Source organism: Capsicum annuum, chromosome 3 (genome assembly GCF_002878395.1).
Source record: "Capsicum annuum cultivar UCD-10X-F1 chromosome 3, UCD10Xv1.1, whole genome shotgun sequence".
In the NCBI taxonomy this organism is placed as follows: Eukaryota; Viridiplantae; Streptophyta; class Magnoliopsida; order Solanales; family Solanaceae; genus Capsicum; species Capsicum annuum.
The window spans coordinates 172,238,152-172,310,240 of record NC_061113.1 but is presented as its reverse complement, the minus strand read 5'-3'; the positions used below and the strand labels follow the sequence as shown (position 1 = coordinate 172,310,240).

General features: G+C 33.5%; 1 pseudogene; it reads left to right on the top strand.

Annotated features, from left to right (window-relative positions):
- The first annotated feature begins 17,150 nt into the window (after window positions 1-17,150).
- Window positions 17,151-47,815, top strand: LOC107863690 (annotated as a pseudogene).
- The last annotated feature ends 24,274 nt before the right edge of the window (window positions 47,816-72,089 follow it).

Genomic DNA, 72,089 nt, shown 5'->3' with positions numbered 1-72,089 from the left:
TTTTGTCTTTTAAAATAAAGTCATCCAACTGGCAAAAGAGAAGAAGATCTTCTTCGACGATGAGACAACCAGTTCTCATCAAATCTCTATTACTTTTGGCTCACTCGACCCATTCTAAATATGTGTCGAAGAGCATAATAAGAAAATATTAGAGCCTGATAGGTCTTCAGTTAATGAAGGCAATGATGAAGGTTAGAGTCTGGTAACGAGGCACAGATGCAAGAGAATGAGTCTGTAAAAGGAGTCATCCAAGAAGCCAACTAGAAGGAGAATGGTAAAGAAACCAAGGAAACAGAAGTTAGTTGAATTCCCAAAGAAGACAAGGATGGCAGAGCTTCACCTCCAAAAACCTCAGCGTCCGGTGACTTTAGATGAATTCTTACCAAGTTGGTTTCGTGTAAAGACTGCCCAAGTCATCCTTGAGGCTTCTTGTTTTAATACCACCAAAGAGGGGTCAAAGGGTGAGAATCTACCCATGAAAGTTCTTTCACCTTTCGAAAAGCTTGCTGAAACTCTTGGCAAAGAGGCACATGTGTGTGATACAAAAATCACATTCACAAATAATGATCTTTTGCTTAGTGAGGCCCTATATAACCATCCCTTATACATGGTGGGTCAAATTCTAGGAAAGAAGATTAATAGAATCTTGATAGATGAGGGATCTGGAGTCAACATCCTGCCTATCCGCACGATGAAGAAACTTGGCATCGCTACTAGAGAACTGGACAAAAGCCATATAATGATCCAAGGCTTCAACCAAGGGGGCCAGAGAGCCATGATATGTATCGAGTTGGGGATTTGTATGGATGATTTTCAATCAAACCCATTGATGCATGTGATCGATGCCAAAACTTCATAAAATATATTGCTTGGTAAGCCTTGGGTGCATGGGACTAAAATTATCTCATTCTTTTACTATCAATTCTTGAAGTGCCTTAAAGGTGGAGTGGAAAGAAAGATAGTTACCAATGACAAACCATTCACTGAAGCTGAGTCACATTTTTTTGATGCAAAATTCTACTTAAAGAAACATATCGTGGATGAGAAAAGGGTTGAAGATATCACCAAGACCAAGTGTGATGATCTTGCATCTAAGAAGGTCACAGTGACTGTCAAAAAAGCCACCACCAAGAATCCTATCTACACTTCAAATAAAGAAAGTATCATTTCTATAAAAAATAAGGCAACTCCCGTTCTTCGCTACGTACCGAAGGTAAGAAAAGAGAAAGATCACCCATCGGATTCCTAAGATAATATGCTAAAGGGGCTAACTTTACCTATCGGGAAGATTGATGCAATAAATCCATCCTCAAGACTTCATGAAGAGTCTGTGGCTCAAAATCTTCCATAAGATATGACACTCCCTACGAAGCGTACGAAAGAAGGCTTTGATCCAAATGCATATAAGCTATTTGTAAAGGCTGGATAAAATCCTAATAAGCCATTAAGGTTGGGCAAACTTCCATCGGAGGGTACAACTAGGCAGACACGTGAACGCCTAGGATATACACAGTCACCTCTAATTTGCATCTCCATAAGAAGAGTAGTCAGTAATTACATCACCATGGAAGAAGAATCCACTGCTGCTAATAAAAGACCTTTCGTATTTGACCAACTTGGAGGGTCAATGCAAGAACTTCTGTGTTTGAAAGGTTGGGACCTCTAAATAAGAATAAAAGCAATAAGCGTAAGATGAGTCGTCAAAGCACGATGATGTACTTTTCACTTAAAATACAGAAGGATTTCCAAAGTTTGATTCCTTTTAGAATAAAGCGACAGACAGAACTGGTAATTTCATGCAACGAGGTACTAAAAGCAAAGGCTCATACTGTGGTTTATACCAAGCAACGCAAAGAAGATGAAGAGAGTATTGGCTCCCCATATCATGTTACGACCCAGAATGAGAAAGATGTCTCATCTCAAATGAAGGTTGATAAAGAGATAAAAGATTCCTTTTGGTGTCATCATATATCCTTCAATGACGATGATCCTCAAGAGGAGGAAGAGGCTGGAGATGCTCCATCATAACTTGAAGAAGGAGTAAAGGCCACAATATATCCCTTGAAAGAAGTTAATCTTAGAACCAATGAAGACCCAAGACCAACTTACCTGAGTATATTTTTAAAAGTGGAGGAGGAAATCGCTTACATGGACATACTCAAAAAATATATGGATTTCTTCTCCTGGAGCTGTAAGGAAATGCCTGGATTAGATCCAAAAGTAGCGGTCCATCAGTTGGCGGTCAGGAATGGCGCTCGTCCTGTTAATCAAGCCCAAAGGCGCTTTAGGCCAAAGTTGGTTCCATTGATTGAAAATAAAGTTAACAAACTCATTGAAGATGGCTTTATTTATGAAGTCAAATATCCCACATGGATTTCAAGTATTGTTCCAGTACGAAAGAAGAATGGCCAAATTCGAGTATGTGTCGACTTTTGGGATCTCAACAATGCCTGCCCTAAAGATGACTTTCCAATCCCCATACCAAAGTTGATGATTGAAGCCACCATTGGTTATGAGGCAATGTCCTTCATGGATGTTTCATTCGGCTACAACCAAATCGTGTGGTGCCAAAGGATGAAGAACTCACTGCATTCCATACGCCCAAAGGCATTTATTACTACAAGGTGATGCCTTTTAGTTTGAAGAACGCTGGTTCCACTTATCAAAGGTCTATGCAGAATATCTTTGATGGCCTGCTCCATAAAAATATTAAATGCTACGTGGATGATCTAGTGGTGAAGTCAAGAAAGAGAGGAGACCACTTAAAAGACCTAAGAATGGTATTCAAATTACTTCGAAGATATAAACTTAGGATGAATCCATTAAAATGTGCCTTTGGAGTTACTTCTGGAAAGTTTCTTGGCTTCATTATGTGACACCGAGGAATTGAAATTAATCAAGACAAGGTTGATACAAGTTTGAAAATGCCCAAACCTCAAAATATTCATGAGTTAAAAAGCCTTCAAGGAAGGCTAGCATATTTACGGAAGTTCATCTCAAACCTGGCCAAAAAATGTCAACCATTTAGTCATCTCATGAAGAAGAACACTCCCTTCGAATGGGACCAAGCTTGTAGTAATGCCTTTGAGAGTATCACATCATACTTAATGAAGCCACCAGTTCTTGCGGGACCCATACCTAGAAAACCGTTGATACTCTACATTGCATCACAAGAAAGGTTAGTCGAAACACTATTAGCTTAAGAAAATAGTGAAGGCAAAGAGAACTCTCTTTACTATCTGAGCAAAATGATGACACCAAACGAGCTAAAGTATTCTCCAATTGAAAAGTTATGTTTGGCATTGGCTTTCTTAATCCAAAAGATGAAACAATAAATTCAAGCTCATGCTATTCGCCTTATGTCTAGGGTGAATCCCATCAAGTTTGTAATGTCAAAACCAGTCCTTAGTGACCGACTTGCAAGATGGTACCTTCAATTTCAACAGTTTAAGATTGTGTACGTTCCCCAAAAGGCCGTAAAGGGACAAGCATTGGCTGACTTCTTGGCAGACCACCCAATACCTGATGATTGGAAATTGGGTGATGAACTTCCTGATGAAGATGCAATGGTTATTGAAGCTAGACCCCCATGGAAGATGTACTTTGATGATACCGCACATCGAGATGGAGCTGGTGCCGGTGTGGAGTTCGTCATTATATAAGAAGAGGTCATCCTATACTCTTTTACCCAAATAAATCATTGCTCTAATAATGTTGCTGAATATCAAGCTTTAATACTTGGACTTGAGATGGAAGTTGACATAAAACAACTGCAATTACAAGTCTTTGGTGACTATCAATTGGTGATCAAGTAGCTTTTGGGAAGCTATGATGTCAGAAAGCTTGAGCTACGACCATATCATGATTATGCACAGAATTTGATGGGGTGGCTTGTAGGATTAACCCTCCAATATGTACCAAGAAGAGAAAATAAGCAAGTTGATGCCCTAGTTACTTTGGCCTCAACCCTGACTCTTCTAAATCAGACCCAAGTTACTGTCCGCCAAGAATGGGTAGTACTGCCGTCAGATGAGGATTTAGAAAACAAGGTTGAATACCTCATTGCTGTGTCCGAAGCTGTAAAGAAGGATTGGCGATAACCTATCCTTGGCTACTTGTGTTATGGGATACTTCTAGAAGATCCAAGGAGAAGGACTGACATCCATCTTCATGTACCTCGCTTCCTTTACTACAAAGACACACTATACCGAATATCATTGGAAGAAGTACTCTTACAATGTTTAGGAGAGAAAGAAGCAATTCAATCTTTGCAAGAAGCGCATTCAGAAGTTTGTGGATCACATCAATATGGATCGAAGCTCCATTTTCACATTAAAAGAATGGAATATTATTGCCCAACGAAGGTGAAAGATTGCTTGGACTATGATAGAAGATGCAAAGCTTGCCAATTCTATGCAAACTTCATACATTAACCTCCAGAGGTACTACACCCTACTGTAGCGTCTTGGTCGTTCAATGCTTGGGGAATAGATGTTATTGGTCCACTACCAAAATCTTCTGGTGGACACTTATATATCTTGGCTGCGATAGATTACTTCTCAAAGTAGGCCGAAGCTATTGCTCTGAAGGAAGTAAAGAAAGAAAATATTACAAATTTTATTCGAGTGAATATCGTCTACCGCTTTGGAATTCCTCAGTACATAAGAACTGACAATGGAAAGCCATTTGATAACAAGCTGATGAACAAAATCTGTGATCTCTTTGGCTTCGGGCATCGCAAGTCTTCTATGTACCATGCTGCCGCCAATGGTCTAGCTGAAACCTTCAATAAAACTTTGTGCAACTTATTGAAGAAATTTATCTGCAAATCCAAATGAGACTGGCATGAGCGAATGGAAGAAGCTTTATGGGCATATAGGACAACTTATTGTACACCACCGCAAGCAACTCCATACTCGCTTGCTTTTGGAGTTGAAGCAGTCCTGCCACTTAAGCGTCAAATACCTTCTTTGAGACTGGCTATTGAAGAAGGGCTTACCGATGAAGAAAATGTTAAGTTGCATCTTGCGGAGTTAGAAGCTCTTTATGAGAAGAGACTAGAGGCTCAACAAAATCTTGAATGTTACCAAGCCCGTTTATCTCGTTCCTTCAATAAAAGAGTTCGCTTAAGGTGTTTCCAAGTTGGAGATCAAGTTCTTACAGTAAGAAGGCCCATTATCACTTCTTATAAGTCTCGGGGCAAATTCACCCCAAAGTGGGATGGACCAAATATTGTACAAGAGACATATTCAAGTAGTGTTTACAAGCTTGTCGATACAGATGGCGTGAGGGTTGGCCCCATCAACGCCAAGTTCTTGAAGAAGTACTATCCCTGAAGGAAGATGACACTCCTTAAGGCAAGAGTATAAACTGCATGTACACTCCTTAAGGCACAAGTATAACTGCATGTACACTCCATAAGGCATGAGTATAAACTGCGTGTACACTCCTTAAGGAACGAGTATAAACTGCATGTACACTCCTTAAAGCACAAGTATAAACTGCATGTAACTCCTTAAGGCACGAGTATAAACCGCATGTACACTCCTTAAGGCTCGAGTATAAACTATATGTCCACTCTTTAAGACACGAGTATAACCTGCATGTCTACTCTTAGCCCGCAAGAGTATAAACTGTGTACGACTCAAAAAAAAAGAAATAAAGAAGTTCGCTAGGTTGAAAACTTCGAAAGAGACGGCCAAGGCAAAATTTAGGAAGCAAAAAAAAAACTCACCCAGAACAATGTTATGACTTGATCCTCTTACTGAGGTACGTAGGCGCTTGAAATTTCATTCTGAGTTTAGTTGCATGAGTGTCAAAAAAAATATGTTCCTGCAAGTATCTACCATATGGATACCAAGTATGAAACTATTCTAATTAAATTTTGGACTTACTCTAAATATCGGTGACTCAATGGAGTCAACCCATCGAAAAGAAAGAGAGTTCCTTCAATGGGATTTGGAATGCCAAAGTTCTCCAAGCCTACATGTAGACACATAATTTCATCCCTTCCCGATATCGTTTTACCCATTTTTACCTTATCCTACCGTGCACCCTCACCCGTGTGATAATCCCTCCACAAAATGACAAAAATAACAATCCCCTAACTAATTTTATCTTATCCTAACAACCTACCCAATCAAAATAAAAAACATCACACCCTACCCCTACCCCTACCCCCACCTCAGTACCCCATCTACCCTACCCTACAACCACACAATTCCATAGGCATATATACGACAAAAAAGGAAATCATTAAGGGGGGATATATTTTTTTTTCATTCTAGAGAATTCCATCTTTTTTCTTTTCTTCTTCACGATAGAACACATACACATACACACAGAATACGCACACCACTCCATCGTCACACACACAGATCAGAAAAATTAGTATATACACACATACACACCCATATACACTACACATAGAGAAGGAGATAGAGTAAAGGTGAGAAATTAGGAGAAATTAATTGAGAAAATAGAGAGGATAGAGATAGACGAAGGGGGTTCGAAATAAGAGAGAAAGGGTGAGAGAGAGGCTTTTTCGATGAGTTCTTGTCGAAAAACACTATTGCTACGTAAGTCCCAACTGTTCTTCCACTTTTCGCTGTCGACTAGCTAGCCGAAGCTCAATCGAAGTAGAAATAACAAATCGTTCTGACCCAAATCACATTCGGTAGCCACTCCGTCCCTTTCTTCGGTGAATATCCAACTTAAATCCACCGAATTCGCACTTAGAAACATCTACAATCACTTTTGATATTGTTCTGATGAGATTCGCTAGCAAACGGCATCACTCTCCAATTTTTGTTTAAAAGATAAATTGATCCCGATTCGTTTAGCGTTGGTATCTTGCTTTGATTTGGGTTGGTCAGTTCATGATTGAGGTTCAAATCGAGAGTTTTTGGATCCGACTTTGTCTTTTGATCACATATTTTGGCACAATAAAAGCTTCAATCGAGGTCCAACTCTACACTTTCTCTCATCTATTTTATTATTTGCGATGTTTCGTATTTCGAATTGAATATTCATGTGTGGTTTGATCTTCATTGGGAATGAATAACTATTTGTATTGATTGGTTGTTGATTTCGTTGGTTACGATTGTGTGTGATGTGAATGATGAATATTGAGTTTATAGTGATTGTGGATTGTTGAAATAGTAATCGTGATTGTAGAAATTTTGTGTTAAAATAAAATTGGGGGTGGGAATTAAAAATTGCTAAAATGTATGTTGATTAATTTTGATACATTGATAATGTTAAACATGATAGAATTGTGATATGTTGAACTTGGATAGGCAAATGTAGGCCGGGTAGTCAAATTTAGAAATAATAATTTATTGGAATATTTGAATATGTGCGTGAATGGTTCGTTTTACTTTATCGTACAAAAAGCTTAAATTGTACTCATTTGTTTGGTAAATGCCCCGAAGGAATTGTATTTATTCACCGAAGATGCCTCAAAGTATCATGTACTTGAAGATAGCACACGATCAAGGTTCGGGACGTCGGGTGGAGAAAGCAATAGAGAGTAGTTTAGGATTAGTTTAAAATAGAATAGGTTTACATTTTTGCATTTTTCATTTTTCAGGACTGTTTAATTGGACTGGACATTATATTTTGGATTATTTTGTTTTGTTTGCTTGAGTGATTGTTTTGGCGTGCTTTGTGTGGTTTATGCATTTGTAATGTCAATCTAGCCGATACGCTCTGCCAAGCGACCGTGGTCAAACCACGGGATCGAGGGGTGCCTAACACCTTCCCCTCGGTCAACAGAATTCTTAGCCGAAATCTCTGTTCGCAAACCAATATTAAAAAGTCAAAACCATTTTGAAAAAGGATATCCATGGGTGACTCGGCACACCCGATTTTTGCCAAGTGGCAACTCTAAATTTTATTTGTTAAAAATAATCCTTTTTCGAAACAAATTTTCATCTTTTGTCACTTTAATAATTAAAACTCTTTCGACCCCTAAAACATAATCTTTGGAGTACGAAAAAAGGGTGTGACAGCTCTGGCGACTCTGCTGGGGAGGAATATAGAATTAGAGCTTATTTTTGGAGTCATGTCGGCTTTGTTTGGCATTATGGGTGTATAAACATTATTTGTGATTATTGTTTGTGTTATTGTTGTCACTGTTGTGCGTTTTTCGTGCTCTTTGTGTACATTATTTATCCTATGTGTTACTGCTTTTATTTCTGGCATCATGTGTCCACCCTCTGGCCTTCTTTCTACAACAAGTCCATAGTACACGTATTGTACACGACCTCTAGTTGAGTCACCCTTATTTTAAGGGGGGAGCCATCGGTGTTATGGAGTAGGTGGAAAGCAAAGCAGTCACTATCGACCATACGCTCCCCCGCACAACCTTGTTAGTGAACCACAATGTAGGTCAGCCTTTAGGTCATGCTTATGTGCATCATACTGAGATCTAGCGGGACCCACATGGCCCTTTGTAAGAGACTCACCTCTAAAACATCCCTACATGCTAACTATTGCATCTTTAAGGGTAACGTGGTCATTTGACAGACTGATTTGAAAAAAAAAGGGTTTTGTTTGCCTTTTCTACTTATTTGTCAAAAACAAAATACCAAAAAGAGTTTTTCATAATTGGTTATGTCAGTCTTAGTTGAAATGTCTAGTTGAAAATCCAAAAAGTTTTCATTCGTTTGTTTTTGGTTGTCTCTTAAGTTAGGGTCAATTTATTAGTTAATCGTTAAATGTCCAATCTGGATGAACTACGCATACCTGATTCCCTTTCCTCGGGTTGGGATACGTAGGCAACCCTCGGGGGGTCCGGTAATCTTTGTGTTGGCCTTTGTCTTATTATTAGCCTAGGTCTCTCGCCCCGTAATCTAGAGTTGTTAGCCAAGTAGATTGATCTCGCTCAGTACTTCTGTTCGGCAAATTGGAGTCATGAATGTGGTCTCTCCCATCGATATATGTTTGCATAAAAAATCCCAAGGGTTGAGAATCTTCTACTCCTGTCGAATTTTTAAGATAACGTCTTATGTGTTATTACAGGATGGATTTGTCCACCAAGTCTAGAGTTCTGATGGTTGTCAAGGTGCCCAAAAAGTTAATCAAGTGGTGGGAAATGTTTAACTATGTTGATCAACAGAAACTGATTAAAATATTAGGTGATCTTACGGAACTTCTGCATGTTACCCCTCGTCCAGATTTAATAGAGGCTTTATTGACCTTTTAGGATCCAAGTAGTTTGGTGTTCAGGTTTGGGGAATGTGAAATGACTCCTACTTTGGCAGAAATATCTGGTTTATTGCATTAGCCCTATATCGAGAAGGATATGATCCGAGCATGAAATTATACTGGCGTGAGATTTTTGCAGTCTTGTGGTTTAAAAAGTAAGGGTATGCGTTTGGGTTGTTTAAGTGATTCGTGGGTTTCCTTAGATTTTTTGTTCGCTAGATTCGGGCCCTCAGAAGGTTTTGATTGCTTTTGGGATGAATTTCATATGACTAAGGAGAGGTGGGAGAGAAAGCATCTTGAAGTCTTCACCCTCGCTTTGTTAGGCATTTTAGTGTTTCCACTAGAAGAAAGAAGTATTAATACCCATTTGCAATCTGTGGTGATGGCCCTATTTCATAAAGATCAAAACGACAAGCGCGTTAATCAAAAGGGCAGGTTCACTCTTATACCCATGATCTTAAAAGAAATATATAAGGCTTTAACCGAAGTGAAGGGGGGAATGAAATTTTTTGAGGGCAGTAACCTGATATTGCAGCTATGGATGATGGAGCATTTGCATGCGCCTTCTTTAGTTAGATAAGACGTGGTAGATCATTGTATTCCCAATCGAGTGAAAGCCATGGACTCCAGGTTGCGTTTGGATAAATTCTCGTTACCCGTGGGAGTCGACGCTTGGATTGAATTTCTTGAGTCAAGAACCAGGGATGATATTTTTTGGACTTATCTATGGCTTCGACCAAAGATAATATTGTTGGGTTGTCAGACACAACTCCCTTTATTTATATTAGGGCTCAATTGCACTAGACCATACAGTCCTTCTAGGGTAATGCGTCAGTTGGGTAGGCTGCTGTACGTGCCACCAGCAGTGGATTTTCTGAAGGATGTTAAGTACTTCAAGGATCAAGCCTTAGGTGAGAGCAAGTACGAGCAGTTTTGGAAGCATGCAACAAACCTAGGTGTGGACACACTCAAAGAAAGTTTGGATAATCCGGGCTACACTCAGGGATATGAGGTCTAGCTTCAATCTATCCCTCGGGGTATCAGTCAACCCTTACCAGCGTAGCTTAGAGGGAGAATACAGGAAGAATGCATAGTAGACGACCATCAGGATGAAAGTGCGGGGTCCAAAGCGGAAACACTGAGAGTTCAGTTAGCAGATTTATTCAAGACGGTAGAAAGGTGTCAGAATAATCTTTCCAAGTGCACTCCTCATGAGGCAGGAATACGGGCCCGAATCTTCTTCCCTAATAGAAGGGTGTCTTTACAGGATATGCTATAAAGTTTAAATGGGAGAAAAAGAACTTCAAAGGCAGGTCCATCTCAGCCAGGGTCATCACGCAGAGCACCACTCTGAAAGAGCATTTCTTATCTTTATTCAGTTTGAGTCTTTTATATGTCTGTCATTGTAGGGTGGTGTCTGCTTTAAGTCAAAGTCAAGTTGTTTTTGGTATAAGGGTCTTTATTAGTAATTTCACGTATGTCGTTTTAGGGGTCTAGAATTTTGTTCCGTATTTGTTGTTTAGTTTTAGAGTGGTCCTAAATTCTTTGTATGTTTTTGTTGTTTCTTTCGTCAAAATGCTATGATGTTACGTCTTTTCTTTGTTTGTTTATTTTCGTTTTCGCAAAAAATAAATAAATAATTAAAAAAAAATAAAAAAAATATACAAAATAAAAAATATAAAAAATAATAAAAATAAAAATATGTAATGTTTATGCATATACTGCCCGAACTATGCAAGATCTGATTCATGTACAACATGATACGTAGGCAACCTACTTTTGGGTTCGATCTAATCATTTTGTTTCGTTGTTTTTTATTATTTTTCCTCTTTTAAAGAAAAAAAACAAAAGCCATAAAGAATGATAAAATAAATGTAGATAACGAGAGAAGGGAAAAGAACAGAGATGGATAGGAAAAAAAATAATAATAATAATAAGTGTAGATAAAAATAAGTGTAGATAAAAATCGGAATGATGTTAAAATGACCTCGCTACCCTCAAAAGCTGGTAGAAATGAACATCAATTTATGACAATTTTACCAATGTAATTCCCATGCTTGTTGTATGCCTCAATCCTAACGGATGTCGTCTTTGATGAGCATGTTCTTTCAGATAACAGTGGTAGGTTTGCAGCACTCTGGCTAGTCACCCATACTTCACTAGATCCAAAGCAAAGCTTGCCATGGCTAGCAGGGAGATTGAAAATTCGCTCATTGACCCGGATCAGGATCACAGGGAAGAAAGTTTAGAACACAATGATGAGGTAGTAAGGCTCAGGCAATAATTGATAGATTTACATCGGGCATGGGTCAGCAGCATGCCTCCTCTTCCGCTCCCTGAAGGTCTTGGGAATATCTCTAATTGCCCACCGTTCTCTCAGGCGCAATTCTCTGCTCCTACTGATTCACCTGAGCACGCGCCAGGATTCACTCTGTGACATTATTATCTTGGCAGTTCTGGTGTGCCCTTGGCAGCTCCCCAATCAAGACCCACTGCTCAGCCAGTGCCACCGATCACACCGGTATTCGTGGCTCCGCCACTAAATGAAACTCCCATATATGATGTGCGTCCCACAATGGAACTTCCTAGGTCTGCCAGTGAGCCAGTATTGAAGGTTCCAGATAGTCAGTATTGTGCCCCGGAGCCTACTTTGAGAATGAATGAACTGTATGGGTACACTCAACCGCCTGCATTTTCATTCGATACAGAGAAACCTGTCGCAACAGAGGAACAGGATATCGTAGCCCGAAAGTTGAAAAGTTTAGAACAGGCTATGAGGAATTTGCAGGTAATCGAAGATTATAGGAGTGTTTCCTATAAAGATCTTTGCATGTTCCCACACATCAACCTTCCCCTCAGTTTTAAAATGCCTAAGTTTGAGAAGTATGCAGGGCACGGTGATCCCGTGGCATACTTGAGACGTTATTGCAACCAGTTGAGGGCTACAGGAGGAAAGGAAGAGCTGCTCATGGCCTTCTTTGGCGAGTCTTTCTGATCTGGCTTCAGAATGGTTTATCGATCGAGATATCGACAAATGGAATAGCTGGGATGACTTAGCTTCTGAGTTTGTTCAACACTTTCAGTATAACATCGACCTGATTCCAGATAAAAAATCCTTGGTCATTATGAAGAAAAAAAGCATTGAAGGTTTTAGGGAATACGCGATAAGGTGGCGTGAGCAGGCCGCCAGGGTAAAACCTCCAATGAAAGAAAGTAAGTTGGTAGAGGTTTTCATTCAGGCATAGGATGAGACCTATTTTCAACATTTACTTCCGACAATGGGCAAGCCGTTCATTGAGGTCCTTAAAATGGGGGAGTTGATAGAGGACGGATTCAAGACCGGCCGAATAGTGAGTTTTACCGCATTAAAAGCCACCACACAAGCGATTCAAGATGGATCTGGCGTATTCGGAGGTAAAAAAAAAAAAGAGGATGTGGCGACTATCGTAGTTGGAACCCATTCCTATACCAAATGACCACCTCGCCCCTATTCTCAATCCCAAGCCCAAGTCTACGCCCAAGCTTCATATATTCCTTCCCACTATTACTACCCTCCATAAAACCCTTTATATTTCATTCCACCATCCCCGTATCCAGTATATAACGTGCAGCCATATGCCCAAACCCCTTCTTACCCGCAGTGGCGTCCGCAAGTTCCACAAAATCGCCTATTTGCTCCACCAAATTACCAAAACCCCTCCAGACCCAGTTTTCAACCTAGGCCCGAGTATAAGAAAGAGAAGTCGGTCAAAAATCAATTCACACCTTTTGGGGAGTCATATACTAGCCTGTTTGATAGGTTGAGAAAGTTGAAGGTCTTAAGCCCAATTCAAGGAAGGCTTTCAAATCCACCGTCGAGGAATCTCGATTATTCTTTAAGGTGTGCATACTGTTTTGATATGCTAGGCCATGATATCAAGAAATGCTGGTATTTAAAGAGAGCTGTCCAAGATTTAATTGACATCAATCAGATGCTGGTCCAGGCCCCGGAGGGTCCAAACATTAACCAGAATCCGCTGCCAACCGATGCTGAAGCCAATATGTTAGAATTAATATATGATGGGAAAGAGTCTTCAAGGTGTTATAAGCCTATTGTCAAGATACAGACCATTGAGAAGAAATCGGTGAATGTAGCAGAATCTTTAAAAGCAATGTCATTGAACCGGGAAGGAATGAGAGAAGATAAAGCCCAAGAAAGCACAAAGAAACCCCTGATCACAGTACAAGGCGCCAGAAGGTATGTTGATTTAAGTCAGGATAAACCTAAGTTGACGGTGGTGGGAGCTTTGAGTCAGCCTATCTTAACGATGAAAGGAGCACCGACAATGCCTATTGTCCTCAAACTGGTGACCCAACCTCCGATAGTTGATACGAAAAGGGTTCCCTAGAATTATGAGCGGACTGTGATGACCTATCACGGGAAAGAACTAGTGGAAGATGTAGATGAGGTAAGGGGTTTGACTAGGTTAGGAAGATGCTTCGTGCCTGAAAGCTTAAGAAAGACCAAGCCAATGGTGAGTGGACCGTCATCTATCAAAAAGCCTATCACCAAAGAAGAAGCCGAAGAATTTTTAAAAAAGATGAAATTGCCAGAGTATTCAATAATAGACCAGTTGAAGAAAAGCCCTGCTCAAGTTTCCCTCTTATCTTTGTTGTTGCACTCCAAGGAGCACCGTGATATTTTACTGAAGGTATTAAATGAAGCATATGTTCCTAGGGAGGTTACAATAAACCAGCTTGAGAAAATGGTCGAAAAAATCTTTGAGCTCAATCGGATTAGCTTTTCTGACGATGAATTACCTATTGAAGGTACAGGGCATAACCGGGGCCTTTACATTACAGTGAAGTATGAAGATTTCTATGTCACTCATATTATGATTGATGGAGGTTCAAGTACAAATATTTGCTCTATTTCTACTTTACAAAAGTTGAATATTGGTGCTTACAGGATCAGGCCCAACAATGTATGTGTCAGGGCTTTCGATGGTGCAAAATCAAATTCCACTAGCAAAATAGAACTAATGTTGACCATAGGGCCTGTTGAGTTCGCCATAGAGTTTCAAGTATTGAATATAGACTCCTCTTACAATCTGTTGTTGGGAAGGCCGTAGATCCACAAGGCCAAGGCGGTTGCATCTACACTGTACCAAATGATTAAGTTTGAACATAACAAGCAAGAAGTGGTTATTCACAGTGAGGGAGATTTGCCCACCTGCGAAGATTCTCCCTTGTCTCTTATTGAAGCAAATAACGTAGAGGAGACATTCATCTATCAAATTTTTGATACAGTGCTAGTGAATTATATCCTTGAATGACAGGTTATACCGGGACCGCAATTATCTTCTGCTTCTATCATGATGGTGAGTGAACTTTGGAAATACGAATTTGAGCCAGGAAAGGGTTTGGGAGCATCTCTGCACGGTATAGTTTGTCCCATATGTCCGAGTGAGAACGTGGGCACGTTTGGTTTGGGATTTGAGCCTACGGCTGAAGATCTGAAGAAAGCCAAAGGAAGGAAAAAGGAAACATGGCCACTCCCTCGCCCAATGCCACTACTCAGTGAATCATTTGTTAAGAGCGGTGTCACGAAACATGTGGAATTTGAAGTTGAATTGGTTGATGACTGTCAGAACCTTTTTATTGATGTTGATATGGTTGAAGCAGGAGAAGGTATCAGTATAGCAGACGTGCAATTCATAGGCCCAGCTGTCCGGCTCAATAATTGAGAAGTCACTCCTCTTCCTGTCAGGAGGGAGTTTTGGTGGTTTATTTTGTTTTTCTTTCTGTTTATCCGAGTTATTTCAAGGTTGAAATTCGGATTTTAGTTTGTTTATGTTATGATGGCATCTATGTTTAAACCCTTCTATCTTTTTATTTAATAAAACGCAATGTCCCTTTTGATTCGTGTCTAATATAATTTGTTTTTCTTTTTTATATATACAGTTCTCTTTATGCTGATTCTAATGACATGACATGCATACGAAATTTTCAGCCTGACCTTAAAATCCAAACTAATCAAGATGTAATGAAGCGGGATGGGGAATATAATAAAGAAGAAGCACTAGAAGAAATAAGCAAAGAGTTGGAACAGTTTGAAGACAAACCGGATCCTAATTTGAATGAGACTGATCCAATAAATCTAGGGGATCAAGAAGATGTTAGGGAAACTAAAATCAGTGTACATGCTTTGCCACAGCTAAAAGATGGAATGATTCAAGCATTAATTGATTATAAGGATGTTTTTGCATGGTCTTATGATGATATGCCTGGTTTAAGCACTGAATTAGTGGCTCATAAATTGCCAACTGATCCCGCATTCCCTCCTGTTAAACAGAAGTTGAGGAAGTTTAAAACGGATGTAAGTATTAAAATTAAAGAGGAAATCATGAAACAACTTAAAGCCAAAGTAATTCGAGTAGCTCGCTATCCCATGTGGTTATCCAATGTTGTTCCCGTACCAAAGAAAGATGGCAAAATTCGAGTGTATGTTGATTACCCTGATTTGAACAGAGCAAGTCTGAAAGATGATTATCCACTGCCCAATATCTACATTTTGTTAGACAACTGTGCTAAACATGAGGTTGCCTCTTTTATGGATTGCTATGTCGGATATCACCAAATCATTATGGATGATGAAGACGCGGAGAAGACGTCTTTTATCACTCCATGGGGGACTTATTGTTATCGAGTGATACCGTTCGATTTGAAGAATGCTGGAGCAACATACATGAGAGCCATGACTACTATGTTTCATGATATGATGCATAAGAAGATTGAGGTCTACGTGGATGATGTGATTATTAAGTCAAATAATCGGGCCGACCATATTAAAAATTTAAGAAAGTTCTTTGAAAGACTTCGCAGGTATAATCTTAACCTCAACCCGACAAAATATATATTTGGAGTTCCATCTGGAAAGCTGTTGGCGTTTGTAGTCAGCCATCGGGGGATTGAATTGGATTTCTCAAAAATCAAAGCCATTCAGGATTTGCCCCCGCCCAAGAATAGGACGGAGGTGATGAGTTTGCTTGGTAGATTGAACTACATTAGCAGGTTTATTGCTCAACTCACAACCACTTGTGAGCCCATATTCAAGTTGCTGAAAAAGAGTGTTGCGGTAAAATGGATTAAAGAATGTTAGGAAGCATTCGATCGAATCAAAAGATATTTGTCAAATCCGCCCGTGCTAGTACCCCCGGAGCCTGGTAGGCCTTTGATCTTATATTTATCAGTCATGGACAATTTTAATACACTCAATCAAACGACCCATTAGGGTTCACAGCTATCTCTTAATAGCGCGCGCTGCTTGTGGATCTGCCTTGTAAGGCGTCGATTAATGGAGGAAAATAATGTACCACTTCTTACTTCAACCAAATGGCCTGAAATTACCAAGTCAACTCCTTCAAAAGCTTCTTTCGACGAAGAGGAAGATGATATCCAGTCGATTAATGGAATTAAAAGCTTCTTAAAAGAATTTCATTACGAATCGAAAAAGTTGTGGTACCTAGCTGGACCTGCCATTTTTACTTCCCTTTGCCAATATTCATTAGGTGCTACTACTCAAATCTTTGCTGGACATGTCGGAACCATTCAACTTGCTGCTGTTTCTATCCAAATCTCTGTTATTGCTGGATTTTCAGAGGGAGTCCTGGTTGGTACCTACTATAATAATCATTCACCCTGCGAATGTTAATTATAGATGTTAATTCTTGACAGTTTTGAGGAAAAGGGAACATGAATGGAGACATCAATCTTGTGAATATTGGAGCTTTTTCTTTTATTTTCTCAATTTTTATTCTGAGTGTTAATATAAAGCTATTTTTTAATATTAAATTGTTATGCCCGGAAATGTTTTTCTTGCGCTTATAGTAATTACTACGGTTTCGCAGATTTTTTTTATTCAGTTAATCCAATCATTGACCTTTTTTTATTTTTGGCAGTTGGGAATGGGAAGCGCATTGGAGACACTGTGTGGCCAAGCATTTGGAGCTAAGCATATAGATATGCTTGGGATTTACATGCAGGGATCATGGCTAATTCTGAATGCAACTGCACTAGTTTTGATGTTTTTGAACATATTTGCGACTCAAATTCTAACTTTAATCGGGCAGCAGGATAAAATAGCGCAATGGGCAGGGAAATTCTCGTTATGGATGATACCAATGGTCTTTGCTTATGCCTTTGAGTTCCCAATCATGAAGTTTCTTCAAGCTCAAAGCAAGATTATGACTATGGCTGTCATAGCTGGGGTTTCTTTTCCTATGCATACTTTGTTAACTTGGCTGTTTATGTTGAAGTTGGGCTTGGGTTTGGTCGATGGAGCTGTGATTCTAAACTGTTCATGGTGGTTAATGGTAGCTGCAAAAATGATGTATATTTTCCGAGGGAATTGTGGTGAAGCTTGGTTCGGATTTTCCTGGGAGGCGTTCAAAAATCTTTGGGCATTTGTTGGGTTATCTCTTGCATCTGGGGTCATGATTTGGTATGTTCTCTCTTTTCATCAATTTTGTGGCTTTTACTTGATTGGAGCAGCTTCAGAAAGTTTTCTTTTATTTGTCCAATTTGGACTTTCTTTAAAAATAATGATTTGATATGAGAATTTTATCGTTCATGTCTTTTATATATTAAAAGCGATAAATAAAAAGAAGAATTATTTTTTGAATTTGCTGGGGCTTTTGACAAACATTTGCCTTGTTTTGTGTGTGTGTGTGTGCAGCTTAGAACTTTGGTATTTCATGTCCTTGATTCTCGCCGCAGGATACGTTAAGGATGCAGAAATCATCGTTGATGCTACTTCCATATGGTCTGTTCACTTACCTACTCCCACTACCCCGAAGCTAATTTATTTTTCTCAAGGCCCAAGTATATTGCTCTCGCTATTTTTAAAAAAAATACTCCCTCCGTTTAAAAATAGAATAATCTATTTTAATTTGACATAAAATTTAAGAAAATAAAGAAATTTTTGAATCTTGTGGCCTTAAATTAAAGTTGTGTTAAATGTACCAACATGTCGTTTAATCTTGTGGTCCTAAATATGCCATGTGGAAACTAGAAATTAAAGTATTGCCAAAAAGGGAACGAAGTCATTCTTTTTTAAACGGACTAAAAAGAAAAGTAAGTCATTCTTTTTTAAACGGAGGGAGCAACTATTTTTATTTTTGATTCATTTAAAGAAAATGTCATTTTTTCTTTATTATTAATATTTTAATTTTAACTTTTTATGTGATATTGTTTAGGATCACGAAATTAAAAAATATTTTATACATTCGATATAACTTTAATTTAAAATCACAAAATTTAATTTATGTAACACACTTTATTTTTTATTTTCTTCCAAAAAGTATCATTTTATTATATTCAGAAATAATTAAACTAAAAAGAAAAACTTATTCTTGATGAGTCTATTTATAGTTATACAAGTCTTTCATACTTATTTTAGCTAATAACAAATTCTTTTTTTATTTTAAAATTTTGTGTCCAATCAAAAGGTTTCATATGATTAAGATGGGAGAGCAATAATTTTCTTCCGAAGGTGTTTAATCTTTATGCATTGATTGTGTCAAAAGAATATTTATTTTAGTAAATGAACTGGTACTTCGAAAATACTCGACCTCTAACAGTATGATTTATGCTTTAGAGGTAACTTATTAATAATGAAGTACAGTACTAAATTTACTGAGAAAGTACTATCTAAATTAAAAGTCAAAAAGGTATACTTGGCTGAGGGCCATGCTGGTTGTGGGCTTTATGGGTAGCTATGAGATGTGGAAAAGAACGATGGATGAGAAGTAGAATAATAAAAAGAAAAAAAATATTAAAATCACCTTTAATTATATTTGAAAAGTAAAGTGATCTATTATATTCTTATTCTTATTTTTAGTGAAATTAATACAATCCTAAAATATGTGAAAGGCCTAAGTATTACATGGCACATAAACGTTGTGTGAGGATCTTTTCAGATTTTGACAAGTAAGAATAATGGAACCCACTATCATAAAAAGAAGTCAAAGTCTTAGATGTCTTATTTTTCTGTCTATTTCTTTCCTTACTTACATTTTTTTTTTTTTGGATATAGTTACTTTACAATATATTCATATTTTAATTTAAATAAATTTTTGATTTATTTACTCTAACAAATTTATTACTTTTTTATTTTAATATTTTTTTTAATCTAAAATCCTCATTACCGAACACACCGTATGTGATAAAATAATATTTATGTGTATTAAACTTTTGAGTTAGATAACTTTATGTAATAAGAAAATGAAAATTATTTTTGATAAAGTCAAAGTTGAATAACAATTAATAAAATTTATCTTAAAAATTTTATTTTCACATCTAGCTTTCAATTTTAAATAAGCGTTTGACCATGAAAGATCAAAAATATATTCACTTTATTTGAAATTTTTATAGTTGAAAATAGAGGTGAATTGTATTTGACAAATAGTATTTGAAGTTGATATTAGAATTTAAAAGTATTTTTTTTATAAAAAATACAAAAAATGAAAATAAATTTAAAAATAGAATTTTATGAAACTGAAGTTATTTTATGAAAATAAAAAATTAATTTATTTTTTAAATAAAAAATAAGTGCAATAAAAAATAGTGAAAACATCTTTTTGAGATGTTTTTCAAATTTTCAAATACAACTTCAATTTGTATTTGATTTGTTTATGACCAAATAAGTATTTCGGAATAAGTAAAAACGTATTCTGGAATATAATGAATACTATTTATGGCCAAATGAGTTTTTATTTTATTTTTATTACAAAAAGTATAACCAACGTAACTCCAACTTCAATTTTAAAATTTATAAATAAAGTAATTTTTTTTATTTTATGACCAAATGTCCATTATTGTTTTTTGCCGTCCTTTGATCTTATAATTCTATTATTTTAATTTTTATAATGAAATCACATGAGTAAATTTAAATTTTTAAAATTATAATATCCTATGTTAATGAAGAGGTGAATTAAAAGAGGATATTGTAAAGCAGCCATATAAAAAAAAATGTAAGAAAGAAAAGAAATTAAAAAGAGAAATAGAGCCATTCGCTTCTTTTTTGTAACAGCAGGATTTAGGGGTGGCAAATGGGCGGATTGGATTGGATTTGGACGGGTTAAATATGGATCGAGCAAAAATGGTTTGGATTGCAATCCGCTCTTATAAATATGGATAAATATGGATTTGATCAAATATGGATTGAGTAAAAATGGTTCCAACCCACTTTATCTCCTAAAATAAAAAACTGAAAACTTCTATATCATATTAATTTGACTTTTTTCCAGTTTTTTTAGTTTTTTTTCTCTCTCTTTTATATATAGTTTTTAGTTTTTTTTTTCTTTTTTTTTCATTTTCTTTTTCTTTCTCTCTTCTATTTCTACCCTTTGCTTCTCTTCTTTTTTCCTTTTTAGTCTCCTTTTTTTCTAATTTTTTTTGACTTCTTTTTTTTTTTTTTTTTTGGTTTTATTTTATATTTTATATTTTTTTTATTTTTGAAAAACATGATTAAGTCGAGTACAAATTATGAATAATGACTGAGATATCATAACCATTTAGAATATTTGTACTCATCATCATTTTTTTCTTTTTCCTTTTCTCCTTTTTCATTATTTTTTTCTTTCTAATTTTTTTTGTATTTTTTTTTTAATTTTTTCTTTACGATTTTTCTCTCTTTTCTATCTCTAACTTCTACCTCTCTTTCTTCTTATTTTTTCTTTATTATTTTTTTTGGTTTTTTTTATGATAACGAAAATACCATAAGCGCATATTGATTTATATTCATCCAACATTTATAGTTTTGGTAAGTACACTCAAGTGGACTCCACCTAATGAACAGATACAGAGATAGTATCCAGAAAGATCTTTAAATTACATTCGTCAAACCAAATATCTTTAGCAGTCGCAAGAAGTACACAAATCATGGTTTCTACGTACTTTCTGCCTTGCCTTACCTTGAGCTCCTTACTTCGTACCTTACTTCTGCTCTAACGAGAACTCTAAGATGAGGGAGTTAGAAGTCGGATTTGAAGTTGGATTTTTCCATAAATCGAAGGCTATGTGGATCCTCAGTCATATATGAAATGGAATAAAGATGGACCGAGCTTACTTAATACAATTGTATATTTTTATTTGTTTTTTAGACTTCAAGCTTATATTTGTTTTTTATAGTTTGCACCGTCGTATATATTTTATATAATTCACACTTATATTTTATATATATTGATACAAATTATATTTTATTAATATAAATTGAACAATACAAATAATAAATTTATTTGAAATATATAGTATGATTCAAATAAATTTAAAGTTAAAAATATATATAAAATATAAAATGCAATGACAAAAAAAAGATGAGGAAAATAATATTAAAAAAAAATGACGAACCAAAAATGAAAAAGGTGGAAATGAAAATACAAAAAAAAAAAAGAATGCGAAGAAAAAATAAATAAAATTGAAAAAGAAAAAAAAATGATGAAAAAAAAGAAAAAAAAAAAGTGTAAGAAACGAGTAAAAAATAAGTGGAAAAAAATAAAAAAAAATGAAAAAGAAAAAGTAAACTAAAGGAAAAAAATAAAGAAAAAAAATAGTAAATTAAAGGAAAAATGAAAGAAAAAAAAAGAGAAATAAAAGATGTAAGAAAATAATAATAAAGGGGAGATGCTATATATAGATTATATTTAATTGATAAGAGATACTATGAATTGTATAGGCTAAATGGGATAATTAGAACTTTATATTTATTAACCCATGTAGGTCTCAAACGAATACGAATGATGAAATAAGAATAAGAAAGGAGAAAATGAAAAAAAAATACAAAGAAAAAGAAATTAAAAAAAAAGATAAAAAAAATAAGAGAAAGAAAAAAAGAAATTATAAGAAATGAGTAAAAAATGAAAAAACAAAATGCAAAAGAAAAAAAGTAAATTAAAGAAAAAAAGAAAGAAAAAAAAAGAAACTAGAAAAGAAGAAAAAAATGAAATTTAAAGCATAGGTGGGTGATCTCTGTGTTTAAATGGGTACCCATATTTTACCTATTTTGTTCATATTTGTATGAGCTTTTAAAATGAGTTGAAGTCTATATTTATCCATTTGAAATATGAGTCATCTAATTCAATAAATATGGATTCAATGGACTCTTTTCATAAATATGGGCTGAAATTGTCACCCGGATCCACTATCCCTATTTGGCAAAATTTAAGACTATTTGGCAAAATTTAAAAGATTCTTACACAATTTTTGTGTGCCATGTAATATTGGACCTCTCACATAGAGTATTAAATTTTTTCCTCAAGAGTTGTATCGCATTCGCTCTATGTCATCACCTCATCAAATATAAAATATTTAACTTTTATGTTTCTTTTTTTTATTTTCATTGAAGATCACACCACCTTATTCTTCATTCTTACATTTCTCAACTCCCTGTAACTAGAAGAGGAAAGAAATGTCTTCACACATAATATTCGTCCTTGTGGTTCTTAATCTTTCAGTCTCGATTTGTCTTTGCACTTGTTTTAATGTCTTTGTGCAAAAATAGACACTGCAATAAAATTTCAATCAAAACAATCTCGATAGACTTATTTAATTAATTCACACGAAATAATTCAAAATTTCAATAATAAATTGAAAGAAAATAAATTAAAATTATTAAAATCACTACTATCATTAAACTTTTGAGTTTGACCATGAAATTTTTTAAAGCATATTTATTTTATAAAAGATGAAAGATTAGTTCCAGATTGAAATTTTAAAAAAATAACATTAAAAAAAATGAGTAAATAAAAACAGAGAAAATCCTTTTAAGGTAATCTGTGTTATAAATGTATTTACATTATAGTGAATGTCTATTAAAATCTACTTTGATATCTATTAGGATTTGAAACATCTATCTTTTACTCAGACTAGGAGTAATTTTTCCTATAAATAGAGGAATTTTGTTCATTGTATGGACAATCTGATGATCTCTCATCCCTCAAGAGAAGAAATAAGAATTACTCCTCTATTTTCTCTGAAATAAGAATTACTCCTCTATTTTCTCTACTCCTCTTCTTTCTTTCTATTTCACAAGATGTTATCAGTACGAGACTCTGTCAAACAAGGTAAGATTATGCCAAACAAGGTGAGATTATAAATCTTAAGGATTTCAAGGTTTGTAATTTCTTACGTTATTTATATTTTGCTACTAATAATATAATTATTATTGGATTTGAGGAAAAATAATTGGTTTGAAACCATTTATGTTTTAAATTTATTCCTCAAGAACAATATTATCAAAAGGGATGATAATATGTTGGGTTCAAGTCCCATCAATTTATGTCTAAGACGCCTTTATATGGATAAGATATTGAGATTGGATCTCAATGCATGTATTGATAATATTATGATGGTTAAGGCAAACTAATGGGTATTTGATGAAAAGTCATGAAATATATCCCATTGATATGCTCTATTCCTTGAATTGAATGTTGTAGCAATAAATCATATGTATGCTTCAATTTGCTCTTGTAGTAGCTATCATAATTTGATATGCTTAAGGCATAATTATATTTCATTCCTGGGGAATGAGAAACTTATTAATGCAAACGTGCACTTGATTGTGATTGTATCACAACTCACCTCCGAAAGAGGTTGAATAATTTTGAAATCTACTTCTGAAGTAGTAAATCTGAAATTTATTCATATAATAGTAAATCTGAAATTTACTAAAGCAAAAACACATATCATGGTAAACTTGGAGTTTACTAGAATAAAAGTTCATAAGTTGACATGAACGATTGCGATATCCTGAAGATGTGTATACCGAGTATTGAACATATATTGAAGAATTAGAAAATTCTTCATGAACTTTAATGTTGCTTGTTCTCATGATAAGTTGGTTGGACCAACTAATTTTGGAATTGGATCCCTCAAAATCTGAAAAGAATAAAAGGTGAATAAGGGTCCGTTCACCTATCATGTGATATGTTGAAAAGATGCATCAATAAGATGATCACATGTATATTCATGGTCAACCTATGTTTGATATCATAAAGTTACTTGTTCAATAAATTGAGCATAATTTTCAGATTGTGCAATCAAGAAAGTTATCTTGATGATGATGGTTTGACATTGAATGCCTTCGATAAATAGCTAAACCATCGCTAATGAGAACAAAGCTTCATGTGTTGGTTTGAAATATGATATGTTGCATACAATAACACTTGTATGCATTAGACCAATAAATTATGATTATTTCTTCTCCCACAATTTGTTCAAGGTCATAAACCAACTATTCCATCTAATAGTTTTGATGTGCGGTATATGATTAATGAATATACCATGATGGACAAAGATGGATTCCTCAAAGAAGATGGAGGATGTATGTTAGTTTTCCTAACATAAGGGGGAGATTATAAGCAGCTAAGAAATATGTTAGGAATTATCATCAGATCCTCGTTCAAAACATAATTCAAGTCAAATGTCGAAAGCATTTCATATTTAGCTGCAAGTGCTCCTATTTTGTGTCCTTAAAAGATAAAATCTATGCATGCGTGAAGCATAATAGACCAATCGGTTCCAAACAAAATTATCCTAGAAAAGGATAAGGAGCAAATAATCATGATAAGAAGGCAATGTGCTCTTGAAGAGCCTACGACATAACATTTCATAAAACCTTATGAGAGGCTTAGGTACCTGAAAATAATAAAGTGATGAATCCCAAAATGTTATGTCGCATTGTGAACCGATATAAAAGAAATTGTCGATGATAGTTTTGATACAATATTGGCGTAATATTGTAAAAGATTATGAGGATCTGAATTCTACATTAATTTAAGCATGCTGACGTAGAAACATTTATCAAGTAAGCTGAAAGGATGCATTTTGGTAAGCGTAAAACTTATTTGATTTGCAGTCTAAATATTTAAAGATGTCACTCATGAAATGTTAAATATTGTCACTTGACAAAACTTATGTGAAAAACTTTTAAGGATTCAAAACACTTGAAGCATATAAAAGTTTCTGGAAAACTTATTTATAATCCTTATATTGTATAAGCTTATTGCTTGAACATCATTGGAACTCTTGAAGAGTTTTCAAAGCAATAGATTATTTACTGAAATGAGAAATATACCAATTTGGATTGGTTATGAAGTACCATATCTTAGTACAATTGGTGCACTCATGTATCTTGTAAAAAACTACAAGACTCAATATAGCCTTTCGCTCAATTTGTTAGCAAGGTATATTTCTGCTTCTACTATGAGACATCAAAATGGGATAAAACACATGAGCTTGTTTTATTCTAAAGATTGCAGTCCCGATCTTATTGGTCATGCTGATATTGGGTACTTATCTAACCCGCATAAAGCTCGGTCTCAAATAGGCTATGTGTTCATATGTGGTGGTACTGTCATATCTTGGAGATATACAAAGCAGTCTATCGTAACCACTTCATTGAATCATGCTGAGATAATAACTATTCATGAAGCAACCGAGAATGTGTATGGTTGAGGTCCATGATATATCTCATTCGAAAAAAATGTGGTGTGAAATATGACAATCTACCCACAATTTTATACAGAGATAATTCAGCATACGTAGCACATCTTAAGGGAGGATTCATAAATACATTTTGCCAAAGCTTTTCTACATACATGAGCTACAAAAAAATGATGATATTAATGTGCAACAGATTCGTTCAACTGACAATGTGACTGATTTATTCACCAAATCTTCTTCAATTGCAACTTTTAAGAAGATGCTGCATAAGATTGAGATGCAAAGGTCAAGGATGTTCTCATTATGGGGAGTTAATACGCGCTGTACTTTTTTTCCTTATGAGGTTTTGTCCCACTGGGTTTTCCTTGTAAGGTTTTTAATGAGGCAGCCGAAATGCGTATTATTAGAGATGTGTACTCTTTTTTCTTCACTAGATTTTTTTTCCTACTGGATTTTTTCTAGTAAGGTTTTAACGAGGCACATTATCTACCAATTAGACATTCAAGGGGGAGTGTTATAAATGTATTTATGTTATAGTGAATGTCTATCAAGATTTACTTTGATATCTATTAGGATTTGAAACATCTATCTTTTACTCAGACTAGGAGTAAATTTCCTCTATAAATAGAGAAGTTTTGTTCATTGTATGGACAATCTGATGATCTCTCATCCCTCAAGAGAAGAAATAAGAATTACTTTCTCTATTCTCTCTACTCTTCTTCGTTGATCTTTATTATTTTATAACAATCTGAAAATTTTTCATCGACGAGAGTGAAAAAAAAATCTCATTTCTTCGCCTTTTACCCTCTTAGCTTCTTATCTAGCTAGATAAACTTACTTGAGGAAAAAAAATTAAAATGAAAAGAAAGATTTAAAACCTAATCTATGGAAGAAAGGAGAGATGAGAAATGGAGCAAAAAGTGGGGATAAAAAAGTATAAGGGTAAAAAGTGGGGACTATTTGGTGTAGATAGTGAAATAATTAAATAAAAAAAAAATGACCCTCATTTCTATGTCAACGAGACACTCAGGGCTCTTGCTAGCACAAGTCCAATATATATTATATTCTTATCTTAATTTATGTGACATAAATAGAATTTAGATAATTAATTATATTTTTAACATATTTATAAATATTTTAAGTTGTTAACTATTAAAATTTGTAATAATTTTTATATAGCTTTGAACTAATATTATATTACTTTTCTTATCTAAACTTTTGTGGTATTGATAATCAACTATATTTTAAAAATAATTTAAGTTTTTAATTATTGAGATTTATAATACTTTTTCTTCTATTTCAATTTAAGTGATACTAATATAATTTTAATAATCAACCAAATATGTTATATATGTTATATCTTTTATTTTTTTTTTTAAGTCGTTAATTATTGAGATTTATAGTATTTTTTATAAATACATAACACATTATTCTCTTTTTTTAGATGTTTAAGTTGTTAGCTATTATAATTTATAATATTTTTTATGTAATTTTTAATTAATATATATTATTCTCCTTGTCTAAATTTTTGTGACATTAATAGTCAATTATATTTTAAAAATAATTTAGATTTTTAATTATTATGATTTATATACTTTTTCTTCTATTCCAATTTAAGTGGTACTGGTGTAGTTTTGAGAGTCCGACAAATATTTTATATCTTTTAAATTTTTTAAGTTGTTAATTATTATGATTTATATTATTTTTTACTTATATTTTTTTGTTTCAATTTATGTAACTCAAATAAAATTTAAATAATCAGTTATTTTTTAATATATTTTTAGATATTTTAAGTTGTTAGCTATTGTATTTTATAATACTTTTTTGCCACTGTAATTGACTGTTTTAAGCCATTAACTATTGTAATTTATAATATTCTCCTTGTCTAAACTTTTATGGCATTGAAAGTTAATTATTTTAAAAATAATTTAAGTTTTCAATTATTATAGTTTATAATAATTTTCTTCTATTTCAATTTAAGTGACACTGATATAATTTCAAGAATCAACCAAATATCACAATTGAAGTGACGAGGTAGACATGTCTTAAATGACTCGTAATAACTAATTAGAAAGTAATATAACAAAATTGCTATAAAAAATTCTTGTGAAAAAAATTAAGTAGACGTCATATAAAATTGTAAGTTGCTTTAAAATATCAAAAGTTAATTTATTATTATATTTATTTTATATTTTTATTAAATATTATAATTTTTGTAATAGTTAAGCGACATATAATAATTAATTAGGAGTGACATAGTAATATCATGGTTGAAGCAGCTGAAGCAGATATATCATAAATGTATGACTCATAATAACTAATTAGAAAGTAATATAACAAAATTGCTATAAAAAATACTTGTGAAAAAAATTAAGTAGACGTCATATAAAATTGTAAGTTGCTTTAAAATATCAAGAGTTAATTTATTATTTTATATTTATTTTATATTTTTATAAAATATTATAAATTTTTTAATAGTTAAGAGACATATAATAATTAATTAGGAGTGACATAGTAAAATCATGGTTGAAGCAGCTGAAGCAGATATATCATAAATATCTATTTTACTTTTTAAATTAAATATATATTTTTTTAATATTTAAATAATATAATATAATTAATTAATGATTATATAGTAAAATTACAAAGTAAGCAGGTGAATTGGTCGGCAAGGAGGACGACAGGAAGCTCCTCAACTGCCTCTTATTATTATATAAAAGAAAATATTGTGTTTTGAATACTCAAACGCGCCTATTTCATTGGTATTTTTTTGTTTGGTCACATTAGCTTTTAGAATGTTATTAAGTTCACAAAAATAGTTTAAATATGTCATTAATTTTTTGAATATAATTTAAAGTGATTTTAGTGTCTTTTTCCTAATAAAAGGGATTGTTCGTAAATTTGGTGAAAGCACAACTGCTTGTAATATTTTATTTTGGATTTTGGGGAGTCGTTGTAATTACACATGATTCATCTACTCATATTTAACAAAGAAATTTAAAAATCATTTAAACAATTGGGCATTTCTATGTTTGGTTAAGCACAAAATTCTACTAAAGGATTAGATCGGACAAGAAATAGCAGGATTTTAAAGTTTAAGATATTTGTATTTAATTTCGCCAACAATAATAATATTAAAATTTAATTATATATAAATACAAAAAAGTACTACAGTTATTTTTTGAGAAAATTGTTTTAGGCCCCTTCATTCTGTACACTCCAATTTTACGGGAGTCCTATGACCCTCCAAAACTGTTTAAAATTGAAATTATTACATCCCTAAAGACTGATATGAGAAAGGGAGTGTTTGTAAGAAAAATATTAAAATTTATATATATATATACTAGTCTTATCTTACGCGCGAGCGCGTGTATCTCACTTCAAGGAATTCAATTAACAAGGTCATTTCAATACATAAAAGAAAATATGCTTGAATAAAGAAATAAGTAAATTAATTTATTTAATACGAAAAATACTTCAACATAAAACTAATATATTCATACAAATCATACAAAAGACATAAGAGAGTATTACGTTAATTAACAATAAATGTATATGAAAAATAAATTCATGTGTATATGTTAAGTACGAACTTTAAAAATCTGGTGTAAATTATTAACTTTATTTATGATAAATTTGTAACTTGAATTTGTTGGGTCTAGTATTAAACCAAATTAAATTGTATTGAAATATAGTCAATTTAGGCAAATTTTAATAGTTTTTTGTATCGAATCCCTCTTTAAATATATTTATTTTGTAGAATAGCAGTTTTTAGACAAAATTTGTAGTTATTTTGGTTTGTAAAAATTATTTTCTATATAAGGTAAAATTCTACTTTCTAACCTAAATCAACAAGAACTTTAATTAATTTCAATTTCTTTAATATTTCGTATAATTAGTAATAAAATTATTTAAGGAAAAAGATGAAAAATAATTTTATTTCAAAATCTTTTAATGAATGACAAAAACTTGAATCACTTTATTTAAGAGTAGTATACATACTCTGCACGTGTCTCTCTTATCAATCAAATAGCTCATAGTATCTATATAGCTTGTACCAATCAATTAAAAGAGCCTATTTTGTTAAAAACAAAGATCATAGGTCCGATCTCATAATTTCTTCATAATTTAAAAAGTTGCATATAGTAAAATTTTAAAAAAGAATTCATATAGAATAAGAATGATTAACCAAATTCTTATGATAGAATGTAATGATCCAAATTATTTGTTCAAATTTATAAATAAGTAAATTTTAATTTATTAATTATAAAGATGTCATTATTAATAAAAATCACACAAAAAAATTAATTAACAATTATCTATCAATAATATATGATAATTTATTATTTTAAACTTCAAGATCATACTAAAATCACACACATAAAGAAACTTCTCAATTATTAATTGTCTATCAAATATACATTGTAAACATAAAAAAATACTTATACAAAAATTTTAAAAAGCTTACCTCAAATCACAAGTAAATTTATCTTTTCAATCATAAATACTAATTATATATTTTTTTAAAAAAACTTCTCAGTAAACAATTGTCGATCAAGAGTACATGATAGTTTATTATTGTAAACTTCAAGAATATACTAAAATTTTAGAAGACTTAACTCATATCACAAACAAATTCATCTCTTTAATCATAGATACTATTAAGATTGTATTCATCAAGAGAATATAAAAAAATTACCTCAAATTACAAGTAAATTTATCTCTTCAATCATAAGATATATCAAAATTTCACTAAAACACTTCTCAATTAACAATTATCTAACAAAATACATGATAATTTATTTATTTTAAATTTCAGGAATATATTAAAATTTTAAAAAACTTACCTGAAATCTTAAGAAAATTTATCTCTTCAATCAAACCAAAAAATAATAATAAACTAAATCAAGAAAAAGTTATCACATACTATAAAATAATATGAATATAGCTTAAAAAACTCACTTGGTTAAGAACAATTAATTATATGGAGAATAAAAAAGAAGATATTAATAAAGTTTTAAACCTTTTTTAATATAAATACAAATATAATAAGTTTCCTACTTATTCTATTATTATTTTTTCCTTTTAAACCTAACTTAGTTAGGTCTAATATGAATGTAAATATATTAGTAAAGATCCTACTACTAGTTATTACTCTAGTGAAGAAAAAAAATAAATAGATTCTTACTTCTAAAATTAATGTTAATATTTATAGTGAGTATACTTATAATAAGATATACTCCTAATTTATATGTAAGGTAAAAAATATTTTTTATTATATATTTTAAGACTTTCAATTTAAGAAAAAGTCTTACCATATATTTTAAATTCTCGATCCCATATATTTTAGGAGATAATATTATAAATATGATTAAATAATAATTTAAGAAAAGTAGTGAAAAGACGATTATGTCTAAAGGAGAGAACTTTTAATGAAGGGCAAAAAATTCGAATTACTTTTATAAGGATCTTCACACTTTTAATATATTGTAGATATAAATTATTTTACTTACTATTAACTTTTTTATTATTAATTTCCTTCTTCTTCTATTCACCATACCCAAAATCTCTCTACCACCATTCCATCAATGGAGTCGTCGTCAACGCCATCTCCACCAAATTTATCATTTGACCACTTCTTCACCTTCCTCTATTTTTCTATCCATATAAATCTTCAATCTTTTCTCGTTTTTCATTGTCCAATTTTTTCAAAATCTTGTCAAATTTCAAGAATTAAGAATCTAATATAAAAAAAATTAAGATTTTTTAAGACAACATTATATTATCAATATCATGTTATTTTTCACCACACTTCAATCCAAGCCAATCCTTTGATTTGAATTGTGGATTTCAGCTCACCCATTATCACTACCCCGTTAGCCACCGTCGCCGCAGACCCATTTTTCTTTCTCTTCTTCATCACAAGTCAGACGATTTAGTAGAATGTAGTTATTCACTACACTTGATTTCATCTGATGATATAGATTAGATGATAATTCAAGATATTGATGTTTTGTTTGGTGAGAATGATAAAATTTTAATTTGGATTTGTAAAATTAAAAATAGTGGAAAATAAGGAGAAAAAATAATTAAAAATTAAAAAAATTAAAACCGACTGGTCAAAATGCGCGAATTTCACTCTTCAATAAAGATATAATTGTGACTTTTTAGAGGTATAATAATTTTAATATTAAACAATTTAAAGGGGTTATAGGACTTTCATAAAGTTAGAATGTGCAATTAAAATCTCAAATATAGACTGACAAGGTCTTTGACCATTTTCTCATTTATTTTATTGGATAAAATAAAAGAAAAGTAAGTTGGATTTAGTTATGACATATCAACTTTGCAGACAATATGTTAGTGCATAGTAGTAATGAGCGAATACTTGGTCATTGTTGATGCACAATTAGTAATACTAATTTAATTGTACGGTCTTTTATTGTATAATATTTGGTTATTTAAAATTAAATAATTTTATTTATTGAGAAAATATTTAATAAAGTACAAAAAATTTAAATTATTTTTCAAAAATTCTTCATATTTTAATATAATAACATAAATATATATTTTAGTATAAGCACATATATATTTTACCATTAAAAGTTTTAAGTGATTGATGGATTATCACTTTTACATTTTTTATACAATACCTTTTTCTCTTGCCGCTGGAAACAAAGAAAAATGCATCAATTCGAACCATATTTCTAGTACAATTATTTTTTTTTATATTTAAAATCTTTTCTTATTTTTAAAGTTAAACGTTTACATATTCATTGATTACATTCTTATTACGTAATTAAAACTTTTAAAAATTTGTTACTTCTTAAATTTTTTCTTATTCTAATGCTTTTATATTTATTTTTAGATTTTTCAAATCTTCTTATAATTAATTGTCATTAATTTTGATGACTTCTAATAAAAAATATTTTATTAAAAATATATTTAATTAAATTTTAATTCTTAAATATTTTAAAAATAGTAAAAAATATTTTTTTCTAAAGTAACTTTTTTTTTTTTTTAACAAAAATAAAAAGTTAAATAATATTTCTAGGACGTGCACACTTTTACTATATATGGTATAGATAGTTATAGATTTATGTGCACCTACTACTGATTAAAACAAGGGAGATCTCTTTGTCACTTACAAAGTAAATAGAAGAAGTTACTTTATGTTAAGCTTATTTTTTCTAATTTTCTTATCAAATTTAAATTTTGTTTTTTTTCAAAAAAAATTAAAATAATATTATAATTACTTTTTACTTTTTTCTGAAAGGAAAATATGATTTTTTTCATATGTGACAAATCTCGTTCTAAGAGGAAAGATTTTGAAACTTTATAAATAAAAGACCATCCTTTCTCATACAATAAAATAGTAGCATCCACAATGTAGTCATTTACGAGTCTTATTTAGGGGTAGATTTTCTCTCAATAGTTTTATGTTTTGTTTAATGCTCCCTCCATTTCAAATTATGTGTCATCATTTTTTTTTAATCCGTCCAAAATAAGTGCCGCCTTTTTTTATTTGACAACTTTTTAAAGGCACAATTATCATTTTACCCTTATTGGTCCCAATTAATAAAAAAAAAGATATTGACACATTTTTTGATAAAGGATAATTTGGTAAACTTTACCAAGTCTTCCTTTATTTCTTAAACTCCGTGTCCGGTCAAATGGCGACATATAAAATGGGATGGAGGGAGTGTTAATTTTTATGTGTAGGCCAGTTGACCAAATTATATCCATAATATTATGTTTTTAATTTATATCGTGTTATCTGCATTATCGCCGTCTTAATTTGTAAACTTTAAACTTCTGCATGACACCTCTCGATTTCGAACCTAATACTTTGGATATGTTATAAAGGTGGAAAAATAAAAATCTCCTCTAAAATATTATAATTTTTTTTAAAAATTGGAAGTAACCCAAAATAATCAATTCTCCCGAATAACTGACACAATATGAATTGCAGTGCAAACATAATAGGATGGACGTTCATGTTGTGTATTGGATTCAATGCTGCAATAAGGTATGCACTTTTGGTTACTAACAAATCCTTGATTATTAGTTATTTTCCACCTATATATAAAGTCTTTCTAATTTGTGCAGTGTAAGGGTATCAAACGAACTAGGAGCCGGGCATCCAAGAAGGGCAAAATTCTCAGTGTTGGTGGTTTCAATCACTTCACTTGCAATTGGTGCCTTGCTGACACTTCTACTCATCCTTACACGAAGCCAATACCCACTTTTGTTCACAAATAATGCCAAAGTACAAAAGATGGTGTATGACCTCACTCCTGTATTGGGTGTAACTCTCTTTGTCAACACCCTTCAACCTACACTCTCTGGTACGAACTCTCTCAAAACTCTTAGAGACCGTTTGACTATAGATATTTTTTACTTCTTTTAGTTTCATAATAAGTGAATTGTTGGAGTAGTTTTAGTGTTTCAAAATAAGTGAATGATTCACAATTCAAGGTAAATAATGAAATTTTTTTTCAAATTTACCTTCAATTAAATGTGCATTGGGAGTGATGTATCATGCGTTTTTGCTTTTTAAAGAGGGTAAAAATGAAAAAATATGATAAATTTATGTCTTTGTTTTTTTTTCTTAACATGTGTGCCAAAATTCAACAATTAATTTATTGTGAAACGGAGAAAGTACTTTTTTCGAATTTTTTTTTCACTTTATGGAATCATGGTGTTTGGCCATAGATATTCCAAAAACATTTCAATTTTTCACTTTTTTTCAACTCCAATTCGAAGTTTTTTTTTAGTTATATATAACCTTTATTTTTTTAATATTACATAAAAGACCCTTAAATGATTTAGATGAGTTTTGGAGCAAATCTGTAAAGAAAAACATTTTTGATGAACAATAAATTAAGTCTGAACACATTTTTTAAAAATATTTTTTCTTGGTAAAAGACATTTTTGAACAAAAAATAAAGATTTTTAAGCTAAAAGATCGGTATATTTTCATTATTTGTAGGTATATTTTCATTTTTAAGCTCAAAACCTTTTCCATCATTGATGTAAAATTCTTTTCATTCATGAGTATAATCGGTAGATAAATTAGTCGGGTAATTTTGATAGTTTTAAAAAGTTTGAGGTATAAAATTAAATTTAAAAAAGACTTTTCAAAAGTCAAAACACATCTTTCAAAAATATATGGCTAAACACAACTTCAACTCCAACTTTAAATTTTTTTAATTTTTATGGTCAAATGCCTACTTATTTTTCTTTATTGAACTTACACTAGTCGATTATATATATGTTGTAGAAATTGATATAACTTTAGGCTTCGTTTGTCATGAAAATCATAATTTTTGAAGTTGAAGTTGCGTTTGGCCATAAATATAAATTTGAGTTATTTTTGAAATTTTGTGAGAAAAGTAGGAGTGAAAAAAGTGAAAACAAGTTTTAGTATTTGTTTCATTTTTTCAAATACAATTTCAAATTGTATTTGGAATTATCATGGCCAAACAGATATTATTTTTACTTTTTTCATTAAAGTGAAATAATTTTTTGAAAAAAATAAATAATTTTTATAGACAAAAACTACTTAGTATAATTGTTCTTTAAAAATGGCATTGAAAATATTTTTAAAAGATCAAGAGTAATTATGTTTTTAAATAGGTACTCATTGCTTTCGTTACAAATTGGTTAATGTAAAGAAAAACAAAAATTAGTATAATTGTTCTTTAAAAATGGCATTGAAAATGTTTTTAAAAGATCAAGAGTAATTATGTTTTTAAATAGGTACTCATTGCTTTCGTTACAAATTGGTTAATGTGAAGAAAAACAAAAATTTTGAAATGGTTGAAATTAGACTTTACATTAAGGGAACAGGTGCACGCGGTACGACATTAATTGACAAATCTTGGTCTTACTTTATTGGTATCCGTAATTTGTCCAAATTGCTCACTGTCTCACATAGTACCTCTACAGTTTGACTATACTTTTACCAACCAGGATAACGATGGCACGTTTCAAATTGGGATGTGATGTGATTTACACCTAATTTGCATTATTGATAGAGTGAATCTTGTTTTTGCTGATTAAATAAAATTACTATTGAGCTTCATATATCAATAAAAGCTAATAAAATTTATTATTCATAAAAGACTGATAAATGAATAAAGATTACAATGAAACAACATCTAGGATCTAAAATTATTTAGTCATGAACACCTAAAAAGTTGAAATCTGAATGCATAATTGACAGTGGTTTTGAGATTAGCTTGTAACAAATTAGTTTAGTTAAGTTCAAGTTAGTGGCAGTTTTGTAATTCTATTGAAAGAGGTTGAGTAGTTAAGAGATTCTTATACACGTGTAAATGAAAGAAAAAGACAACTATCATTTTTTAAAATTTATCTTCTAGATCTTTCTTTGCTTCCTCTTAACTGAGTTTACCTTATCCAATGACTTTTCAATGGAGGTTTTCAGGTCAAACACTTCAATTATCTCATTATCTTGACATGGTATCAAAGACGTAAGGTTCTTCTTTGCATAATCATCGATTTTTCTCGTTGATTTTTAACTCTCTTTTCCTTGATTTGCTGTTACGATTCATCGAATGTTGTTCGTATTCGAATCTGGTCGTTCCCTTTTTTGTTTTCTTGTGTCACTTTGTCGTAGTGATTCAACGAGAATTGTTCACACTCGGTTGCTTCGTTAACTATCCCTAAAAATGGCTTCCATTTCTACAAGTCAAGCTCAAACTCAAGACAATATTGATTCTAATAATGCCTTGTATGTGCACCCATTGGAAAATGCAGGATCTTCAATCATTTCGATTCAATTTGACGGCATGGGTTACAAATACTGGAGGCATGGTGTTCTTCGAGCTGTATCTGTAAAGAATAAAATTGGCTTCTTCAATGGGAAGGTCGTTTCATCAATGGGAAGGTCGTCCCAAAGCCAATACCTGGTTTATCTGGATTGGCGCAGTGGGAACGTTGTGACGATATGGTAACTTCGTGGCTTTTGAACTCTTTATCTAAGGATTTGAGTGATAGTTTACAGTGCATAAATAATACTAGGGAACTTTGGGAAGAATTAGAGGACAGATACGATCAAACGAATGGTGCAAAGTTGTATCAACTTTAGCAAGAATCTAACGACCTCACCTAAGGTAATCTAGACATCACGGGGTATTATACTACCATTAGAAGCTTCTGGGAGGAGCTTAATGCCTTAGATAACAATGCTCAGTATACTTGTGCATGTACTTCTGCTGGAAAGAACACAATGCACAAAGCTGAATAGGATAGGCGTCTTATCCAATTTTTGATGGGGTTGAATGAGGTTTACATTGCGGTTTGAGGAGTATACTGATGATGAACCCTTTGCCAACTATGGTGCAAGCATTTTCTATCTTAATCTAGGAAGCGAAGCAGAGATAAGTTAGGCCTAGCAATCGACTTCATTTGAAATCTACCTCACTGTTGGTCAAAGGGCACAATGGATATAGAACCTCGGGTGTAAGTTCTAACAACTACACCTTCAAAACAAATTATACATTAAACTCTTATGCATACATGAATGGGGGCAAAAACGTACAATCAAGCATTAACTCATCACCAAGACATTTTCCAAGCTTATCCAAACAAATTCACACAACTCTAAATCACACTTGTTTTGTGACTACTGCAAGAAGACAGGCCACACAGAAGACAAGTGTTACAAACTACATGATTTTCCTTCAGATTTTAGATTCACAAGGGGGAGAAATTCAATATTAGCATCAAATGTATTTGGCAGCACTGATGGTGCCAGAGTTACTGTAGACAACAATTCTCAATAGAAACTTGAGCACAGCTTCACCAAGGAATAATACAACAAGGTGATAAGACAAGTGATGACATATAGGATCCATCAAATGACTTTGTTATTGGTCATGGAGCTATGAATCTAGCAGGTATTTTGGCTTGTTACTCTTAGATTGGTGATTTATGTTGCAATTATATTACCTTAGCTGTTGACTCATGAATTATAAACTGAGGAGCAACAAATCACATGGCCTATAACAGATCCTTCCTGACTAAAATTAGAACAATACCTTATCCATTCTTAGTCAGTTTACCAAATGGATACAAGGTTAGGGTGACTGAAATTGGTGATGACTGTTTAAGCTTAACAATTATCTTACATAAAGTACTGTTTATACCCAGTTTTAAATTCAATCTAATTTTCATTCATTGCTTGACCTCTAATCACAAAACTGTTATCAGTTTCAACAGCTCTTTCTGTCTTATGCATGACCCTTCACTGAAGATCCCTCTGGGGATTGGTAGAGCAAGGAATAGTCTGTACTTTTTCTGTCCAAAATGCCACAGCAATTCACATTCTTGTTTTACTCCTACATATTCATCTGGTGTCTTCTCAACATTCCTTGTTAGTTCACCTCACACCTCTAGCCTATCTTCATTTATTTGTTCAAATAAACCATATGTGTGTAACAATTCTGTTCATTCTAGTTTGAATAAGCAGACTAATGTTTCACAACCTATTTCTCATGTAAATTTTCCATCCTCCAGAAATGAAGAGGTTTGCATCATGAATGACAATAGTCCACTCCAGTCAATTAAGAGTTTATGTTTTGTTGAGACTCATGATTCACATTCATCTCATGGACATAATGTTGATCACCTGTGGCACACTAGGCTAGGTCATGTACCTTTTGAAAAAAATGAAGACTCTATTCTCAATACTTATTTCCTTTTCCCAAAGACAACTCTTTACCTGCATTGTCTGCCCAATGGCCAGGCAAGCAAGATTGCCCTTTGCTGAAAAATCTTCATCCAAAACTGATGGAATATTTGACCTACTACACAAATGATTTATGGGTACCATACCATGCACCAACACACTAAAACCATAAGTATTTCTTAACTATAGCTGATGATTTCAGTAGATCAACTTGGATTCAATTGTTGCCCAGTAAAACCAATACCTTACAAACCATTAAAGCTCTCATATCTTGGATCGAGAATCAGTTCAAAACATCTATTAAGTCAGTGAGAACAGATAATAGTTCAGAATTCACAAATAAGGAAATATGTGATTTCCTATAAAGCAATGGAATTGTACACCAAAGAACTTGCCTCTACACACCACAATAAAATGGTGTTGTAGAGAGGAAGCATAAATATTTGTTTGAAACCTCCAGAGCTTTGTTATACCACTCCAAGCTTCCTATCAAATTTTGGGGGGAGTGTATCCTGGCAACCACCTACCTCATAAATAGACTTCTCAGTTCAACATTACACAACAAAACACCTTTTGAGATATTGTACAGCAAATTACCCACTTATTCACACCTTAGGTCATTTGGATGTCTATGTTTTCCCGTGAATCTCAAATCACATAAAGATAAGTTTGAACCAAGGTCTACACCTCATGTATTTATTGGTTATCCTTTTAATACTAAGGGGTACAAGGTCCTAAACTTGAGTTCTGGGAGGATAAATGTTTCCAAAGATGTTGTGTTTCATGAGAACATTTTTTCTTTTGCATTAACTTTTCCTGATTCTAGCATTAATTCAGTCTTGAAAAAGCTTACTCTGTTGAATTCTAATCACAGTATTTTTAATGATGATTATGTGTTGAGAAGTGATGTTATCAATAATGTCACTTGTGATTTTGATCCAAGACCTCTAAGTAATTTCGACACCATATCCATATCAGGCGCTAGAAGTCCAAATACTATTGAGCCTTATGTCCTGGAACCAATTGAGACACAAAATTTAACTGATACAACTTAACTTCCAACATGTCCTGAGTCTGCTGACGTTGAACACAACTCAGTACCACTTAGAAGATCAAGTAGAACACAGACCTTGCCCTCCTACCTGAAAGACTACAACTACACACTACTTGCTCACACACAACACACCTCTCTTACTTTCTTTTCTCCTAGTAGTTAACAACCATTGCAGCCTATTGTACATGATATTGAACCATCATCATATGAAGAGGCAACCTTAAGCCCTGCCTATAAAGCAACCATGACTTAGGAGTTTGAGGCTTTATATTCAAATAAGACTTGGGACCTAATACCTTTGCCTTCAGAAAAGAAAGCTATAGGATGTAGATGGGTCTATAAACTCAAGCACAAGGATGATGGGTCCGTGGAAAGGTTGAAGGCCAGACTTGTAGTGAAGGGTTACACTCAACAGACAGGGGTTGACTATACAGAAACATTCTCACCAGTGGTAAAGATGACCACAGTAAGAACCTTGATTAATTTAGCAGTTAAAAAGTGTTGGAATATGTACCAGCTTAGTGTAAACAATGCTTTCCTTTACCACAAGGTCTCCATGAATAATTTTACATGGTTGTTCCACAAGGTCTAGAAGTGAGTAACAGTAACTTGGTATGTAGGATGAGGAAGTCCTTGTATGGACTGAAGTAGGCTAGCAGGCAGTGGTATGAGAAGCTAGCAAATGCATTATAGTTAAGAGGTAACATACATTCAAATATTGACTATTCTTTGTTCAACAAGATGGATGGAGTATGCAATCTGTCTGTTGTAGTGTATGTTGATGATATAATACTGAATGAAACTGGTATATATGAGATAGTCATTGAAGACATTCTTGTATAATCAGTTTAGAATCAAAGACCCAGGCAAGCTTTACTACTTCCTAGGTTTAGAAATTCTTTACAAGAATAATGGGATGATCACACAACAAAAGTTTGCTGCTGATCTGATTAAGGAGTTTGATTGCATGAGCTATAACACAACCAGTGCAGCTCTCGATTGCAATTTAAAGTTAAGCTAAAAAAAAGGAACAATGCTTGTAGATCAAACATATTACAGAAAACTCAGAGGAAAATTGAATATCCTCATTCATACTAGAGTGGATATTGCTTACAGTGTTCAACATCTCAGTCAGTTCCTACAAACACCAAGAGAACCATATCTCAAGGCAGCATTCCATGTTTTGAGATACTTGAAAGGTGATCTGAATCAAGGTGTTTTCATATCTAAAAATGAGGACTGTAGAATCAGTGCATTCTGTGACTCAGATTGGGCATCATATCCTGATTCAAGAAGATCTATAAGTGGTTATATAATATTAATGGAAGAAAGTCCTATTGGGTGGAAATAAAAGAAACAAACTATTGTTTCATTGTCATCAGTTGAAGCAGAGTATAGAGCAATGAGGAAGGTTGGAGAGTTAGTGTGGTTGGAAAGATTGATGAAGGAACTGAATAAACCCTACACTTTACCCACTCAGGTGTCCTGTGATAGCCAGGCAGCCATCCACATAGCAAGAAATCCAATCTTTCATGAACGCACAAGGCACATTGAAGTGGATTGCCATTTTGGTAAAGATAAACTGCCAAGAGGGGCTCATCACATTGCAACATATATCTACAACTGAACAACTAGCAGATGTGCTGACCAAAGCCTTGAGTGGACCCAAACATTCTCAAGTTTTAAGCAAGTTGTCCGTGAATATATCATCTCCAACTTGAGGGGTGTTAAGATTAGCTTGTAACAAATTAGTTTAGTTAAGTTTAAGTTAGTGACAGTTTGGCAATTTTGTTGAAAGAGGTTGGGTAGTTAGGAGATTCTTATACACACATATATATATACCTATTGTAAATGAAAGAAAAAGGCAGTCATCATATCCCAAAATTTATCTTCTTGATCCTTCTTTGCTTCTTCTTAGCTGAGCTTACCTTCTCCAATGGCTCTTCAATGGAGGTTTTCAGGTCAACCATTTCAATTAACTCATCATCTTGACTAGTGGTATGAACTATGTACATTTTATTCTTTCCGAAATTCATTTTATAAATATACTGAATATGTTAGTGGTAAATACATAATTGACAAGGTATTCTAAAACATAACACAAGTTGAAAGAAGTTTTTCTATCGCTGAAAATAGTAAAGGAGGCTTACTAATGGGATCTAAAACTTTGCCTCTAACCATGTGACTTGCTATCTACGTCATCAATAACCTGCCCCGTGATTTAGTAGGCTTTACCAAGCTAAGTGACTCTATAGGGTTGTCTTGATCTCAAAATCAAGGGTCATGATGACACTTATCACGGCGAACCTTGACAAGTAAGCCTATCACTCAAATAAATATCAAGGGGAAAAAGTAATAATAACCCTAGCGGCTTCTAGAACGAAGCCGATTCACATACATATAATAAAAACGAAAAGAAACATAACCAATAATACCATAACTCCCAAAACCTGGTGTCACAGTGTAAGAACTACTAATACAATCCATGAATTAAATACATAAGAAATCCAACAGTTACAACTCTATCTCCGAATACTAGTAAAGACATAGTCTAATATAGAAAGATAGAAGTGAACTCCAGACGCATGTAATTCAATCGCTACATTGAATAACTTCTAAGACGCACGAATCAACCACTGTAAAGCGCACTCGAACCAGGATCTGCACCGAAAGGATACAGTATGGGTGGGTATGATCCACTTGTACTCAGTAGGTATCATAGGTTGGCCACATAAAGTAGAAAATAAAGTATACAAAAGTACACACTAAGGGCACGTCACCTGCAATAAAAAAATATCCTACAACGGTAGCCCACACAAAGCGCACGTTACCTGTAGTTAAAAAATATCCCACGACGGTAGCCCACACCGCTTGCACTAACAGTTCTATAATACTCACATATATTGCAACAACAACAACAACAACAACAGTCCCAGTGTATTTCCACAAATTGAGGTCTGGGGAGGGTAAAATGTACGCAGTTCATATCGCTACCTCCGAGAAAGTAGAGAGGCTGTTTCCGATAGACCCCCGGCTCAAGATATAGAATAATATACCAAGGTCGTAATGAAATATAAAACTGGATGGGTAGCATAACAAAATCAAAGGTAAGAAATAATTACACTAGATATCCGAAAAAAGAAAATAAGAGAACAACGAATAATACGTAATAAGAAATAAGGAAAATGGATACCCATGTAGTAGTCACACACATTCACAGACCTAGGACACCTATCACACCCAAACTCTCCTGACACCTAGCCACAACCCACCTACTCACACTAGCTTTCTACCCTAATCCGCGACCTCCACACCTTCCTGTCTAGGGTCATGTCCTCAGTAAGCTGAAGCAATTCCATGTCCTACCTAATTACCTTCACTCCAGTATTTATTTGGCCTACCTCTACTCCCACCGAAGCTATCCAAAGCTAGCCTCTTGTATCTCCGAACTGGGGCATCCGTACCCCTCCTCATCACATGCCCAAACCATCTCAACCTTCCTTCTCGCATCTTATCCTTCACCGAAGCCACTTTCACCTTCTTCCGGATAGTCTCATTCCTAACTTTATCCCCTCTAGTAAGACCGCACATCCAGCGCAACATTCTCATTTCCACCACTTTCAATCTTTGAATATGTGATTTTTTGACTGGCCAACACTCCGCTCCATACAACATGGCCGGACGGACTGCCATTCTGCAGAATTTGCCTTTAATCTTAAGGGGTACCTTCTTATCACACAACACTCCTGAGGCGAATTTCATCCAGCCTGCTCCAATACGTTTAGAGCAACAAATACTAAAAAGGATACAAGTATACATTATACCATCCACAAGTAGAGCAAAGTAGAACAAACATATACGAGAACATCAATTACAAGTAAAGAAAGATAGAGCAGCTGGATGGGTGACAAGTCAATGCAGAAATACAATCACTACACAAGCATAATAAGGTAAATACAATGAAAATGATGATGATGATGTAATGCACGAGGTTGTCGCACAACCTCCGTATACACCAACAGAGCTAAAGCTTCCCGACGTAGGATCCATGGAGGTTCATCAACCCATATACATTCCATATCCAATCCATATCCATATTTCCTCCCGACACACCCCTCGGGGAGGGTTTTTATACGATGTCATATTTTCAGTATTTCCACAGTGGTACCAATGTTTCATGAATGAGCATGATATGAGGATGTAATGTTCAAAACCAATCATAATGATTATTTTCATATCCAACCAATATACCAACCAAGTGAGCCAAATATCCATTTAATATTTCCAACAATCCATGAGAACCAACATGATTCATATGCCAATAGAGTATGAACACATCACAATACACAATTGGTACCACAATAGGCTTTTCATCAAACAAGATATGGTTATTTTCATGTATATAGGCTATCACCTTCACATAGGACCCCACACGGTCGCACATAACACATAATATCCCAAGACTACCAAATACATCACATATAGGCCCCTACACGGGCACAACACAATAAGATAGCCATTTTTCATGATTAGTTCCACACCCTTAACATGCTTTTGTATCAAAATTAACTACCCAATCTAGTTTGAAAGAAGTTAAGCTATAACCTACCTCGAATATCGAAAATCGGTCCGCAAGTCTTTGATCCAAAGTCTTACTCCCCACGAACGGATCCGGAATCAACTAAAATATGAAAATATAGGATCTATGCGTCAAAACAAAGCCAACGATATCCATAATGTCTATTTTCAAGTCGGGGTCAAAATGAATCTCCGAAACTAATTTTCGGAAAAAAGGGCAAAATCATAATTTTATTTCAAAAACGTGTTCCCTATAGTTCTAGGACTCTACAACTGAAAACCCAAGAAAAATGAGTAAAAAATGAGGTCTAAATTGAAGAAAAATCAATTTCAAGCTTTACCGGGTAAAATCCCCAAAATTCATTTTCAAAATGAAGACTGGAAGTGGTTTTGAAGATTAAACTGATAGAAAAGTAATAATAATAATATAAGAAACTTACTCAAGTGAATATGGATTGAAATCAGGGTTTAAATCGAAGAAATATAATTTTGGACCTTCCGAGCCAAACCCCCGATTTCCACTTTAATTCGTGTTAAAACAAGAAATAGATGATAAAATTGGAGTAAAGTAGTTGAAATAGGTGTTTAGAAGCTTACCAAACTTAGAAATGAAAGAAATTACTCAAAAGTATGAAACACTAAGCTCCAAGTTTCAAAAATGGAGAAAAAGAATGGCAAAAGATGGGTATACGTAGGATTCAAGTCTCTGCGGATCCCTCGGTATTCCACGCAAACGAAATATGCTATCCTATCAAATTTGATAGTCCGAACTTTATGGTGATATTATATTTTTGAAAGAATATCATTTTCATAAAGTTGACCCTCGAAATTCAAAATCACAACTTTTTAAATCGAGGGTCCAAATGAGATTTAAAAGACATAAAATCACACCAACCATGTTATCACTCTAAAATCGACATTTCGGATTTGCTAGCGCAGTCCGTTTTGCCATCCGACGCACAAATCAAAAGATGTTTACTGAAGTCAACTATAAGACTTCTCAAGCCACTAAAAACCACAATATCACATCAATCATACCAAAATACATTGGGAATCATGCCAATCATTCTCACACCCCAGAAATACCACAACACAACTACGGGAGAGGTAAAATAGTCAATTCATATAAAAACATATATTTCACGTAATTCATCAAAAATTCATATCGTTTCAAGGGTATTATTCGGTAAGATCATAAAGATGGTCGGGTTGGCTGTGATCTCCTAAATAAGGAGTCAGAGGTTTGAAATTTCTACATATTTTTTTATTAAGCTTATCATACGAGATTTGTCTAATGCAATTTATATTTTTAGCATGATTTGCGACTAGTACACTGAAGCAAGGTTTCTCCTCTGCGAATCCACAAAGTTACAGTTGCAAGTTCCTTTTTCAACAAAAAATAAAATAAAATATCCTGTGTCTTCTTGACCTTCCCCGCTTGGTGGAAGAAGACTAGTTTGGATTAAGTAATTATCATAATCTTTTACTTGGACATATGGCAGGAGATTAGGCTTAGTAAAAATGTGTAAAATGTTTTCTAGCTATGGTAATGAATAATGCGGCTACGGTGGCGACAAATTGGTGCATGTGGACGATGATAAGATGAAGAAGAGGAAAAACATAAATGTATGTATAAGAAAAACTTTTCACGTCCTTCTTCTAGGTGTATTGGACATATTATGCCATATCGACAAAACTGTTTTACAAGTATAAATCTTAAGTAGTGCAGATGCTTAATATATACAAGTGTAAATTTAAGTATCATAGTGAAATTAAGATGCAGATGAATTTAAGGGGCTGTTCATGACTTTTAGCCAAAAATATAAGATTTTTGCTCTTTAGTTATGGTGGCATTTGGTTCAAGGGGTTGAGGAAGAGCTTATTCGAAAAAAAAAGGGTTTTATAAAGAAAATATTTTTAATTAGCCGAATGCAAAGAAAGGAAGGAAATTCTACTTTTGGGAGAAACTGAAAGAACTTTCAAAAATAGCTCTTCATTTCTTCCGTTTTGAATGACTTACAATACTTTAATTTTAATTTTTCAAATAACATGTTTAAGACCACAAGATTAAAAGGTATTATGGTGCATTTGATATAACTTTAGTTAAGGTTACAAGATTTAAAAGTCTTCTTTATTTTCTTAAACTCCACGTCAAGTCAAAATTGGTCATTCTTTTTGAAACGGAGGGAGTAATGCTTTTGTTGTTGTTTAGGTGAAAGATATTTTGCTGACTCACAAAAAAATGATCTTGTAGAAAAGCTGTTCAACTCTTCGACCCCAAAACAAGAATATAGCTAAAGAACTAATATACTACTACCGTGTATACTATGGATCGGGTTTAAAGTGTGAGTTCCTTATACATGGTTCTTCCTCCCATAAATATGAAGAGAAGATAAAATATTATTATTGTTGTTGTTATTATTATAATGTTTCAGTCCCAAAAAGATCGGAGGATACAGCTTTTCAAAAAACACCGATGCCTAAAGTTATGGAAAAAGTAACAAACATATACATTACTTAATGTATGCGTTTTTTTTTTTTCTTTAAGAAAGAAGCTTTTCGTCATTTAACGCTTTGAGAATACATGACATTATTATTATTACATGCCATTATTATTTTGAGGATGTTCGTTTTTAATAAAATGATAAATGTGAAACAACAGGGGTAGCAATTGGCGCAGGGTGGCAAGAACATGTGGCTTATGTGAACGTAGTATGTTACTATGTCATTGGAATCCCTCTGGGTAGTTTCTTACCTTTTTCATCAACTGGGGCATGCCGGTACTAATCATTTTCTCTCCTTATTATGATATTTTGTTTTCACTATTAACCTTTCATAAAATGATACCAAGATGTTAGTACTTATTAATTTTTCCTTCTGGTTTTACACCTCCTTTTTTTCAGGGCATGTGGTATGGGATGTTAGTAGGAACTACAGCTCAGACAACTGTTCTTATTTGGATAACTGCAAGAACTGATTGGAACAAAGAGGTAATCTACAATGTTTTTGGTTTCAATATTTCTCTTGGGTTTGCCCATCATCTTTAGTTTTCACAAAGAATAACAGAGACCAGAAAATACAAATGAAAATGAACAAAACAGAAAAATACTTCAAATTATTGATTATGTTGACTTCTAATTTCTCCGTTCCAGTGATGAAACATAATTTAATTACTTGAAACATAATTTAATTACTTAGGCACGGATTAAGAAAGAAAGATATTTTTGTATGATTATAAGATCTTTTAATCTTGCATTAGATATTTAATGACATTTGTAAATTTCTCATTAAAAGAAAAATAAAAACTTTGAGGTTTAACTATTTTTAAATATAACAATGTTTGCAGAAATTATATATATTACATAAATTAAAAAAGACAAAATAATACTTTCACACCTACTCCTCGTAAAGCTTGAGTTTAATCTTTAATCTCGATGCATGCAGGCTTCTGTTGCTGGAGATAGAATTAAGCAACTGGGAGGAAACAAAAGGGTCAGTGTCATTGATGGATACGCCGTTAGTTGAGACTCGAAAAAGCAGTATTGCGATGTAAAGTTTTTCTTTCATAAGATTTTGATAGTAAAAATTCATAGAATTACTCCAACTTTGTTCCACATTTCTCCACTTTTCAATTTTCTCTCTAAAACCTTGGTTAGTCTGATCTATCATTTGAGAAATTAATTAAGCATTTTGTAACCAGGTTTTGGTAGTACTCCCTTCGTACAATTTTACTAGTCAATTATTAATAAAAAAAGATACTAACCTTTATTTATTCAGTTTGACAATCAAGATATAATTTATTTTAAATTTATTTTTTCTTATTAATAAAAATTATTCATTTTAAGACTTACTCTCTGTTTGGCTAAAATTTTTGAAGTTGCAACTGAAAACTTGAATTGAGTTTCTGAAGTTGTCTTGTGAGTTTGGGAATTTGAAACTATATTTGAACATGTATTTTTTAGAAAATAATTATTGTCATTTTCTCGGACAGTCTAAAATATAAAACTTAGGTTATGTTTACGACAAATAATATGAAAAAGGGTCAAATATATTATTGTACTATCAAAATTAGTTTAAATATACCCTTATTATACTTTAGTCTAAATATATCATTTAGTTATACTTTGAATCTAAATATATACCTCACATTATATTTTGATGCAAATTTATCCTTAACTACGATGGATGAATCAGTGTCAAGCTCAAAATCAAATGATTCTATTTTTCAGAAGCCCATTCATTTAGCTCCAGTAGACCAATTTTTTTTGTTTTTTTCATCTTTTTGTCTTTTCAATACACAAAGCTTCTGAAGTACTGAGATCTTTCGGTAAAAATTAAAAGTCAAGACACTACTTAAAAAAGAAGAAGAAGCGAGCACAAAAAATCGACCACGAACGGCGATCGCAAAAAATTGACTACAAGTTGTCGATTTTTTCATAATTTTTTAAAAAATATTCTAATAAAAAACGATCATATGTCACCGGTTTTATATTTTAAAATTCTTACATAATTATTTCAAATTATTTCTAAATTTTATACAAAATATATTAAATATGTTTATTTATTTTTTTAGAAAAACTGACGACTTGTGGTCAGTTTTTAATTAAAAATATTAATCCTTTTTTGTTTGGTGATTGTTTTTTGATTAAAAAAAAGGAAAAAGTATTAATCTAAAAACTTATGAAACACCGACACTTGTAATCGGTTTTCGCTTTAAAAAAATAAAAAAATATATTTCTAAAAACTGACCCCTTGTGATTGGTTTTTGATAAAAAAATAAAAAAGAAAATATTTCTAAAAATCGACCACTTATGGTCGTCTTTTGATTAAAAAGAATATGTCTAAAAGCCGAACACTGGTGGGTGACTTTTTATTAAAAAATAATTAAAAAATATTATGAAAAATGAACCACAAGTGGTCGATTTTTGATTTAAAAAAATAAAAAAAATATTTCTAAAAGCCTTAAAAAGAATAAAAAAATATTTCTAAAAGCCGACCACTAGAAGTCGCCGGTTTTCAATAAATATTAATTTTAAAAAATTATAAAAAACTGACCACTTATGGTCGGATTTTGATTAAAAAATCTACAAAAATTATTTCTAAAAACTAACCACTTTGATTAAAAAAATTAAAAAGAAAATATTTCTAAACAAGGACTATTGTTGGTCAGTTTTTTATTAAAATAATATTATGATACCACTTGTGGTTGGTTTTTGATTTAAAAAAATTAAAATATTTTTAAAAATCGACCACCTGTGGTCGATTTTTGATAAAAAAATATTTATTAGTTTTTTATTAGAAAATAATTTAAAATAATTATAAAAACCAACCACTTGTGGTCGATTTTTGATTAAAAAATAAAAAATAAAGTATTTCAATAAACTGACCACTTGTGACCAGTTCTTGATTAAAAAAATAAAAAACAAAATATTTCTAAAAATCGACCGCTCGCGGTCGTTTTTTTTTTTTTTAAATAATTTTTAAAAATTATGAAAAACCGATCACTTGTAGTTAGTTTTTGATTAAAAAAATAAAAATAAAAATATTTATATATATATATATATATATATAATATTATTTTAACTATACTGACCACATATAGTCTGTGTTTTATATAATAAAAAAATCAATTAATATTTAAAAACGATCACTTGTGGCCCTTTTTTTTTTAAAAAAAAATTAAGCAAAAACTAGCACTTGTGGTCGATTTTATAGTAAAAATAAACTAAAAAATACTAAATATATTGAATAAAATAATTCAATAGCGTTATATATAATCTTATTTTTTACTTATGTTTCAGTAAAATAAATATATTGTCTGTCGAGTATATGTATATATATACACGTATATCTCGTATTCCCAGTAGTCAAAAGCTAACTGAATGTATACAAGTATATTGAATACGTTGATATCATATGATCGAGGTAATAATATACTATTGAAATTATAATAATGTAAGATAAATAATCGATAATTCATCAGAGTACAAGGAATATGTTTTATTATGAGGTAATATACTCATGCATGAGATGTATCTAGTACATATTCAAAAGTTGATATATATATATATATATTTATATATATATATATATATATATATCATGTAGTGGTGTACGTAGTAATAAAAAACTAACTGAATCTATCTAAGTATATTGAATAATATGTTGATATCATACGATCTAGGTAATAATATACTATTGAAGTTATAATAATACCAATACTTCATCAGAGTATATATGAAATATGTTGTATTACGAGGTAATATACTCGTGTATATATGATGTAAAAGTACGTATTTTGAACCTAATAGTTGATAGTGCGCGTGGGTGTGTGCGTATATATATATATATGTCTCGTGTATTGATGTACATAGTAGTCAAAAGTTAACTGCATGTATCCAAGTATATGTTAAATCCATTGATTTGAAACCATCAAGGTAATAATATATTGTTGAAGTTTTAATAATGCAAGCTAAATTAACGGATAATTCATTAGTGCATATATGTAATACACTGCATTATGGGGTAATATACTCGTGTATGTGATCTATATCGTGCATATTAGAACCTAATAGCCGTGTATATCTCGTGTATTGATGTACACAGCACGTAGTTAAATGCTAACTAAATGTATCCAAGTATATATTGAATAGGTTGATATCATACGATAGAGGTAATAATATACTATTGAAGTTATAATAATATAAGCTAAATTAACCGATAATTCATCAGAGTATATGTGAAATACGTTGTTGTAACGACCTGAAATTTTGATGAAATATGTGAGATATGTATTTCTGTGTGATTTGACTATTTTAACCCTTTCCGTAGTTGCATTTTGGTATTTCTGGAGTGTGGGGTTGGTTAGCATGGTTCTTAATGTATTTTGGTGTCATTTGTACGATATTGTTGTTTTTGGAGGCTCCGAGCGCCTTATTATAGGCTTTTTTGGTTATCTTTTGATCCGTGTGATGGATGGCTGAACGGACTATGCCAGCAAATTCAGAACGTCGATGTTAGGGTACTAACATGTTTAGTATAGTTTTGTGGCTTTTAAATCTAATATCAATCCTCCATTTAAAAAATTATGATTTTACGTTTCGAGGGTTGACTTTGTGAAAATAATGTTTTTTGAAATTATGACATCTCCATTGAGTTCAGAGCATCAAATTTAGTGTAGTTACATAATTTATTTGCGTATATTGTATTTCAAACGAATCCCGAGCATCCCGTCAAAGTTTATTTTAGACTTAGAAAATCTGGCGCATCTAGATCACAAAGGGTAAAACTCATTTGAGGAATGCGTTTTATGCCTTATGTACCTGGTAACCTGGTATCAGTATATATAACCATTTTTTTCCTGATTTTTTCTCATTGTTCATCTTGCCTCTTGATAGCTAGACCCTAAAATAGAGTGAGAGCTTAAAAGTGGAGCTTGTGGGTGCTTGGGAAGCTAGATTAACATCTATCTTTTGATTCTCTTACGGATTTAAGGTGAGAATCCACCCTTTTCTTTATCAAATTTATTGATTAATTGTTCAACACTCCAAAAATCTTAGTACTTGATTTAGCCTCAAATTCTAAACTTTTTCACCTAAATAGTGTTCTTAATCCTATAATTACTTGTTTTTCCCCGATTCCATCTTCAAAACAACTTTAATTCTAGATTTTAAAATGAATTTCAAAGATTTTACTCTGTAAAGCTCAAAAATAATTTTTCTTCTATTTGAACCTTTTTTTTGACTCGATTTGACTTGAGTTTTCATATGTAGATTTGTAAAGGTATGGGAAACACATTTTTGAAGTAAAGTTATGATTTTTTCCTTTTTTTTTGAAAACATATTTTGGGAGTCCGTTTTGACCCTGAATGAAAAGTGGGAAATGTGGGTATCGTTAGTCTTGTTTTGATGCATAGATTCTATATTTTTTGGTTTTAGTTAATTTTTGGACCATTCGTGAGAAGTAGAGCATAGTGGTTAAAGTGTTGCGGACCAATTTTGGCTTTCGAGGCAGGTTATGGCGAAGATAAGTTATGGCTTGACTTTTTTAGACTGCGGTGGTTAGTAAATTTTGGTACAAGATGCATGTTAAGGATGAAAACTAATCATGATAAATGGCTATCTATGTGCTGTGCCCGTGTGGGAGTCTATATGTGATGTAATTGCTGAATTTGAGATATTATGTGATATATGTGTGACCGTGTAGGGTCCTACGTGATGTTGATAGCCTTGATTATATGTGAATAATTGTATTGTTGTGTTGAAAATGCCTAATGTGGTACTATTAAAGTATTGTGATACATTCATACTTGTTGGCATATGGTATATGTAGAAATCTATGGATGGTTGGAAATAATGAGTAGATAATTGGCTCACGTGATTGGTATATTAGTTGGTTATGGAAATGCTCATCATGGTTGGTTGTGGAAATACTCTTTGCGGTTGGTTTGTGAACATTGCATCATCATCCTCATGACATCATACACATGATTTACCGTTTGTTGTATGTTTTGTATATACTCGTTGTTGTTGTTTGTCATACTTGATTTGTGTGTTATGTGATTTTGAAACACTGAAAACACTGGAAATTCTATGAACACTGGGACCATAGATTTTATAGACCTTCTTTGAGCAATGTGCTAGAGAGGAGTCATAGATAGTGGTATTGAATATTGATGTGCTATAGAAATATAGTACTTACGATGCTTAAACTTGGAAAATATGCATGTACTTAAGGCTATTTTGTTAGATTTGATGTGTTTTTGGAGTGTTTTGCAGAAAATTACGTTTTAGATGCTAAATTCAAGAAAAAAATGAAACGTGATATTTTTGGCTACTTAATTGATCAATTTTGGGTATTCGTGATACTTTTCGGATTGTATGTGACCAAAGTATGTGACAAAAGTTGAAGATTTGAAGTTTGGTTGCAATTATTGGAAGGCCTCGAACTTACCTATGTCTACATGTAGACCACATGTATCACATGTGGTCTGTATACACACTGAAATTGAAGATCTCAAGAGTAAAAGAGCTGAAAAATAACTTCTGACGCTTACCTATGTTAACATGTGGAGCACATATGGGCAAAACATGTGTCAGAAGTCCAAAATCCCGATAGCAGGAGCTGCAGAAAATTTTTCCTGCATATGTGGTCGCTACATGCACCCAAGGCCAGGCCGCATGTGGTGACAACATATGGCCATCGACCTCAATTTTTTTGGATCGTTCCAAAATTGTTTCCTAGGGTTTCTATGTATCCTAAATACACTCCTGTGATGTTTTTAAGTCTTATTATGTACATTTAGGTAAGTTATCCTATTTTAATTAGGATTTGATTTCTAGGGTTTCTTGTAATCTGTAAATACCCTTTAGGATTTATTTAATACGTCATTTTGATATTCATAAATTTATATATTGATTGATTCAGAAGGAGGCCCTGTGGGGCCAAGTTCACAAACATCTTGTTGTTCTTGGTTTGTAATTCAATTTAAGTGTTTGGGATTTATTCTTGCATTATTATGAGATTAATTCTGTGATTTTGTCTGTGGATTCCATGATTATTCGTATAACTATGAGCGGCCAATTCTCTTAGCTAAGGTTGTGGGAACCCTATCGGCTTAATGAAGTAAAGGAAGTTCCAATTATTCTGTATAAAGATTCTTGCATGTATTGGATTTTCTTCGTTCTTATTGATTTCTTAGCGGTGGCCAAAGTTAAGATCTCGCCTAGATTATTGATACTTGCTCCAAAATAGAAGTAATGGCTAGGAAAAGAAGATCACCACAGTAATTTGAATATTAATTGTCTGTAATACCCCGAACTTTCTTCAAGTTGAGTTTCATCCTTAAGAAGAATAAGGGCTGACTTCCCAAGTGAGAAATATTTTAAATTGTATAGAATTTCCCTAGTTCAAATTTTTGTCATGTGGAGAATTGAATAAGCTTTTCGTCGATACTAAATTCGCCCAAATTCGACACTCGGGCAAAGAGTTAGAGCCATTTTAGTGAGACAGTGTACCACCTGGTACTTTGGCGCGTCGTGGAGTCAGCCAAAATGGCAATCATCAAAATCTAGTGAGCCTCCGTGATTCCACCGCATCGCGGTGTATTTTCAGTTCGCAACCAAGGTGGCAACGCGATTTCCACCGCATCGCGCCATCAAGCAGTTTCCAAATTGTCTAATTTTCAGTAAGTTGGCGCGATTATGGCGCGCCGCGCCAATATGAAAAACTGGGATTTTCAAATTCTGTTATTTTATTTCAAGGGCAACTTAGACTTTTCCCATGACCCCTATTAGCCCTAAACACGAACATTATATTTTCTCTCAAAGGGGCAAGAACCCTAGCCAAGAAATCAAGAACAAGACTAAGGATTTTCTTCAAGAACCTTCAAGAAAGAGTCTTCTAAGGTATGTTAGATGTTGATTCTTGGGTTCCTTCCACCCAAGAAGCTCAAGAATCCTTTTTAAAATTTTAAGGTTTTCGTATTTATGAGATTTCATGGTTTATGTATATCTAGTTCATGATTTTGTATTATTGGGTTTTAATTTATGATTTAGACTACCAATTTCAAGAGTTGATTCTAGTATGTGATGAATTGTATGATGTTCATGATAAACCCTCTTCAAGTTGCATGATATTGATGTATTCATGATAATTAAGTATAGAATCTATAGTATAACCAAAGCATGCTCCCCATACGTTTGATAGAATGCTTAAGTGAAGATAATAGTGCCTATTTAGTATGTTAAGCATGAAATCACCAATTTTGTGATAACTAGTGCATGCCAAATGTTTGTTGAAATGCCTTAGTGAATGTATTATGAAAAGTTGCATGCATTCTTATTCATTTGTATTCCTTATTGAATAACTATAAGATATTAGTATGCATTTACTATACATTTACATGTTTATGACATTCAAGTGATTGACGAGATATCGTATTGATTGTGTTGTGAATGAAAGTCCATTGTCATGATTATTCAAGAATGGTTAGGTTTTACTTTTATGTTATCGAGTCCTGGGGATATTTATACCCGATAAATTAGCTACTGTCTAGAGCCAGTGTTAGTTTTCACGATAATCTCAGTCAAGCCATGATCCTTAGAACTCAGTCAGTTATAGAATTCAGTACTCTTAGACAGTTACAAAACTTAAGAAATCTCAGTAATCTACGTATCATTAGCATTCAAACATCAGTTCAGTACTTAGCTCATATCTTAGTAGTATTCAAGAATTTAATTTCAGACCTCAGTAAAATTTAAGTAATCAATTTAGAACTTAGTATCATCCAGTTAGATAACGAGATTTAGAAGTGTTCTGTCAGATAACAGAATCATGTAAACTCAGTCGATCAGTCAAGTAAGATAATCAGTAATAGATTCATCTCAGTCTAGTACAGTCCGAGAATTAGTTTAGTGTCTTTCAGTTGGGAGTAGGAACTAGCACCGAGCGAGTGCAGGGATGACAGCTTCCCCGTTAGAGTAGTAGAGTCATTAGTAATAGACACTGAACTCCAGAACTGCATTGCCAGCGCAGGACCTGGAGTCACCCGTTAGATTAAGGCTTGACTATCATATTTCCTTAGGCTTGACTTCCTGTTCAGGGTCATCCTTTGGAGAGGCTTGACCATAGCAGAGGTCTTTACCCGTGGCATGGTATTGAAATCCTTCCAGCTGGGGTTAAAAGTTAGACACCACAAGATTAGATTTGGGGCATGTCGGTTAAGTGAGAACTCCCACAGTTGCAATTTCAATATCAGTCTTCAAAGTAGAACTCAAAAATTAGGACTGTCAGATACAGTCACCCATCTCAGTAAGGAACTTAGATAGTTCCATAGATTCATGGACCACCCGCTAGATAGGCCTGGTCTTATGTAAAGTTAATCAGTATCAGCACTAATAGTGCCAGAGATCACCCGTTAGATAGGCCTGATCTCAAACTCAGTCCGTCATTTCTATTATTAAAAGATGCAGAGATCTTCTACTAGAGAGGAATGATCTCAACTTCAGTACTCAGTTATCAATAGAAGAAGATTTAGTTATTCAGTATCTTAGTATTAGTAGTGAGTTCAGATGTTAGTAAAGCAGTATCCGAGTATCAGTATTCAAAGTCACAATGATTTAAGTTATGATTTGTGCATTCATGCATATGTCCTCATTCAGTACTCTCATGTTATTCAATTAAGCTATGTTCATACATAAGCCCTTGCATTTAGCCTTACCTCATCTAGCATGCCAGTACATTCAAAGTACTGACGTATAATTTTCTCTTGCACTGTGGTGTCTTATACCATAGGTTCAGAAGCGCAAGATCCAGAGCACCCTTAGCAGTCCAGACTCAGTCAGCAGTAGTAGACGTAGCAGCGAGTCCTCTTAATTCGAGGATGATCCTTATTTTATTATGGCATTAGAATCAATTTATTTTCAGTGGACGGAGTTAGTTTGGGACACGTCCCATTATCTCCACAGTTTAGGCAGTTAGAGGTTTTTCAGATAGATATATCAGTATTCGGTGTTCAGTTATGCCTATTTTAGATATTTTGAACCTTATGACAAGTTTTTGCTAGGTTTTTGCATTTATTATATTATATTATATAGTGCTCAGGTATAAATATCAGTAGAGAGTTAACTTGTGTTCCTTCGGGATCATGAGCCCCGTGTGGCATTCCAATTCTAGAAAATTAGGGTGCTACAAATTTGGTATCAGAGCCTAAGGTTCAACAGTGTCCTAGGAAGTCTGAAAAGCCGCATCTAGTAGAGTCTTGTGCATGGGTGTGTTTCACGCCACATTTATGTACAAGAGGCTATAAGATGTTTTTAGGAACAGTTTCCCTTCTTTAAATGTTTATGGCGTGCGAGTATGCATAAGTTCCAGTTGATTCTCTAACTGATCCATTCTCCTTTTCATTTATAGAGTATGCCTTCTCGCAGAGATAATGCCCGTAGGGTTGATAACAAACCACCTCAGCCGGTAGATCCTCTGAATAAGAATGTGTCACATGCAGAGTTTCGAGAAGATTTTTAGGCGCTAGCCTAAGCTGTGACTACTAGTGTTCAAGGCATCCGTCAGGCTGAAGTCCCACCTCAACAAGATGGGGGTTCAGCCACAGCCAAAATCAAAGATTTCATAAAAATGAACCCCCCTCAATATTCTTTGGGTCAGTAGCAGGTGAAGACCCACAATTTTATATAGAGAAGGTGAAGAAGATCACCCAGATTATGTATATTTCTAAGGAGGAGAGTGTAGAGTTACCATCCTATAGGCTGAAGAATATTGGTCAAAATTGGGTAGTGATGTGGAAGAAGAGTAGAGGGGAGGATCCAGCTCCCATGACTTGGCAGGATAAGGTAGAGGAGAGGATCCCGCTAGAGATGAAAGAAGATAAGGTATAAGAGTTTATGAACCCAAGGCAAGGCTCCATAACAGTAAGGGAGTATTGCCTTAAGTTTAATCAGTTAGCTAAGTATGCTCCCGATTTGATAGCTGACCCTTGAGCGAGTATAAGTAAGTTTTTGACTGGTGTATCCGGGTTAGTGTTGAAAGAGTGTAAGACTAATATACTCAATAGAGATATAGACCTTTCTAGACTGATGATGCATGCACAGTAGATTGAGGCCGATAAGACAAAAAAATGGGAGAGAGCGAGTAAGAAGGCTAGAACAGATAGTCATAATTTCTCTCAAGAAGGGTCACATGGTGATAACCGTTCTCAGCATAGTCAAAAGTTTTTAGTTCCAGCTCCATCCTCAGCTAGTGTACCCGCACCAAAGTTTGGGGATGTCAGTCATGATGGGGCATCGGGCTCCAAAGCCCAAGGTAGTGCTAGTGGTTTTCATACCTATCCTCTTTGTAGAGAGTGTGAAAAGAATCACCTAGGTGTGTGCAAAGCTAACAGTGAGGTATGTTTTGGATGTGGTAAGTCAGGACACAAAATGCGAGAATATAGAGTGCTAGCTCAGAGGGGTAGATAATTGCGTCAGCAGGGTGCCACTTCTGGTGCCAATAGTGGTCAGCATCAGAACAAACTTTATGCGCTTCAGAATCACCATAATCAAGAAGGGTTCCGTGATATAGATTCGGGTATGTTATGAGTCCTTTATATTTATGATATGCATCCTTAAATCCTTTGCTCCCATTTTGAGCTTACGTTTTCAGTATGAGTTAGTTAGTAGAGCCAGTAAGTCAGTTTAGTAGTTGAACAGTCAGATTTGTATAGTTTGTTATCTCATCTCTTCACCTGATCATGCTATCAGAAATTCCCGGAATAAAACTATTACAAGTTATAGTATCTTGTAGTTATGAATATAACTCAGTTTATGAGTCATGCATTAGTTTCAGATCTCAGATGATCAATCATGACCCAGTTCATAGGTGCTTCGTGCACCGCCTCAATATTTCAGCGAAGTGTTCTTAGAGGGACATAGAGTCCCAAGGGGGAGATACCCCATAATATCCTGATGATTTCATGTCCTTATACTTATTCAATTATATGTTTAGACTCTTCTTACGAAGTTAACACCAGTTATCATTGCATACTCTGTCATGCATTCAAGAATCAGTTATATTAATGCATTAGATATGCATGTTCAGTAGAAAAAGTTCAGCTCTTCAGTGTATACAGTCATGCATTCACGAGAGAAACTCCGTCACGTATCCATGCATCAGATATGCATATCCATTATGAGAATTCAACTTATGAGTAGATTCAGTTAAGTATTCCATGCATCAGATATGCATGTCCAGTATAAGAACTCAGTATATCAACAGTTTCATATCACTTAGTCATGTTTAAAATGTTCACGATCCTTAAATAAGTTCAGTCGATTAGTATTCTTATCCTAACAAGCGACATTAGAGGATGCATGTTCCCAAGGGGGATATTATAATACCCTGAACTTTCTTAAAGTCAAGTTTCATCCTTAAGAAGAGTAAGGGATGACTTACAAAGTGAGAAATATTTTAAATTATGTAGAATTTCCCTAATATCAATTTTATTTTCATGTGGAGAATTGAATAAGCTTTTCGTCGATACTAAATTCGCCCAAATCCAATGCTCGGGCAAAGAGTTAGAACTATTTTAGTGAGACAGTGTACCACCTGGTACTTTGGTTCCATTTTAGTGAGACAGTGTACCACCTGGTACTTTGGTGTGTCACGGAGTCAGCCAAAATGGCAATCGTCAAAATCTAGTGAGCCTCCACGATTCCACCGCATCACGGTCTATTTCCAGTTCACAACCAAGATGGCAACGTGATTTCCACTACGTCACACCAACAAGCAGTTTCCCAATTGTCCAATTTCCAGTAAGTTGGCGCGATTATGGTGCGTCGCTCTAGTATGAAAAATCAGGATTTTCAGATTCCGTTATTTAATTCCAAGGGCATCTTACACTTTTTCCATGACCTCTATCATCCTTAAACACGAAATAAAATGCCTAATAAGCTCTTATTCCATTATTTTCCTCACTTTTCTCTCAAGAACATTATATTTTCTCTCAAAGGGGAAAGAACCTTAGCCAAGAAATCAAGAACAAGACTAAGGATTTTCTTCAAGAACCTTCAAGAAAGAGTCTTCTAAGGTATGTTAGATGTTGATTCTTGGGTTCCTTCCACCCAAGAAGCTCAAGAATCCTTTTCAAAATTTTAAGGTTTTTGTATTTATGAGATTTCATGGTTTATGTGTATTAGAGTTCATGATTTTGTATTGTTGGGTTTTAATTCATGATTTAGACTACCAATTTTAAGAGTTGATTCTAGTATGTGATGAATTGTCTAATGTTCATGATAAACCCTCTTCATGTTGTATGATATTGATGTATTCATCATAATTAAGTATAGAATCTATAGTATAACCAAAGCATGCTCCCCATATGTTTGATAGAAAGCTTAAGTAAAGATAATAGTGCCTATTTAGTATGTTAAGCATGAAATCCCCAATTTTGTGATAACTAGTGCATACCAAGCATTTGTTGAAATGCCTTAGTGAATGTATTATGATAGGTTGCATGCATTATTATCCATTTGTATTCCTTATTGAACAACTATGAGATATTAATATGCATTCCCTATATATTTACATGTTTATGACATTCAAGTGATTTGCGAGATATCGTATTGATTGTGTTGTGAATGAAAGTCCATTGTTATGATTTTTAAAGAATGGTTATGTTTTACTTTTATGTTATCGATTCCTAGGGGTATTTATACTCGAAAAATTAGCTGCTGTCTAGAGCTAGTGTCAGCTTTCACGATAATCTCAGTCAAGCCATGATCCTTAGAACTCAGTCAGTTACAGAATTTAGTACTCTCAGGCAGTTATAGAACTTAAGAAATCTCTGTAATCTAAGTATCATTAGCATTCCAACTTCAGTTTAGTACTTAGGTCAGATCTTAGTAGTATTCAAGAATTCAGTTTCAGACCTTAGTAGAATTCAAGTAATCAATTCAGAACTTAGTATCATCCAGTCAGATAATAAGATTCAAAAGTCTTCCGTCAGATAATGGAATCAAGTAAACTCAGTCAGATCAGTCAAGTAAGATAATTAGTAATAGATTTAGCTCAGTCTAGTACAATCCAAGAATTATTTTAATGTCTTTCAGTTGGGAGTAGGAACTAGCACCAAGCGAGTGCAGGGATGACGGCTTCCCTGTTAGAGAGGCAGAGTCATTAGTAATAGTCCCTGAACTCCAGAACTGCATAGACAATGCAGGAGTCACCCATTTGATTAAGGCTTGACTATCATATTGCCTTAGGCTTGACTTTCTGTTCAGGGTCACCGGTTAGAGAGGCTTGACTATAGAAGAGGTCTTTACTCGTGGCACAGTATTGAAACCCTTCCAGCTGGGGTTACAGGTTGGACCCCACTAGATTAGATTCAGGGTATGTCGGTTAAGTAAGAACTCCCACAGTTGCAGTTTCAGTATCAGTCTTCAGAGTAGAACTCAGAAATTAGGACTGTCAGATACAGTCACCCATCTCAGTAAAGAACTTAGATAGTTCCATAGATTCATGGACCACCTGCTTGATAGGACTGGTCTCAGATAAAGTTAATCAGTATTAGTACTAATAGAGCCAGAGATCGCCCATTAGATAGGCCTGATCTCAAACTCAGTTCGTCATTTCTATTATTAAAAGATGAAGAGATCTTCCGCTAGAGAGAAATGATCTCAACTTCATTACTCAGTTATCAATATCAGATGATTTAGTTATTCAGTATCTTAGTATTAGTAGTGAGTTCTGACGTCAGTAAAGCAGTATCCGAGTATCAGTATTTAAAGTCACAATGATTTCATTTATAATTTGTCCATTCATGCATATGTCCTCATTCAATCTCTCATGTTATTCAGTTAAACTATGTTCATGCATAAGCCCTTGCATTTAGCCCTACCTCATCGAGCATACCAGTACATTCAAAGTACTGACATATACTTTTGTCTTGTGCTATGGTGTTTTATACCATAGGTTCAGAAGCGCAAGATCCAAAGTACCCTTAGCAGTCAAGACTCATTCAGCAGTAGTAAACGTAGCAGTGAGTCCTCTTCATTCAAGGATGATACTTATTTTATTATGATATTAGAATCTGTTTATTTTTTGTGGACGAAGTTAATTGGAGACATGTCCCATCAACTCAATAGTTCAGACAACTAGAGGTTTTTTAGACAGATGTATCAGTATTCAGTGTTTAGTTTTGAGTATTTTAGATGTTTTGAACCTTATGGTAAGTTTTCGCCAGTTTCCCATATTTATTATATTATATTATCCAGTGCTCAGGTACAGATATTAATAGAGGGTTAGCTTGTGGTCCTTCGAGATCATGAGCACCCGTGTGGCATTTTGATTCCAGAAAATTAGAGTATTACAATATTGATCCACGCTAATAGGTATATCTATATAAGATGGTTAAATTTATCTAATCACTAGATACCCAAAAGGTAATAGTTAACTGGGATCCAAGGTAGGGTTTATAAGGCGACATCCTGAGACTCAAAAGGTAAAAGGTAAAATCTATCAAATAGTTCAAAAGATGGTTGATGGTACATAACTTACCCGATCCTGCATGCAAGGCATTCAAATAGTTCAACAGTGAATGATAAGTCTACTGAGTTGAGAAGTCTGGGGAACACAAGCCTAGTGTTCGTCTTTAGATTGTTTACAATTAAGAACAACCAATTTTTTTTTCTATTTCAACAAATCCCTCTTTTTACCTTCCTGCACTACTAGCTGATTTTCACAAGTTCAAGAAGGATTTTCAGCCTATTCCCTGTGGGATCGACCCCAACCTAGTTGGGTTACTATATTTGACAGCTACCTCTTTATTCTTCTAAGGATGGATAGTTTGGACAATATCAAATTTTGGCACCGTTGCCGGGAAATACGGTTTCAAAGTTCTTTATTGATATTGTTGGAGTTATCAGGTTATTTTTTTATTTGTTTTGTTGCCTACTCTTCTTGATATGACAACATGGCTAGAGAAAGTATGGAGTGATGATGACACCTTATTTATTGGTCTTTATTCTTTTGATATAGTGCATTATTATAGGAGTGTGATAAAAATATTATTGGAACATAATGAGAGCATACTTAACACATTAACACTATGGAAAAAGGAAGACCCGATAATATTGAAAAGGTTAATAGGTTTCGCTTAGATATCTGCCACTTACAAGTAGAGTTCTATGCAAAAGATGCTGCATATAATGCCCAATAACCTAGTTATGGGTGGTATGAGATTGAAAGAATTCTAAAAAAATAACTTGAGGAGATAAAATTAGAGAAGTCTAAAATTGCTCATGCTCTTATAGATAGTATCACTCTTAAGAAGAGCATACTAGATTTATGTGAGGATGCAAAAAAGACTGCAAATTATGAGTTGGGGCGTATTGGACCTCATTCGAAGCATTTTCCACATTGTGTTTGGATAGTCAGATCTTGGTCAAGCTATCCGAGCTTGAAGAAGAGTGCAAATAGGAGTAAATATATGTCTATATTCTTAAATTTACTGATCCAGAATCAAAGAACTACTTTCCTCACATAAGGGAAAAAAGTACAACATGCCACATCTATTTCTTGGGTCCTTTATTTTTCTATCTACGCCCATAAGCATAATGGGAACTCTGAAAAACAATATGGGGTACAGTTCATAAGTTCAAAGTTGAAAAAGAAATTTGAAGGCCAACTTTTGGGATAACATGATGGAGTTTGAGTAATCAAGGTACCCATGGGCTTGTTAGTGAAGTCTGAGTACCCAACCAAGTCCGGTCATGCTGCAACATAAAATCAGGCACTGCTTGGGAGACAACCTAAGGTATTTTATTATTTGTATTTGTATAACGTGATTGACGTCAGATTTCCACACTTATGGTGCCACATGTATGTTTCTAACTTTCTTGTTTAGTAGAGGTTTGATGCATTGGGGACAATGCATGATTTTAAGTTGGGGATAGGGTTGCTTGTAGGTTTTGATGTCTTCTTGGGGTTTTTATTATAGTGCTTTTTTTTCTCGGAGTCTTTTTCCTAATAAAACTGGCATATTTAGGAGTATTGTGTTTTGTTTCATGATGTTTTAGGAGAAAAATAAGTATCTAGGGCAGTTGACATTTGAGAAAAATGATACTCCATTTAATTGTGTGCATGTATATATGTGACTATTGTGGATCTTGTTATGACATTAGAATTAGGGACATGGTAATCTTTCCTAACAATTGCATGAACTGGATAGGTAGTAGCTTGTGACATGACTCTGTGACATGTGTTTGTTAGATATTACTTAGTTTTCTTTGTGTGTTGAATTTAGAAATTTCCTTGTTAGTCTTGCCTAGGTTGTAGGATAGTTGGTTAGGAAAGGATCATAGTCCGTTTTTAATGTTTGTCAACTTTTTGCCTATATGACCTTCCTATTGTTAAATATTATTCATTGATCCCTATATTGAGTCTTATAGCCTATTTCATTTTTTCACCTTTCACCTTTCCATTTATATTACGATAGACCTGTTTTGGCCCTGGCCCTCCTTGGACATTATGCACCTTAACTCAGACAAATCACCTAAATTGAAGGTGGCTATCATAGGGGTGCATAATGTAAAGTGGGTATGAAGAAGGGAGAAATAAAAGAAAAAAAAAGTAGGGCTGGGTGTGATAGAAAAATAAAAGCAAAAGAAAAGAAAATAAAATTGTGAAAAAGAAAGAATAAAGAAACCACATTCAACCTGAATGTGCATAAATGAATAAAAGGGAGAAATAAGGGTGTAATAAAAGGAAAATTGGTTAAAGAGTGGACCCCAAAGTGAGTGTAGTTCCAAAGAGGGTTAGTCACTTGATATACTATATGTACCATACCAGCCCTTCAAGCCTTCATTACAAGTCAAGAAAAGTCCTATAATGATCCTGACTTAACTGTTTGAAAGCTTAGGTGATAAAAATAAGGGAAAGCCTATGGTATTTGATGCACACTGATCAAAACTTCTTTTGTGAGTGTGAGTGTCTCTTGACCATCCATGCATTGACATGTATTATTTCATATAAGTGAGTGGGACTTCTTTGATGTGAGGGAACATAGGTTGCATTAATAGATGCTTACTTGTTTGGGTAGTGTAACTTGTATATATGCATGGTTGTCTGTTGCTAATGTAATTTCCATAACTTGATTCCTTTGTGTCACATTATTGTGCTTCAAGTTTACACACAATTGGTTTTGAAGTATTAAAATGGAGGGGGGGGGGTAAGGATCTTAAGCTTAAATTTGATGATTGACTGTCATAGGTATTTTAGGTCTCTTGGTTAAGCATCATCGTGTTGATTTGTTATGTTTTGTTTCCTGAGGACATGCAATGTTCTAATTTGAGGGTCTTGATGTGCTATAGAAATATAGCACTTACAATGCTTAAACATTGAAAATATACAAGTACTAAAAGCTATTTTGTTAGATTTGATGTGTTTTTGGAGTGTTTTGTAGGAAATTGGTTTCAGATGCTAAATTCAAGAAAAATATAAAACATGATGTTTTTGGCTACTTAATTGATCTATTTCGGGTATTTGTGACACTTTTTGGATTGTACGTGACCAAAGCATATGATAAAAGTTGAAGATTTGAAGCTTGGTTACAATTATTGGAAGGCCTGACACTTACCTATGTCTATATGTGGACCACGTGTAGAATATGTGGTCTGTATAAGACTAAGGTAAGCACTGGAATTGAAGATCCCGAGAGTAAAAGAGCCAAAAAATAACTTTTACCACTTACCTATGTCAACATGTGGCCCACATGTAGCACATGTGGACCACATTTAGGCAAAGCATGTGTCAGAAGTCTAAAATCCTGAGAGCAGGAGCTGCATGAAGTTTTTCCCGCACTTGTGGTCTCTATATATGCCTAGCCTCAAGATGCATGTGGCATATGCACCCAAGGCCAAGCCACATGTGGCCATCGACCTTAACTTTTTTGAATCATTCCAAAATCATTTCTTAGGGTTTCTATGTATCCCAAATACACTTCTATGATGTTTTTAATCCTCATTATGTGTGTTTAGTTAAGTTTTCCTATTTAAATTAGGATTTGATTTCTAGGGTTTCTTGTAATCTATAAATACCCTTTAGGCTTTGTGTAGTTCATTCATTTGGATATTCATATATTCATATATTGATTGATTCAGAATGACACCCTTTTGAGCCAAGTTCACAAACATCTTGTTGTTCTTGGTTTGTTATTCAATTTAAGACTTTGGGATTTATTTTTTCATTATTGTGAGATTGATTATGTAATTTTGTCTGTGGATTCCATGATTAATCTCTTAAATATGAGCGGCTAATTCCCTTAGCTAGTGTTGTGGGAACCCTACGGCTTAATGAAGTAGAAAAAGTGCCAAGTCATTCTAGATAAAGATTTTTGCATGTATTCGGTTTTCTTTGTTCTTATTGATTTCTTAGCAGTGGCCAATGTTAAGATCCCGCCTAGATTATTGCTACTTACTCCAAAGGAGAAGTAGTGAATAGAAAAAGATGATCACAACAGTAATTTGAAGATTAACTATCGATCCACACTAATAGGTATTATCTACATAAAATGGTTGACTATCATATAATAACTAGAGACCCAAATGGTAATAGTTAACTGGGATCCAATATAAGAGTTAGTAAGGTGACATGCTGAGACTCAAAAAGTAAAGGGTGAAATCCATCAACTAGTCTAAAAGATGGTTGATGGTACATAACTTATTAGATCATGCATGCAAGGCATTGAATAGTTCGACAGTGCACGATAAGTCTACTGAGTTGAGAAGCCAGGGGGAACACAAGCCTATTGTTCGTCTTAGATTGTTGACAACCAAGAGCAACCAATTCTTCTTTTTTTTCTATTTCAATAAATCCCCCCTTTTACCTTCTCACAATGCCTGGTGAATTTGACAAGTTCAAGAAACATTTCTAGCCTATTCCCTGTGGGATTAACCCCAACTTAGTTGGGTTACTATATTTGACAACAACCGCTTTATCCATCTAAGGAGGGGTAGTTGGGCGTTATCAGATATTGGATCTTATAGACCTCTCCAAAGGTTATGATGGAGAAGAGTCATGGATATTGGTTTTATATAGGTTGACGAACCCCCATGGGTCCCACATTGGGAGGCTTGACTCTGTGGGTATATTTTGAGGTTGTGCGATAACCTCATGCTTCACCCTCATTATTATTATCATTATCATTATATATATCACCTTACTTTATTATTTTTATATGGTATATTGTATATAATTATTCTATCTTTGGTTAATTGTATTTGACGATCTTGTATATATATATATGTTCTTATTTTGACCTTGTATGTGGTATATTGTATACTTGTGGTCTTTTTTTTGGTGTTTATTGCAATATATGTGATATATTAAAACTTTTAGTGCAAGCGGTGTGCACTACTGTTGTGGGACATTTTTGATTACAAGTGACGTGTCCTTGGTATATATTTTGTATGTTTTATTTTCTACCTTGCTCGGTCGGCTTATGATAACTACTAAATACAAGTGGACTGTACTCACGCCTACTGCACCATTTTGGTGCAGGTCCTAGTGCGAGTGCATCCCAATTTGGTTGATTCAGGTGATATTTGATACTTTCAAGGTAGTGGTTGAATTTCAAGTGTTCAATGTATTCTACTACCTTTCGTATAGACTATTTCCTTGCTTTCATTTCAGAGATAGAGTTTCTCTTATATTTGGACATCTTATGTATTTCTTTTGGATTCGAGTTGTACTAGATACGTTCTTATACTTTTGACATCAGATTTTGGGAGTTATGGCTATATTGTTGATTATATTCTTTCCGCACTTATTATCTTATATGGTTTGGCTTTGTTCCAGAAGCCTTACTTTGGGGGTATTTTTGTCTTTTTCCCTTGGTGTATTAGTTTGGGTGATAGACTTACTTGTCAAGGTATGCAATGACAAGTGCCATCTGATCCTTGTTTTTGGGTCATGATAGTTGTATTATATGGTAATATACTTGTGTATATGTGATATATATAGTACGTATTTTGGAACCCAATAGTTTATATTGTGTGTGGGCATATATATATATATATATCGTGTATTGATGTACGTAATACGTAGTCAAAGTTAACTAAATGTATCCAAGTATATATTGATAAGTTGATATAATATGATAGAGGTAATAACATATTGTTGAAGTTATAATAATATAGTTAAATTAATCGATAATTCATATGAGCATAAGTGAAATACCCGTGTATGTGATGTATATCGTACGTATTTTGAACCCGATAGTCTTGTATATCTCATGTATTAATGTACGTAGTACGTAGTCAAAAGCTAACTAAATTTATTCTAGTATATATTGAATACATTGATATCATACGATAGAGGTAATAAAATACCATTGAAGCTATAATAATACTAAGAATTCATCTGAGTATATATAAAATATGTTGTATTATTGGGTAATGTACACATGTATTTGTGATGTTCATAGTACATATTTAGAATCGGATACTTCATAGTGTGTGTGTATCTACCATATATTGAAAGTGGAAGACCCTTAGAAAAGTTATTTGAATTTTTTTTTGTAATGACCCTTCAGGTCATTTTTGCGATTTGCATACATTTTTGGTGTTTCGAGCCTTCCATAGAAGCCATAATTCATTCATGACTTTCTGAAACTATCAGTTTAGTTATTAGATAGTTCGTTTGGATTGTAGGCTCATTTTCTTATTTTGGAGCTTTCGCTGTTTAGATTCGGTCTCGGGCCAAAATTCCTAGAAGATGACCTTTAATGAGAATTTTGATAGAGACATCAGCTATAAAACATTGAATTTAGGCTAGAGGGACCCTTGGTTTAGTTAGAACAATCTCATATGAAAGCTTTGATGATTCTATTGGATTCAGAATGTGTTTTACTATCAATTTACACTATTGGATCATGTTCATAGGGTTCTAAATGAGTTTCCGAGGGACAAAAACAAGTTCTAAAGGTTGTTGGTGTTGGTGTGGCCACTTTACGGATGTTGATCATTTGATTGACAGATAAAGTGACCATATGACCGCTTTAGTGGTATTTTTACCTTATGATCAGGCTGCTTTTGTTAAACCCCGCAAGATCCTAGAAAAGCTTCAAACTATTCGTCATATGTTAAAGGTCCCAAAACAATTATTTCATACTAAGTACAAGTGACAAGGACATTTTTAACACCCCAAGATTTCAAATATTTTATTTTTGGCCTTCCTGAGTTCAAAACGTCGATTTATGAATTGAAGCATGTTTAATAATGTTAAAAGGGTCATCCGAGAGAGTTTTGGATTGTTAAGAAGAGGTTCAAAGTGATTCTAGACCGTAGAGACTATAAATCTTCCCTATTTCAGTATGTCACAGAGGATAGTCCGTGATATGCAGCATAAAATAGAGGTTATCCTCTGCGATAGGCAGTGTGTCACGAAGTCTGGCCTCCGCGATAGATACCGTGCCACGCTGCAGTGTAAAATTGTGCAACCTTTATTACGGGGTGTGGGGCATTTTGGTCTTTTCCTCTCCCTAAACACCCAATCCTTGACTTAAAACCCAAGAGGGGAATTATTTTCCCCATTCATCACCAGTTAACGACATTCCATCTCATCCCATTCTCAAGAACACAAAGAAATCAAATGCTTCCTCCAAGAATTCAACCATCCAAGGTCTCAATTCCAAGTTTTCTTCAAGAATTCAAGCAAACTCAGGTATGTGGAATATTAATCAATGGGTTTCTTCTACCCATTGAGTCCTAAGAATCCCTTATTTTTTCCCTCTCTTTATGAAATTTTAATATCAAGTATGAATTTACTAAATTTTCTCTTAATAGTTTTAAATACGAATCATGACAATGCGTTTCCCATGAGAATTATGTTCTTACATGCTTTATCATCTCAGTCCTCCATGTAATATTCAGTTCACACCATGTTTATTATAAGTATATGAATTAAACTATGTGAGCATGTTGTCCTCATAAGTTTAACATCTTTCCATACTCATAACCATGGATTTCATCATTTTAGTGAGTTATGCTATGATTTAAGTCTATGAACCATGATTTTTATTACAAGTATTGTGACGATGTTATTGCATTTAATTTTTTATTTAGTTTTGGTGGGCTATGAACACTCGATACCTATATATTTATGCATGTTTTCGATTTCAAGAAACAAGTCAATCAGATCAGGCTTTTATCATCATATTCAAATTATCCTATTCATGTTGAGCGATTGTCCACTGTGAGTCCTATTAAATTTAATTAGTACCAACGTCAGTTTAGTTGGGGGTATGGATTTAGCACTGAGCTAACCTAGGGATGAAGGCTCACCCGCCAGTAGAGGACTAAGACCTTTAGTAGTAGTTCCTAAATTCTAGAACTATGTAGCCAGCGTAGGTTATGAGATGTCATCTACCAGTAGAGGATAGACATTTTCTTAGGGGTCATTCGTAAATAAAAGACTGACACCCTAGTATTTCGGGACACCAGTTTAGTATATCCACACAACTAGTGTTAGTACCTATGGCAAGGTACGAAACCCTTTTAATTGGGGTTACTGGTTGGACCCCGATCAACTTAGATTAGGGTATGCCAGTTACATGATAGCTCCCATAGTTTAAGTTTAGTATTCAGATCATATCATTTCAGGTTTATATGATCAAGTATTCAGTTTATCAATTATTCAGTCAGTTAGTTTTACAGAGTATTTTTGTACATGCTTTACTTGGTCTTGCATTTATTTTACACGTTTATGCATTCATGTTCAGTTTATATTAATATACTTTAGTTAGTCCTTATCTGACTTACCAGTACATTCAAAGTACTGACCGCCTACTCTCTTTTGCGATATGTTGTCTTATAACATAGGCTCAGATGCTCAGTTCCCCGATCGCCCTTAGTCAGCTCAGTTCCACTCAGCAACAGTTGTGGTGAGTCCTCATCCATCAAGGACAAATTATTTGAAGTTCTTTTCAGTGCTTCCTTTATTTTAGCCAGTCAGAGTTAGTTGGGGGTTTGTCCCATCAACTCGTCATATTTTAGATACTTTCATATAGTCATACTTGTTTTTAGTTTTATCAGCAGTTCAGCATGTTGGGTAATGTTTCAGTATTACATCTTAATAGAATTTCTCATCAGTTTAGCTTCTGCATAAGATATTTTATTATTACTTTATTCAGTGCTCACAACAGATACCAGATTCATGGGTTAAATTTGGGTCACTCCTAGCCTTAAGCATCATGTTACGACTAGAGGTTAGTCCGGGTCATGACAACTTTAGAGATCAAAGTGCCACTTTAGCGGTCATCGCTGAGTATAAGACCTAAATTTGTATTTTTGACATTTTGGGAGCTAGGAAGCTCCGATTTTGATGATTTTTGATGCATTTTTCTCGTATAATTATTGTATATCAATTTAGAACTATACTTTCTCTATATCATAAGAACTTCTATTTTATGTTTCATGATTTCCACCCAAGTTGAGAATCAAAACCCCATTTTCACTATTTTTAGGACTTGGGAGCCCAGATTTGGGACATTCCAAAAGAGTTTTTGAGATTTCTTCCCTGGGTAAGTTTCCTAATCTTATAATTATCATTTTCCCTTGATTTCATTATCAAAACAACTTTAAATTCTTGATTTCAAAATGGATTTTGGGATTTTTGTCAATAAAGCTTGAAAATATTTTTTCTTTAATTTAAACCTCGTTTTAACTTATTTTTCATGGGTTTTTAGCTATTGACTCCCATGAGAATGTGGAACATAATTTTTAAAATAAAATTATGGTTTTACTTTTTTTTTTTAGATTCTATTTTTAGACTCGTCTTGAATATTACAATATGGGTCTCGTTTTACTCCTCGACGTGTTGATAAAATGACAATATTTCAGGATCATGGAGCAAAGGTGTACGCTTTATGGGTGATTCAAGGATTTATTTTCGGTATTAAGGTAGGTTTTTATCTACTCTTATTTATGACTTAATAAATTTTATATATTGTATGCTAGATAGGGATGTTAGGATGTGATTATGGATAGGACACCATGACTTATCCTAATATACGAGTTTGAGCATTAGATGGGTGAATCGACCCTTAAGGTGAAATACTTATTATGCTTCTAGGATCCTATTAAAATAGGTTGCTAGTATGTTAGTCTTAGCTAAAACTTGTAGTCCCATAGTATAAGGTTTACTACGTTTCTTGGTAGATTGTGATGGTTTTATGATTTCTGATATGGTTATGCCGATTATACATTATTGGGACCAAGGCCATGATTATGATATTATTTGGATTCTTGGAAGTGATTTATCCTTGTAAAGTACGTGGTTATAGTTTATAGACATTTAGATGCTTATAGTGGTATTGTTTGGATACTGGAGATAACATGCATAGATTCGGTACATTCATGCTCACTGAAATAGTAAGTGGTAGGATTCTGGCTAAATATGGTTTTACTACTATTTTTATAAAAAGATATTTATTTTCACTTTTCACTTTTAAAGCGGATCTTTCATAATGGGAATCGTATAACTATAATGAATAATTTATGATCT